Raw genomic sequence first — 72,089 nt, forward strand, 5'->3', positions numbered from 1 at the left:
AGGCCACTGGAGTCTAAGGTATCTTTTAGGCTAGAGATCAGCCTTTTCTCCTTTGGATTTGATTCCTCTCTCCCCCACCTCCTCATTCTTGAGGATAATCCAGATCATAATCTGGAAATGTGTCTTTTTTATTGGACTTATCCTTTATGGTATCAATCTATGTCTACTCTAGACATGGCTTCTTATCTTGTCTTACATCCCCTTTTTTTGAAATGTTGTGAGAAGAAACTTCCATTCTGGAAATTTTCATTTTTGATGGGACCTCAATGAGTCTTTCCTGGCTATGATGTCTAAGGTAGGTAACCAACCAAATGGACTGGAGTGAGTCCCCATTCCCCTATAAATCACATGATCCTATTTAGCATCCCTGAACTTCATTAATGTATATAATGATGAAAGCTGGGCTGGTGTGATCTTAATTTTTCAATGAGTCATGTCTTGGATGCAAATCTGAATTTGAGACAAAAGACATAGGTTCAAAGTAGAGCTTTACCACACACTACTTGTGTGACTATTGCTAGTTACTTCATCCCACTGGGTTTCTTCAATTGAAAAAATGAAGTAGTTTAGACTTGATAGCTTCTGTGATCCCTTTTAGCTCTAAACCAATGTATGAGCTTATGTGATAGAGACATGAAGAGAGAGAGAGAGAGGTTTTGCAGGACTTGTGGACCAAGATGCAAGAACCAGGATTCCAACAGAATGTTCCCAGTAGTGGCAGTTGGGGGCTTTTGATGGCCATGCTGAGAGGAGAAACTTGGCTTTTGGGCTTTGTCTCTGACTGGAAGTCTCTCTCTCTCTCTCTCTCTCTCTCTCTCTCTCTCTCTCTCTCTCTCTCTCTCTCTCTCTCTCTCTCTCTCTCTCTCTCTCCCTGGATATCTGAAGCTAGCTGAAAGACCTTTGTAAGGCTGACTTGATTTTAGGGGTTTCTCTGGATCTGAGCAGTTGAAGTTGACACTGGGAGGAGAAACTTGGTTTTTGGACTTGGTCTCTGTCTCTCTGGCTCTGAGCAGTGGAAGCTGACCAGGGGAGAAGCTTTTGAGTTGTTGGTCTATTTGAGAGTTGAGCTGAGCTGACCAGGAGAAAACTTAGAGACTTTGAACTTTGTTTTTCTCTGAGGTTGAAGCTGAGAAAGGAGACCAGCCAGCCTGAATTTATGAAGAAGAAAGAAGATTTTGAAAGGGTTGCTGTCCTCCATCTTCCTAACTATCTAAGAGTCACAGTTTGTGACTGGAATACTTCCTCAAACCTTCTTAAAATTATCCCCATAGTTTAGGAAATCCTCATCCCTCTTACCTCAGTTTCCCATCCTGTTATCCCAATAAACCCCTTGACTTGAGAAAAGGAAAGGAAGAAAATGTCTTTATAGTTTACTCAAGTGGGGAGGGAAGGAGCCAAAGGCTTCAAGAAGAACTGGGTGGAGAGGGTTGGTTAAGAGAGGGAGTGAGAGAGGAAGGAGGTTAGGAAATAGATTGACCCATCAGCCATCAGTAGGGATCAGTAGGCAAACCCCAGAGTTTCCCCAATATCTATCCAGAGTAGTTCCCCTTTTAGGCAGCTCCCTTGTGTACCAGCATCCCTGTGTAGCATCCCTCAGCATTTCTCTGTTCTACCTCCATTACAAACAAGCAGCCTCAGGTTCCTTTAGCAGTTCTCTCTAGTCACAGCCAGCCAGAGAACAGCAGTCATTGCTTTCTTCTTGGGCTATTTGTGTTGCCGTTCATGACTAGGACTTTTTTCTCAGATGTCATCAGTATATGTATCATCACTGATGTCATGATCATATTGTTATGTCAAGTGAGATATCTGAAACTATGAAATAATGTCTTCATGGTATACCCTCTCTCTCTTCCTTCCCCTGGTATAGCCTGTTTCAGGATGAAGGTTGAGAGATATGGATAACCTTTTTTCTTTTTTTTATCAGTTCTCAACTATATCTTGCTGGTAAAGTCATGTTACAACAGATTCAACCAATGTGAATCCATGCTTCTCCAGCATTCTAAATTTTTGTGTCTGTCATAGTTATGAAGTTGGAATATTGCTACAAGTTTAGGAGTTTTCTTGTTGAATTATTTGTTCATCTTTTGCTGTAATAACTTATTTCCTTTGATATCCCAAGACTAGTCTTCATTCACATAAGGTTTAGTGTAGAATGTTACCCAATGGAACTCCAACTATTCTTGGTTTCACTGTTACAGCTTAAATGGTACTTATCATATATTTGAAGTTAGAATAGAAATGAAAATTTTTATCTAGGTCCCCTCCTCCATTTCTCAACATGTTTCTTGATATTATCCTTCACATTCAGAATATATATATTCATAAGCCATGTAATTCAACTTTTCTATAAAATCTTTTTCATTATCAACCCCTAAGCTTGCATAATTTTTTTCCAATGGTATACAACTTGTTCTGTGCCCAAAGAATAATTCCTGATCATTGTATTGGTATGAGTTTGTTTGCACTGGTTCCAGGTATTCTATCTTTTCACTTGCATCCCGCACATCCCCTTCTTTGTCTACCTCTTCATAAAGCTTATAAAACTGATATGGCATTTGTTTTATATCATCTTCATTCATTATAATCACACCTTCTGGTATACCTTCAGATTCAGTGTCTGAATATGAGTCACTAAATCCAATCACTATGGTATTTGGATCATGCTCAATGCCATGTGAACTCTTATCAGATGTTGGTAACTATGACTTTGCATTGTGATCTAAGCCTTTGTCACCAGTTTCTGTGTTACTCAAGTCAGTTTCTTTTTGTTTCTCACTGCTAAGCTTTTGAATGTCATTTTGAATTGGTAAACTAGATGGTATGAGTTTATGCAGATCTTCTTCACTGTTAATAATCACAGATCCTACTCTAACACTAGTCTGAGGTTTATGTTTATCTTCTTTCCCACTTGACTGTGTAGAGATAGGAATGTTTCCCTCTAAGTTATTATTGTCTTCTGGGAATAAGGTTTGTACTTCTGCATTTCCTCCTGCATCATCAGAAATAGGATGTGTGTCTTCATGTTGCCCCTCACAACAACATCTATCTGTTTCTGGTTTAGTAGCCAAGGTGTTCATAACTAATGACCCATTGTCTATATCCTTGCTACTCTCTTTCAGGTGCTTATGCAACCCAGTTAATTCTTTTTGATTTGATTCATTCCCATTGAAGTCTTCAATGAAACATGAAACTAAACCATGGCAGTTGCTCTAGCTAGATACCCCTGTGCCGCCATAGAATGTTGGCACTAACTGAATCCTTGGTTTTTACTAACCCTGCCATTCCATCCCCAGATTCAAATTTAACTGATATATCACCTCCACTACTTTGAAGATGATAATCTTTTTGTCCAAAAGCAATGCCAGCTTCATTATCAATTAGTTTTTTTTCTTATCTATATCACTCATTGCTGGATGGAAAGTACTCGCTTCTGGATTCAAACTAGATGCATTTACAAAGGGTACCTCTGCCATAAAGTTCTTGGGAGAATTAACTAAGTTTGGAGGGTCTTCTGTGAATGTTTTTAGAGCCTTGTTATCTTTATCAACAGTAACCTTTAGGGAATTGAAATTATAGGTTTGTTCATTAGTCACTAACTTTCTCTTGAGTTCTTGTGACTCTTTCTTTCTTTTTATTTTATATAATTCAATCCCATTATCCACTATACATTGGAAAAAGTTTTCTAGGAATTATTTGATTTCCTTTACAGACTTTTCCTCTGTGCTTACTATATAGGTCTTATCAAAATCTCTCATCTCATTTGCAATTTGAAATGTTATTTCTTTAATTTCTGCCTCATTTTCTTTAATCTGGCTCTGCCTTTCTCTTGCTTTATTGCAATGGCTATCATTCACAGAAACACTTTCTTGCACCAATTGGACACTATTTCCCAACTCTTTTCTACCATTTTTGTCTGCAGCTTCTTTGTTACTATTTCTTCTATCTCCAAGTGCCAGGCTTCATAATTCCCTTCTAACCATATCTGAATATTTTGGCTTAGCTCAGGTTTCTATTGCCTTTTGCATTTCCCTCAAATCTGGAGCTTGTTGTGAGGACTTCAACTTGCAGTGTGAATAGCAAGTGGATTTCTTGTACCTAGTTCGTGCATTATGTTTTTCTTTGTTAGTAGTTTCATGGTGTTCAGAGAGGGGTAGTATCTCTGGTATCTCTGGTATGGAGGGCTTGTTATGCCCTCCTAGGGCAGCTCTCCAGCCTCTGACCCCCCACCTGACACCCAGCTCTCACTTGTGGCTCCCAGTAGCTGCTAGCATGCCCCAGTGGCCACACCCCGGGCAATGGCTTCGACAGGCCGGCTAAACCTTGTTAGGGTAGCCATCGGGTCGTTGACCCCTGGTGAACCAGGTCTTTGCTCACCCAGCATGTGAAGACTGCTTCGGCTGAACAGATGGAAGAAACCAATAAGAAGTTTCAACGGCTGAGATGGTGACGCAGCAAAGGACTGTGGAGTGCTTAGAGCATGTTGGAGCACAAAGGACAACACGGTCATCCAATGCAGCTGAGGAAGTCTCCAGACGTAACAATTTTTCGTGCCACTGGACCCAGGCTTCCAACGCCGAGAGAGTGGGACTGTCTCTGTGCATCGACTTTTCCACTTAAATCTCCTTCACGCACAAGTATCTTTGTGCACACTCATCTATCCTAACCCCGTCCATCCTCTTCAAGATCTGCAGTGATGGGGTAGTGGTGACCCAACAGGTGGAGGTGACCACTGGCAGTTGTAGTCACGACCCTGCACGTAGGCGGCCCATGGACCAGTTGTTGCTCGGCTCTGTAGGGCAGCAGAGACGTTCAGCAGCATCCTAGGCAACTGAGCAGCCCTCTCTAGGACAGCACTGCTCACCCTAACCAAGAGAGGGGACTATAAAAGGTGTCCCAAACATTGCCTGCCCTACAAACACCCAGTCAGCACACCACGGCTGGCGGATCATCCCTTTAAGTGGTCAAAATCAAAGAAAAAATACAAAGAAACTCCTACTAGGAGCATGGAACATTAGGACATTACTTGATAGAGAGAATACTCCAAGACCTGAGAGAAGAACAGCTCTAATCGCTAAAGAACTGGCGCGATATAACATCGACATCGCAGCCTTAAGCGAAACACGCTTACCAGAAGAGGGATCACTCGGCCAACCCACCACTGGATACACCTTCTTCCAGAAAGGTAGAGCCTCAAATGAAGACAGAATCCACGGTGTTGGCCTGGTCATCAAGACCAGTTTGCTCAAACAGCTGCCAGACTTGCCTGTGGGCATCAGCGAGAGGCTCATGAAGATCCGTTTGCCTCTCAGCAAAGACTGGTATGCCACAATCATCAGCGCATATGCCCCAACACTGACCAGCACAGAGGAGGCCATCGAGCAGTTCTACTCTGACCTGAGTGCCGTCCTGCACTCAGTGCCCACCAATGACAAGCTGATACTACTGGGAGACTTCAACGCCCGTGTTGGCCAGGACCATGAAAGATGGAAAGGAGTGCTCGGCAAACACAGCGTGGGCAAAATAAACAACAATGGCCTACTGCTACTCAGCAAATGCTCAGAGTTCGACCTCACCATCATGAACACTATGTTCAGAATGGCGAAGAAATATAAAACAATGTGGATGCACCCAAGATCAAAACAGTGGCATCTCATTGACTACATCATTGTACACCAGCGAGACATCCAGGAAGTACAGATCACCAGAGCCATGAGAGGACCTGAATGCTGGACAGACCACCGACTGGTTAGAGCGACTCTTCAAATGTGCATTGTGCCTCGCCATCCAAAACGTGCCCAGACAGTTAGCGCATTTTACAACGTGAGTCATCTTAGAGATCCATCTTATTTGCAAATATTCCAATCATGCCTGGACAACAAGCTGTCTGCCAAGGGACCACTCACTGGAAGCTCAACCAAGAAATGGAACCAGTTCAGAGATGCAGTGAAGGAAACAACAAGGCAGTCCTAGGCCCCAAACAATGCAACCACCAGGACTGGTTCGATGAGAACAACACTGCTATTGAAGACCTATTGAGCAAAAAGAACAAAGCCTTTATGGAGTGGCAAAATAACCCAAATTCTGCTCCTAAAAAGGACAGATTCAAGTCTCTCCAAGCCATGACGCAGTGTGAGATCAGGAAGATGCAAGACCGATGGTGGGAAAAAAAGGCAAAAGAAATCCAGCGGTTTGCTGATATGAAAAACTACAAACAATTTTTCAGTGCCCTCAAGACTGTCTATGGGCCATTAAAACCCACCACCACTCCCTTGCTATCCTCTGATGGTGACACTCTCATAAAAGATAAAAAAGGCATCAGCAACAGGTGGAAAGAACACTTCAGTCAGCTTCTCAACCAACCCTCTTCAGTCGACCAAAGCACCCTTGACCAGATCCCCCAAAACCGCACCATTGAACAACTTGACATCCCTCCTTCAATAGAGGAAGTCCAAAAAGCCATTAAACAAATGAGTGCAAACAAAGTACCCGGTAAAAACGGGATCCCAACCAAGGTATACAAAGCCTTAAATGGAAAGGCGCTCCAGGCATTCCACATATTGCTGACCAGCATATGGGAAGAGGAAGACATGCCCCCAGAACTCAGAGATGCCTCCATCGTAGCCCTGTACAAGAACAAAGGCACACAAGCAGCCTGTGACAACTACAGAGGCATCTCACTACTCTCCACTGCTGGAAAAATCCTCGCCCGTGTTATACTCAACAGACTCCTGTCATCTGTTTCAGGACAGAATCTGCCTGAATCACAATGTGGCTTCTGGCCAGATTGCAGCACCATCAAAATGGTCTTCATGGTGAAGCAAATGCAAGAAAAAATTCCTTGAGTAGAACCTGAGTCTCTACATTGTCTTCATAGACCTGACAAAGGCTTTTGACACAGTGAACAGGGATTCATTGTGGGTGATCCTCAGCAAGCTTGGTTGCCCAGCAAAATTCGTCAAACTGATCCAGCTCTTTCATGTCGACATGACAGGGGAAGTCCTATCTGGTAGAGAGACTTCTGATCACTTCGACATCTTCAATGGCGTGAAACAAGGCTGTGTCCTCGCTCCTGTACTATTGAACCTATTTTTCACCCAAGTATTACGACATGCTGTGATGGATCTAGACCTGGGCGTCTACATCAAATACAGACTGGATGGCTCACTATTTGACCTTCGCTGCCTGACTGCAAAAATAAAGACAACAGAGAGACTCATCCTGGAAGCTCTCTTTGCAGATGACTTTGCTCTCATGGCCCACCAAGAAAATCACCTCCAAACCATTGTGGACAGGTTCTCTACCGCAATAAAACTGTTTGGCCTGACTATCAGCCTCAGCAAAACAGAGGTGCTGTTCCAACCTGCGCCAGGGAGGCCAACTAACCAGCCGTGCATTACAATCAATGGCACTCAGCTTTCTAATGTCAACACTTTCAAGCACCTGGGCATCATCATCACCAACGACAGGTCCCTAGACCACGAGATTAATGCCAGGATCCAAAAGACCAGACAGGCACTCGGGCAGCTGTGCTCCAAAGTCCTCCAACACAAAGGTGTAAGCACTGCAATGAAGCTTAAAGTGTACAATGCAGTGGTCCTCAGCTCGCTCCTGTATGGTTGCGAGACATGGACACTGTAGTGGAAGCACATGAAACAGCTGGAGCAATTCCACCAACACTCTCTCTGGTCAATCATGAGGATCCAATGGCAGAACCGAATCACCAACCAGGAAGTCCTCGACAGAGACAACTTGACCAGCATTGAAGTAATGGTCCTCAAAACCCAGCTACGATGGTCTGGACACATCATCTACATGGACCCACAGCAAATACCAAGACAGGTATTCTATGGTGAACTGTCAGCTGGACTCAGGAAACAAGGCCAATCAAAAAAAAGATTCCAGGATCAGTTAAAGTCAAACTTGAAGTGGGCTGGCATTACACCAAAGCAACTAGAACTTGCTGCCTCTGTCAGAAGCAGCTGGAGAACCCACATTAACCATGCCGCCACCACCTTTGAAGATGAACGATGTCAACGTCTTTCCGCTGCGCGTGAACGCCGACACCAGGCCACAACCGCACCTCACATAACAACTGGCGTCCCATGCCCCATGTGCCACAAACTTTGCACCTCAGTCTTTGGACTTCAAAGCCTCATGAGGGTACATCAATAGATGATAATGCACGAAGATAATTGTCATTCTTGGTCACCGAGAGACTACCACTACTAGTCTCATGTTTCTTTTGCAAGAAACAGTCTTTAATCAAGTGCACTTCCTGGTGACAAAAGAAACACTCCCTAGTTTCTTTTTGCACTGATCTTGCCTGGTAACTAGGTTTCTTCTGAGTACTAGGTTTTGTATATGTTCTGATCATGTTCGAATTTTTTATTTTTCAATTTCCTTCTGTTTTAAATCCTTTTCAGTCTTCTCCAAATTTTCTTTAAGATCTTTAACTTCTTTGCTCTGATTGGAACTATTTTCAAATAGGTAACCTAAAGCCTCTCTAAATTCGTTTAGGGAAACTGAGTTGTATTTTGGGAAATACTTCTCAAAAAAAATGTCCTTAAATTTGGTGTGCATCCCCTCAGAAATTTTCTACATACATGGCCAGCTGTCTCTTCATTATCTATTTCTAAACCTAAGATTGACTCTGCCATTTCTGATAGTGATAGATGGTCTGTGTATGTGATAGGATGTTCCACTTTGTCCTTCCTGATCTTATCAAATTTGGACTGTGCCCCAGGTTTGGAACAGCATTGCTTAATGACTTGAAGCAAATCTTCCCTGCACCGTTTAAAGTATGACATGCAGGTTGAATTGGCCAAATATAAATCCTCTCTTTGATCTAGAGTGGGCCAGCTGGTCAAATTGGTCTCAGACCTAGTTGTGTCCACACATTTTCTTTTTTCATGGGAACTGAAAAGTTCTGATAAAAGAAATTCATTATCTTCAAAATCTGGATCAAAGATTCAAAATGCTCTCTTCAGCTCCTTGTGGGCCTTAAAAAGATTGTCCACAAATTCTGGAAAGCAATGTTTAATGGACTCAAGTTCCTGAGGAGTGAACTCTCTATCGGCCTTTGTGTGAATAACACCAGCATTAGTTGTTAGCTTGGTGACTTCCTTCAATGGACATATTTTCTCAGGGGCACTAGCAGCCTGATTCTTATTTCCACTGTTACCCTCATTTTCCTGAGGTGCATTCTCAGTTTTCCCATTGTCCTTGCCCAAAACAAGATCTAAACCTTTTTTCCTTAATGAGTTGTTCAAATACTGCCTTAATCATTTTGTCTAAGTTGTTGCCAATGGTCATAACCTTCTCTGCCTTATTCATATCATAAATATACTCTTTCTGTCCTGGAACCAGATATCCCTTTTGAGGACTGACTAGGTCCCATATAACAACCCCCTTTTTGTTTTGAGAGGATAAATGGTCTTTCTAATGACTGACCAGTCCCTGTGTAGCTTTCCTTTTCCAGATTTTGGGTATATCCCCATACTCAACAGCTTCTTCATAACTTTAAGCAACCCTACTCAAACCACATTGCCTTGTGAACTAAAATATTCTAAATAAAGTGTTTTTTTTAGTCCAAATTAAAGCCCTCTGACAAATTGGAAGACATTATGCTGTTCATTTAAGTTCCCTTAGCATCAGTTTCCACAACTGTAAAATCAGTAGAGGATGGATAATATGGCTTCAACATCCCTTATTATTCCCATTCTCTGATTATATGTTTCCTTTGCATCATTTATCTCTCTGATTCTTCTACAAAGCATTTTTGAATCTTAAAAACCAACCACTTTACTTGCTTAGACAAGACGTAGTTGAGTTGAAAAAAATCAGTAGAAATGGGTCTAGCTTGGATTAAATTCAGGGAAATTTCTTTTAAAAATGTATTTAATTAATTAATTTAGATTTTTTTATGGTTACAAGATTCATGTTCTTTCCCTCCCCTTCCCCCACCCCTCCCATACCCAATGCACAATTCCACTGAGTTTTACATGTACCATTGATCAAGACCCATTTCCTTATTATTGATAATACTTGCACTAGGGTGATTGTTTAGAGTCTATATCCTCAGGGGAAATTTCTGAAGGTGCTCAGAGTTTTGGCCTCCAAAATGATTCTTCCTGGAAACAAGGGCTTTGTTTTATGGGCCACAAAATCATTTTCCCATCCTAGGAGAACTTTGAAAACAATGTGGAAAGTCATGTACCCCCATCTGGAAGACTGAACTATGCACCTGAAGAATGAAGTTATACCTTTCTAATTCCTTTTTGGCTCTGAATTTAGATTCCTTTTACAAAAAATCTTCAGTTTTCCAAATAACTGAAACAAAGGAAGAAAAGTTCATGGTCAGAGAATGAAGTAAGGATCCTGAAGCATCCTATCACTTTAATCATTACACAAACACAAACTGAAAACATTAGCCAAATAAATAGAGTCTAATGTGAAAGTTCAAGTCCTGATAAAGGAGGCATATTTCCCTGTCCAGGGCTATCTATATGTCATATAAAATATGGACCTCAATACTAACCTTGATTTCAAGATCTTTTTGAATTTAAGATGCACTAAGAAAACCATTTTTTCCACAAATAATGTTGGTGTTCTCTGTCCTTGTCAGGACTTATTTGGAGTCCTTTTTCTTTCTTTCTGTGACTATGAACAAGTCATTAAATGTCATTGAAACTTAGTCTCCTCTTCTGTAGAATGATAGTAACAACAACAAAAATATTTGTGGTACCTATCCCATAAGGTTATTGTGAAGTTAAAATGAGATAATGTTTATAAAGTGCTTTGTAAATTTCTATAAAGTTACTTATCATTATTATAATTAATATTATTATCACTATTAATATAGTGGTAATGGTGGTAGCAATATTGGTAGAAATAGTAATAGTAACAGTAGTTGCAGTAGTCATAGTTGTAGTAGTGGTAATAATAGTAGTAGTAGTAGTTGTTGTAGTAGTGGTAGTAGCAGTACTATTTGGCACCACATTTTTAGAAGATATTGGTAAAGAGAATAAGAGGGTAACTAGGATGAAAAATGAACTCAGAACTCTATCATATGAAAAACTATTGGAAAACAAGGTCATGTCTAGCCTAGAAAAGAGGGCAGGGTAGAAGGGTAGTACATAATATCTGGCTCCAAGTATTTGAAGGTCTGTCACCTGGAATAGGGATTAACCTCATTCTGCTTTGCCTCGGAGATCAAAACAAGAAGAAAGTAAGTGACAAATAGAGAGACAAATTCAAACTTGATGTAAAGAATAGCTTCCAAGCAATAAAAGCCATTGCAAAGTAGAATGAGTTACTCTGAGATAGCAGGTTCCTTGCTTACAGGAGGTCTCCAAGCCCATCTAGCCACTTCTGGCTAGGTATGACTTAGAAAGCGTCCCTATTTAGGTACAAGTTGGACTGAGGCTCATTTCAATCCTATCATTCTTTGATTCTCTGATTAAGTCTAGTCCATATTAACTGGGCTTAATTCATTGTGTGCCCCATGCATTATTCCTTGGCAATCTGGCAAGAGTGACTCCCTAGTCATGAAGAACTACTCTATTTAATAGTTTTCCCGGTCAGCCACTCCCCCTAGACATAAAGTTAAATATTCTTTTTAGTCATAAAAAGATAGAAAGTACTGACAATAGACCTGATAAAGGCATCAGCCTCTCTAATGTAATGAGATTGCTGTTGGGCACTTAGAACAATACCTGGCTCATATAGGGTTTGACAAACTTGATTGATTGATTGTAGGCGACATACAAAAAAGGGAAAACCAGAAACAATGTTCTGTTGGTTTTGACTGCCCCATTCTAATGACATCCCCAGAGCTCTATGGGCCAGATGGAAAGAAGGAAAAAGACAGATTCAGGTAAGACCTTTGTGTAGCAAATAAATATAAGAAAGGAACTGAGTTTGATTCCCAAGACTGCTACTTAATACCCAGGTGATCTTGGGTCCATTCTGCATCTCTCAGGCCTCAGTTCTCACTTCTATAAAAAGAAGAGATTGAACTTCATGACTTTGAAGGTCTTACTTTGCTTTTTGTTTATGACCTGGCATTCTTGGTTGGGTTTCCCCTTATCTAGTGGGTGTCTCTGGGGAAGCATGAATGCCTCTGTGCCCTTATGTCATAAGGCTAGCAGCAACTGCATCCTTAATACCACCTTCTCAACCTTCCCTTATTTCTTAAGAGGCATGCTTGTTTCAGAGGCTGACTAAGCTTAAAGCATCATTCAAAGAAGTTCTTTCTGTGAAAAATAAATGACTACAATAGGTGAGGGGTCATATGACTTAGTTGATTCAAAGCTGGTCTCAGATTCAAAGAGTCTTGGATTTAAGTCCTGCTCTGGACATATACTGACTAAGTGACCCTACCCAAGTCATTTATCCTCTTATTGCCCCCAGGGCACTATTTAAATCTAAATGATAGAATAGTTATTGATCTATAGAAGTTAGGAAAGTTTTCTTCCTACTAGTTCCCTACAATGATGAAATCACAATTTCATCTTTTTTTTTTCCTTTTAAAACCCTTACCTCTGTCTTGGAATCAATACTGTATGGGTTCCAAAATAGAAAAGCAGTGAGGGCTATGCAACTTGGGTCAAGTGACTTGCCCAGGGTAGCTAAAAAGTACATTCAGTCATATATGAACCCAGTACCTCTCATCTCCAGGCCTGGCTCTCAATCCACAGAACCACCTAGTTGTCCCTACAGTCCCATCTTAAAAACAAAACAACTTTAAAATAATCACCACAAAAAGACTTCAAAACTGTGCTTCAATATCAGCTACAAATTATCTCTAGTGGATTCTGAAAAGTTGTTTGTTCTTCCTTGGTTTTCAAAGGGGACCGATGACATTGTGGGGTGATGTCTTGACTTGCAAGTGAATTGGATTTAAGTGAGGCAGAGTAACACACCCATTCACCCCCATCCCACCACACACATATAGACACACTTATACACACCTAGAGCCCAACGTGATTTAGTGTTAATATCACATTTGAATCTCTGTCTGTCTGTCTCTCCTCTCTCTCTCTCACTTTCCTCTGTCCCTGTCTCTGTCCCTGTCTGTCTCTGTCTATCTGTCTCTGTCTTACTGTCTCTGTCTCTCTCCTGTCTGTCTGTCTGTCTGTCTGTCTGTCTGTCTGTCTCTGGCTGTCCTGTCTGTTTATCTGTTTCTCTGTCTTTCTGTCCCTGTCTCTTTCCTCTCTGTCTCTGTCTCTGTCTCTTTCTCTGTCTTTCTGTCTCTATCTCGGTTTCTCTTTCTGTTTCTCTCTGTCTCTCATATACACACATTCTACACATATATTCATTGACTACCACCACAGTTTCATGCAACTTAAGGAAGACTTATAGCTGCTTAAACATTCATAACATGGAAAATACAGAAAAGGAAATTGTCTCTGATCTAACGGTCCTCACTTTGCGTGTCTTTCCATTTCTCCTTTTCATGGCGTCTTTCTGCAGGGATGGGCTCCCATCCCTTACCCCAGAAAACAAGCTAATGATGGGCCCTCTCTGCTAGAACTTCATGGGCTAGCTCACCTCAAAGTTTGTCCTGTTTGCCTTTGGGGGATTACAGTGGCTAACAAATGAAAGGGGAAAAGGGAACAGATTCTTTGTGGGAAATCCTGTGAGGGCCCCAGAGCAGCCACTTTGGGGAGGAAGAAGGAGTTGTTCTCCAGCTATCTCCTTCTACTTGTCACTTAATGTTACTCTATCACACTTCACTTCTTAAAAGTCAAGAGTGTAGTGAGATAAGGGAGCAAAGATTTTCTGTCTTCTCACTCTCTTGGTTGCTACTCATCTCAGGAGGTGAACCAGAGGATTATGAGAGAACTTCAATCATGGGCGGCAGCTCAAAGAATTACTAAATTAGAGAAGCCTGTTCAGAGATGCAGGTGACTACTATAGTAAAATGGAGTGTACACTGGCAAATAGGATTGCTTTATTGGCTATTTTTATTTTGTTTACCCCTGTTAAGAAGCCAGATTTAAAGAGGGGGCGACGGACTTCCCTGTAACCTAAAAACAAAAGGAGTAATTTCTAAAGATAAAGTTGTTCTTACTTTTCATAGGAAATAGAAATATAGAGTTATAATGTAGTACTATACAGTGGTCTAGCCTTGGTGTCAGAAGACCTGGATTCAAATCATTCCCTTACACACACACATTAGCTATAAGACCTTGGGCAAGTTACTTAATGCTTAATAAATATTTGAAGAAGACCTGCATTCAAATTTTATCCAACACACATAACTATGAGACACTGGTCAAGTTACTTAATCTCTCAAAGTACAAGGACAACTCTCTGAGACTCCCTGGTACCCAGCTTAATCAATACTTGTTAAATGATTTGACAATTTTCAAATAAAATTTCTGATCTGCATTTGTTGAAAGAATTTTCACACGGGGGTGGTTTCTTTTTTTTTTCTTTTTCTTTTTTTTTTAAATATATTTTATTTGATCATTTCCAAGCATTATTCGTTAAAGACATAGATCATTTTCTTTTCCTCCCCCCCACCCCCCATAGCCGACGCGTAAGTCCACTGGGCATTAGATGTTTTCTTGATTTGAACCCATTGCTTTGTTGATAGTATTTGCATTAGAGTGTTCATTTAAAGTCTATCCTCTGTCATGTCCCCTCAACCTCTGTATTCAGGCAGTTGCTTTTTCTCGGTGTTTCCACTCCCATAGTTTATCCTTTGCTTATGAATGGTGTTTTTTTTCTCCTGGATCCCTGAAAGTTGTTCAGGGACATTACACCGCCACTAATGGAGAAGTCCATTACGTTCGATGATACCACAGTGTATTAGTCTCTGTGTACAATGTTCTCCTGGTTCTGCTCTTCTCGCTCTGCATCACTTCCTGGAGGTTGTTCCAGTCTCCATGGAACTTCTCCACTTTATTATTCCTTTGAGCACAATAGTATTCCATCACCAACATATACCACAGTTTGTTCAGCCATTCCCCAATTGATGGGCATCCCCTCGTTTTCCAGTTTTGGGCCACCACAAAGAGCGCAGCTATGAATATTTTTGTACAAGTCTTTGTGTCCATTATCTCTTTGGGGTACAGACCCAGCAGTGCTATGGCTGGGTCAAAGGGTAGATATTCTTTTAGCACCCTTTGGGCATAGTTCCAAATTGCCCTCCAGAATGGTTGGATCAGTTCACAACTCCACCAGCAATGAATTAATGTCCCTACTTTGCCACATCCCCTCCAGCATTCATTACTTTCCTTTGCTGTTATGTTAGCCAATCTGCTAGGTGTGAGGTGATACCTCAGAGTTGTTTTGATTTGCATCTCTCTGATTATAAGAGATGTAGAACACTTCTTCATGTGCTTGTTAATAGTTTTGATTTCTTTATCTGAGAACTGCCTATCCATTTCCCTTGCCCATTTATCAATTGGAGAATGGCTTGATTTTTTGTACAATTGATTTAGCTCATTATAAATATGAGTAATTAAACCTTTGTCAGAGGTTTCTATGAAGATTTTTTCCCAATTTGTTGTTTCCCTTCTGATTTTAGTTATATTGGTTTTGTTTGTACAAAAGCTTTTTAGTTTGATGTAGTCAAAATTATTTATTTTACATTTTGTGATTCTTTCTATATCTTGCTTGGTTTTAAAGCCTTTCCCCTCCCAAAGGTCTGACATGTATACTATTCTGTGTTTACCCAATTTACTTATGGTTTCCTTCTTTATGTTTAAGTCACTCACCCATTTTGAATTTATCTTGGTGTAGGGTGTGAGGTGTTGATCTATTCCTAGTCTCTCCCACACTGTCTTCCAATTTTCCCAGCAGTTTTTATCGAATAGTGGATTTTTGTCCCAAAAGCTGGGATCTTTGGGTTTATCGTATACTGTCTTGCTGAGGTCGTTTTCCCCCAGTCTATTCCACTGATCTTCCTTTCTGTTTCTTAGCCAGTACCAAATTGTTTTGATGACTGCTGCTTTGTAATATAGTTTGAGGTCTGGGACTGCAAGGCCCCCATCATATGTGTTTTTTTTCATTATTTCCCTGGATATCCTTGATCTTTTGTTCTTCCAAATGAACTTTGTTATGTTTTTTTCTAAATCAGTGAAGAAGTATTTTGGTAGTTCAATGGGTATGGCACTAAATAGATAAATAAGTTTGGGTAGGATGGTCATTTTTATTATATTGGCTCGTCCTATCCATGAGCAGTTAATGTTTTTCCAATTGTTCAAGTCTAGTTTTAGTTGTGTGGCGAGTGTTTTGTAGTTGTGTTCATATAGTTCCTGTGTTTGTCTTGGGAGATAGATTCCTAGGTATTTTATTTTGTCTAAGGTGATTTTGAATGGGATTTCTCTTTCTAGTTCTTGCTGCTGAGCTGTGTTGGAGATATATAGAAAAGCTGATGATTTATGTGGGTTTATTTTGTATCCTGCAACTTTGCTAAAGTTGTTGATTATTTCAATTAGCTTTTTGGTTGAATCTCTAGGATTCTTTAAGTAGACCATCATGTCATCCGCAAAGAGTGATAACTTGGTCTCCTCCTTGCCTATTCTGATGCCTTCAATTTCTTTATCTTCTCTAATTGCTACTGCTAGTGTTTCTAGTACAATGTCAAATAGTAGAGGTGATAATGGGCATCCTTGTTTCACTCCTGATCTTATTGGGAATGCATCTAGTTTGTCCCCATTGCAGATGATATTAGCTGTTGGTTTTAGATATATACTGTTTATTATTTTTAGGAATGACCCTTCTATTCCTATGCTTTCTAGTGTTTTTGATAGGAATGGGTGTTGTATTTTATCAAAGGCTTTTTCTGCATCTATTGAGATAATCATGTGGTTCTTGCTAGTTTGCTTGTTGATGTGGTCAATTATGTGGATGGTTTTCCTAATGTTGAACCAGCCCTGCATCCCTGGTATGAATCCTACTTGATCATGGTGAATGATCCTTCTGATCACTTGCTGGAGTCTTTTTGCTAGTATCCTATTTAAAATTTTTGCATCTATATTCATTAGGGAGATTGGTCTATAGTTTTCTTTCTCTGTTTTTGACCTGCCTGGTTTTGGAATCAGTACCATGTTTGTGTCGTAAAAGGAGTTTGGTAGAACTCCCTCTTTGCTTATTATGTCAAATAGTTTGTATAGTATTGGGGTTAACTGTTCTCTGAATGTTTGATAGAATTCACAGGTGAATCCATCAGGCCCTGGGGATTTTTTCTTAGGAAGTTCTTTGATGGCTTGATGGATTTCAATTTCTGATATGGGATTATTTAAGAATTCTATTTCCTCTTCTGTTAGTCTAGGCAGTTTGTATTTTTGTATATATTCATCCATTTCTCCTAAATTGGTGTATTTATTGCCATATAATTGGGCAAAGTAATTTCTAATGATTGCCTTAATTTCCTCCTCATTGGAGGTGCTGTCCCCCTTTTCATCTTTAATGCTGTGAATTTGCTTTTCTTCCTTCCTTTTTTTAATTAGATTGACCAGTACTTTGTCTATTTTGTTTGTTTTTTCAAAGTACCAACTTCTTGTCTTATTTATTAAATCAATAGTTCTATCACTTTCGATTTTATTAATTTCTCCCTTAATTTTTAGGATTTCTAATTTGGTTTTCTGCTGGGGGTTTTTAATTTGATCGCTTTCGAGTTTTTTCAATTGCATTTCCAATTGATTGATCTCTGCTCTCCCTTGTTTGTTAATATGAGCTTTCAGGGATATGAATTTGCCTCTGATTACCGCTTTGGCTGCATCCCAAAAGGTTTGAAAGGATGTTTCGCCATTGTCATTTTCCTTGATGAAATTATTAATTGTTTCTATGATTTCTTCTTTAGCTAAACGGTTTTGGAGTATCATATTGTTTAATTTCCAATTGGTTTTAGATTTGGTTTTCCATGTACCATTACTAATCATTATTTTTATTGCCTTGTGATCTGAGAAGGCTGCATTCATTATTTCTGCTTTTTTGCATTTGTGTGCTATGTTTCTGTGACCTAATGTATGGTCAATTTTTGTGAATGTGCCATGTGGTGCTGAGAAGAAGGTGTATTCCTTTTTATCCCTATTTATTTTTCTCCATATGTCTATTAATTCTAATTTTTCTAAGATTTCATTCACTTCTTTTACCTCTTTCTTATTTATTTTTTGATTTGATTTATCTAAATTTGATAATGGTTGGTTTAAGTCTCCCACTAGTATGGTTTTATTGTCTATTTCTTCCTTCAATTCTCCTAGTTTCTCCATTAGAAATTTGGGTGCTATATTATTTGGTGCATACATGTTGATTAATGATATTTCCTCATTGTCTAGAGTCCCTTTTAACAAAATATAATTACCTTCCCTATCCCTTTTGATCAGGTCTATTTTTGCATTGGCTTTATCAGATATCATGATTACCACTCCTGCCTTCTTTCTATCAGTTGAGGCCCAGAAGGTCTTACTCCATCCTTTAATTCTGACCTTGTGGGTGTCAACCCGCCTCATGTGTGTTTCTTGAAGACAACATATGGTAGGGTTTTGGATTCTAATCCATTCAGCTATTCGTCTACGTTTTATGGGTGAGTTCATCCCATTCACGTTCAAAGTTATGATTGTCATTTGTGGACTCCCTGGCATTTTGATTGCCTTCCCTAATTCTAACCTTTTCTTCTTCGGCTCTACCTTTTAGTCCAGTGATTTACTTTGAATCAGTCCCCCTTGTCCCCTCCCTTGATGTTTCCCTTTTTAGTCCCTCCCTTTTTGTTCCCTCCCCCTTCCCCCTCTCTTTCCCTCCCTTTTTGTTCTCCCTCTCCCCTTCCCCCCCTTGGTTTTCCCTTCTCCTTACCCTTGTTGGGTAAGATAGAATTCAAGATCCCAATGGATCTGGATGTTTTTCCCTCTCAGAGTTGATTTCCCTGAGATTGAGGTTTAAGTAACCCCCCCCCCCTCTCTTCCTCTCCTTCTTATAGGAGTTTTCTTCCCCTCCCCTTCCCATGTGAATCTTTGTGTGAGAACCATTATTCTATTTGGTCTTTCTTTACCCCCTATTTATACATTACATTTTCCCCACATATTAGTATACATAGGTTGATATAAATGTAGTCCTTATAGAAGAGAGTTTGAGTAAAAGAAGATAACATTTTTCCCCTTTCCTTAATATTTACCTTTTCAGGTATTCCTTGCTCTTTGATTTTCGGTATCAAACTTTCCACAGAGCTCTGGTCTTTTCTTTGCAAAAAGTTGGAAGTCTTCTATTTTGTTGAATGCCCATACTTTCCCTTGGAAGTATATAGTCAGTTTTGCTGGGTAGCTGATTCTTGGTTGGAGACCCAGCTCTCTTGCCTTTCTGAAGATCATGTTCCATGCCTTACGATCATTCAGCGTAGAACTTGCAAGGTTTTGTGTGACCCTGATTGGCATTCCTTTATATCTAAATTGTCTTTTTCTGGCTTCCTGTAGGATTTTTTCTTTTGTTTGATAGCTTTGGAATTTGGCAATTACATTCCTGGGAGTTGTCTTTTGGGAGTTTAGTGTAGAAGGTGTTCTGTGAGCTCTGTCAGTGGATGTATTGCCCCCTTGTTCTAGAATCTCTGGGCAATTTTCTTTGATTATATCTTGTATCACCATGTCCAGTTTGGTGTTTATTTCTGGCTTTTCTGGGAGTCCAATTATTCTTAAATTTTCTCTTCTCCCCCTGTTTTCCAGATCTATCACTTTGTCGGTGAGATATTTTATGTTCTCTTCTAATTTCTTGGTGTTTTGGCTTTGCTTTATTAGTTCTTGCTTTAAAGCCTGGTTTTCTTTTACAGTTTGGTCAAACTGGTTTTGTAGATGCGTGAATTTCTTTTGCATCATTTCCCACTTTTCCTCCCAGAGGGCTTCCATCTTTTTGGTCCTTTCTGATTCAAATTCTTCATGGGTTTGTGGAGAGTTTCTATTTCCTTTGGAAGATTTTGGAGAATTTTCTTGTATATCTTCTTCTATCTGCTCTGTATTTTGTATTTTGGCTCCATAGAATGTGTCCAGAGTCGCCCCTTTCTTCTTATTTTTCTTGGTATTTTGGGGCTTCTGTGCTTCTGTGGAGTTTGTCATCTCTGAACGTGGAGGATTGGCTTTTCTTGTCTTTGTCTGGTGATCAGAGGCTTTAGTCCTGGGCAGATGTTGGTTCTATGAGCGTTCCCTGGGTTAAACTGAATATGCCTCACTGGAACTGGAATGGAAGGGTCGGACCACGAGGCCACACTCTCCCCCTGGCTCGATTTCCGGAAGTTGCCTTCAGAATCGCTGGCCGTGAGGCTGTTTCGTCGGCCTGCGGGGGGATGGGCTGCCGCTTCCCCAAGCTCCGAGAGCACAGACTTTCACTGAGACTTGGATAGCAGGATCCAGCCCGTGAGGCTGTCTTGCCCGCCCTGAGGGTTGCTGTTGTTTTGACCAGCTCTCTGCAGCGGAGGCCCCAGGCAGTAACTTTCACCCGGACTGGGACTTGGGTAGAAGACCCTGAGGGTTGTTGTTCCTCAGACCCTGCTCTCTGAGCCCCGCGCGGCTGCCGCTTCCGGGAGCCTTGGACTCTGCGCTCCTACCCCTGAGGTCCGAGGGATCTCGGGTTCTGGCTTTTAAGGGGAGCCGTACCTTTTGAACCGGGTCCAGGTCCAGGAGGAGGGTTCCCAGGGTCTGTGCTGTTGATCGTTTTGAATTTCGGCGCCTTAGGAGCTTCTAGTTTGAGATCGGTCGGGAAGGGTTTTCCGGAGATCTGAACTTCAGCTTTCTCTAAGCCGCCATCTTAACCGGAAGTTCGGTGGTTTCTTACATGGATGAAATCACAGGTCTTCGAAAAGAGGAAGAATAAAAGATGGGTTGGGGCTGAGGCAGAGATAAAGAGAGACACATGAGAGAAAGAAAAAAAGGAGAGAAATTCAGCACGTTGATCTTATCTTTTCCCAGGTATAAAAAACTAATTATCATAAAAAATAGAGGGAAAAGTCACTTTAAAATGATTGTTTCCTTACCAAAATTGCTTGGCAGCTTTCCTATTTGCCCTCTAATGCTTATCTTCAGTATGACAGGACTAGTCACTTAAATTCCATGGTCCTGTTTTCTCAAATGTAAAATAAAGATGTTGGATTATTTGACCTTAAGTATCCCTTCTAGATCTAAGGCTCTTATTCATTATCTTTTCATTAGAGACAGGTAGGTCTCCTAGTGGAGAGAGCACTGAGTTTGGATACAGGAAGACCTGAGTTCCAATTTGACCTTGCTAGCTATATAACCGTAGGCAAGTCACTTACATTCTCTTTGCCTCAGTTTCCTCAATGATAAAATGGGGGATAATAATAATATCTATCTTCCAGGGTTGTGAGAATCAAATGAGATAACATTTGTAAAGCATTTAGCTCATTAACTGGCATGCAGTAGGTATTTAATCAATGTGTTACCTTCCTTTCTTCCCCTAGTGGATATTTTAATCAATATACATTTCATGCTGTGCAATTATTTTTCAATGTCTTCCTAAAAACTCATCATTTAGTATATACTCAGTGTGCTGGAGCCTTGCACTGATTCTTTGATTATTTCAGGAGTGCCAGTGGAGGCCATTTTTTTTTTAAACCTTACCTTCCATCTTGGAGTCAATACTATGTATTGGCTCCAAGGCAGAAGAGTGGTAAGGGCTAGGCAATGGGGGTCAAGTGACTTGCCCAGGGTCACACAGCTGGGAAGTGTCTGAGGCCAGATTTGAACCTAAGACCTCCCATCTCTAGGCCTGACTCTCAATCCACCGAGCTACCCAACTGCCCCCAGTGGAGGCCATTTTAACTACCAACCCATGTGTCAACTCAACTCAAAAATATTCTTTGAGACTGAGTGACATTGATGTGGTAGCTAAAGGGGAAAAATCTTAGAAGAACTGAGTTGCTGAACAATACCAGCTGCACCCACTGCCCTATAATCTCTTTCTATTTATTGACCCTCTTATTGTCGCTAGATTGAAAGCTCCCAAAGCTGCTGCTAAGGGTGTGGCTGCCTTCAAGACCCACTTCTGATGGTCCTGCCATCTTCTGGGCCCATGTTACAGACCTCTCCTGGGAACATCCTAAATGGTTTAGGGCAAGAAAAATGTCTCCCTGACCTTTTGCTCAGTCTACTGCTCCCAAATAGGACACATTTATTTTAAAGTTGTTTGGAGGGGGATCTGGCTTTATTTTTTTATCTTTAGACATGTCTAGCCTAGATATTTTTACAAGTGTTTTTCTCAAGAAGTAGAAATACAAGAAATATAAGAATTTATCTATGGATGCCAGTGTTATGATGAGGCTTAAAAATAGAGGTGGGACATCAGAACCAATGATGTTTGCATGGTAAATTAGGACAAGTGAGAACATGCTGGCTTTTAAAGGATAGGTTCCTGGAGAATGAAGCATTCTACAGTTATGGAATGTAATCAGCAGGTTCTCAGATGTAATCCAGTCCACTCTTTCCCTCCTCTCTCCTTAAAGTCTGAACTTACTTGCAGCCTGCTGGCCACAGGATCCATAATTCTCTCTTTTATGATCACTTGCCAGGTATATACTAGGCATGCCAAACTTTATAAGTAAGTACCACCTGCTCAGGGAGAAGCAAGTGATTTTCTGTAGGGGGGAACCATGATTGATTAAAGAACTAAAGAAGGAACCAACGGACATGACTTATTTCAACTTTTCCAAAAACCTTTAATGAGGTGCCATATCTAGTTTGTTAATAAAAATTGAGTTATAATGGGATTGGAACTAATGTTTTGTCATGGATTAAAAGCAGGGGGTGGAGGAAGGAGGAAAGATAAATGGGAACTTCACTAAATGGAAAAGTGCTAATGGAATCCCCCAAGGATTAGACTGGAACTGATCTCATTTAAGATTTTAATAAGTTATCTGAGAGGAGGTTTTGTAGAGTGAAACTACTATATGTGTATAGATGACACTCAGCTCCTCCTTGCAGGGATGTGCCAAGTCACTGGGGAGAAACTGCCAGGAGATTTCACAAGGCTGGATGAGTGGGCAGAAAAGTGGCCAATGAGCTTCAGTGTGGGCAGGTGTGAGGGAACATATTCTGAGCGAAAAACAACCCAAGCCATAGTTTTAGAAAGTGATGGGCCAGGAAAGTCACTGACAACCCTTAACAATCTGCCTCTAGCTTACCTTCAAAATTTATTTTATGGATTTCACCTTCTCATATATATATATATATATATATATATATGTACATATATATTTTTTTCTGTATATTCTTATATAAGGACACATTGTCTTCCCCATTAGAATTATAAGGTCTATGAGGACAGAGTCTGTCTTTGCATCTCCAAAGTTTCACACAAAACCTGACATAATTGGTGCTTAATAAGTGCTTTTTATTTTTAAATTTATTTTATTTATTTTTTAAAATCCATACCTTTTGTCTTGGAATCAATACTGTGTATTAGTTCCAAGGCAGAAAAGTGGTAAGGGCTAGGTAATGGGTGTCAAGTGACTTGCTGAGGGTCACACAGCTGGGAAGTGTCTGAGGCCAGTTTTGAACCCTGGACCTCCCATCTCTGGCCTGGATCTCCATCCACCGAGATACCCAGCTGCCCCCAATAAATACTTTTTAATTGATCAATTCATATACTATTTCACTGAATTCTCCTTCTCATGTGTTTCCCCAGTATTCTCATATATGTAAACATTTATGCCCCTTCCTTCCCCCATTAGAATTTAAGCTCCTTTATTTTTGTCTTTGTATCCCTCAACACTCAGCACAATTCCAGGAATGTAATAGGTGCTTAATAATTCAATATCACTTTCTTATACAATACACAGAAATCAACCTAACTTATTTGTTGCTGCTGGAACTTGGCACTCTATATGCTTTCCTCCATGGTTTTGTACAAACTGACATCCCTTCTTTTTTTTAAAGCCCTTATCTTCTGGCTTATTATCAGTTCTAAAACAGAAGAGCAGTAAAGGCTAGGCAATTGGAGTTAAGTGACTTATCCAGGCGCACACAGCTAGGAAGTGTCTGATGCCAGATTTGAGCCCAGGTCCTCCAGACTCTAGTACTGGCACTCTATTTATTGTGCTACTTAGCTGCCCCTGACATCCCTTCCTACCTCCTGGGAGTCATCAGGCCACAAAGACCACAGGACAAACTTTCAAAACCCCTGTTTCTGAGAGAATCCTTCAAAGCTCAGTCTGGAAGCCACCTTGAAGAATTCTCCAAATAGAGGTCTTTTTCCCCTCAAATCATGTTATAATTACGAATGTATTTCCATATTGCATTTGCCTGTCTAAAATAGGGTTTCTGAGGGTAAAACATGATTCCTAAAATATAGCAAATACTAATAAATGCCTGGTGAATTAAATTTATTCTAAATCTCCTCATTCAAGGTCTAAAGGATGATTGCTTCCTCTGAGAATTTCCAATTTGGTGAGAATTTCCACATTTACCTTATTTAAACCATTAATGCTTTTACAATTTTGATATTGTTACCTTTTAACCTCTATCTTTTTTGAAAGAAAGACTGGATAACCACTATTTTGGTGTATTTTAGAGGAGATTATCATTCAGATGGATAGATATTCTTTGAATCTTCTTCCATTCAAAGATTCAACATATCTTCATTTTCCAGATTAGGGGTCCAGTTTAATTAATCAACTCAATAAATAATAATTATTATGCACCGATTATATGGCAGGCACTCTTCTAGGGCTACTAGAAATACTGATTTGCCAATGTCCTCAGGGAACTTGCTTCTCTAAAAGGAATTACAAATTGCACACACATAGATAAATGTTGTTCATTCTTCCTTTTGATGGGGACTAAGTGAATTGGATTTAAGTGAGGCAGAGTTGCATAAAGTCATTAGCATATTTCAAAATTATTGAACTCCAGTGTCAAGACAAAAGTCAAGATGACCTCTGATGGCTCTGAATGCAATAAATGACCTTGGCAACTTTGATGCGTGACCAAGCTCCAAGTGCTAGCTGACTTCATGCCTTCTGATACAAATCGTTCTCATTTGCCCATTCTGTGAGAAGTCTTCGCATGCTTAAAGCAGAATCCCCTTACTCACCAGTAGATTTAAGGTCTCTTAAACTCACAGTCTGGTTTAACCTATCAGCTGAGGTGATTTTACTGAAGCTTCCAGAACCACAGGACCAGAACCATGTCCAGCTTCTTAGAACCACAGAAGAGAGAGTTGGACGAGAGATGGATGAGCAAAAGGGTTCAGCAAGCCCTCACATCACAGGTGCTAATATTCCCTAAACACACCATGTAATCCTAATAATAGGGAAGGGTTATGAAGTCTTCATATAAGAGTTACCCCCAAACTGTGTATTGAAGGAGTTATTCTCAGAAGCAAAAGGAAAGATGAAGGAAATTCTATGACAGGTGATGAATGACTGGATCTGAGGGCCAAATGTTAGGGCTGACTCACCATTATAGTCATGGTGAGAGAGCGAGCTTACAAGAGGACCAGCTCTGAGTAAGAGAGAGTTGAAGAGAGAAGGAAAAAGAGAGGGGGGAGAGAGAGAGACAGAGACAGAGACAGAGACAGAGACAGAGAGACAGAGAGACAGACAGAGACAGAGAGAGACAGAGAGAGAGAGAGAGAGAGAGAGAGAGAGAGAAAGAGAGAGAGAGAGAGAGAGAGAGAGAGAGAGAAACAGAAACAGAGAGAGACAGAGAGACGGAGAGAAAAGAAAAAAGCAGGAGCTGCGCAACTGAAGATGAGAGGTCTGAGTGGGTTACACAATGATTATAGCTATGACTCCATTTATTATGACAAAGAGAAAGATTTTTTTAAATTAAAAGTAGAGTGCTAAGCATTACATCATATTTAGGAGATGTTTTCATTCCCACAGAATATTGTTTTTGAAAATATTTTAACAAAAACATTTTTAGGGCTCCTCTACAAACCTAAGCAATTGAGGAAGAGTGAGAGTTGATCTATTCTAAGTAACTTGGGGAAAGGAAAGTCTGGGTCATTTGGTTATGATATTACAAAGGCTTCTTTGGTCTTCAACATAAGGAACAGCTCAAGGTTTTATTATGACCATTTGGTGAGAAAGCTATCAGGAACTCTACTTATCTGAGTTTTAGCCAGGCAACACTTTGTAACTGTGGGATATGGGCATTGCCAGAAAATTCCAGGCAAACTCACAAGCATGTCTTTATGACTGCTTTTTCCTCAGTTGATCTAAATTGCACTAGGTTCCTCCATAATTCTAAATACTGTGGGCCACTTGTGTTATAGCAAGGAAGCCTGAGGCAATGCTATGTTCTAGGAAGGATTAATAAGAAAGTTTGAATCCCCATTTTTTGCCTAATTTATGTAACAGAAGGTAGTCACTGAGACTGGGAGCCTTCAAACTATACTGTCTCACTATGGGGTCTCAGATCAAGTTCATTCTTGTGGGAGTCTGGATTCTAAAGAAATGGACTAGGATCTCTCTCAATCTCTTTGACTCATATCTCCCTCACTCAAGAACTCACTCAAGTGAGTCATGTGACTCAAAATCACTTAAAACGTAGGTTTTGCTTATGGCTAATATCCCTTCAATTCTCCTCTCCCAACCTCTCTATCTCCCCCAAAGGTCCAGGCAACTGAGAAGGCCATCTCTTCATCATCCCAAAAGCTAAGTTCTTCAATATTGAGCACAGGTGCTCATGGAAGAGGTAAGGGGAGGATCAACTCAGTCAATTCTGCAAATACTCCATAGGAGTTTACTTTATCTCCATTATATTCAAAATAACAGTCATTATTATATTATTTTTTCTTATTTATGATTTATTGCTATCATTTATAACAGCTCTTTCAAATCTAATCTGCTAATTATTTTAGATGCTCATCTCAGGACTATCTCTAGTTCCCTTAAATCCTTCTTGAGGAGCTCTTATGTTGGAATGACCTTCCTTTTTTCCAGAAAACATATATTTTTTGAACAATTTTAAACAGTTCTACTGTATACCACAGTTAGTAAATAAAGACATGGGTTCAGAAAGGATTTATAGAAATTAATGGATAAAATCCTATTCTGACAATTCATTTTGGCTTCCAAAGTAGCTTCAATTGTGAGAACTCTGGATTCCAGGAAATAGTTCATTTAACAAGAGACAGCACAGACTAGTGGATAGAGAGCTGACCTCAGAATCAGGAATACTTAGGTTCAAGTCTTGCCTGTAATTTGTTGTTGTTGTTCAGTCATTTCAGTTGTACCAGACACTTTGTGGTCCCAGTTGGAGTTTTCTTGGCAATGATACCAGAGTGGTTTGCTATTCCTTCTCAAGTTCATTTTAGAGATGAGGAAACTGTGGCAAATGAGGTTAGGTGATTTGCCTGGAGTCACATATACAGAAAATTACAGAAGCTCGAATTGAACTCAGTTTCTCCTGCAGGACTGGCTCTCTGCCCACTATTCCACTCATCTACCCCTTGTCTATTATAGATACTATATTTGTAATCCTAGGCAGGAATTATTTCAGTATGCCTGGTTAACTCTCTAAAACTCTAAATTTTATAAAATATATATAATGGTTTCTAGGAGTTCATAAACTATGATATAATAACTCTAATGGTAACTCAACCCCCTACACAAACACATCGAAAAGGAAATATCTTCATTGTCTAACTTAGGCTGATTAAAAAGTCATTGATCACAGTCTTGGTAATTAAAAAAAATAATTTCCCAAGAAGCATAATGGCTATGCTTAGAGACAGAAATTGTCAGGTTGACAGCCAAGTGATGGGTTTTTCATCTATATCCTGTCAAAAGTACTGAGGCTTAGAGGGTTTGTGATCTGCACCTATGGAGGAAGGGGAGAATGTCAGAGACTAAATCACAGATCCTTATATGAAATAATGGATGACATCAATCGTTAAAATCATTAAGGGATAGATCAGAACATGTCCTTGGTCAGTGAAATGAATATCTGGAAAGAAATCATGGCACCCTCCAAATCCCTCTCTGGGTGTCCTGTTTGATTTCTAATATAAAAATAGATGTACTATAGCCATTGACCCAGCAATATACTACTGGGTCCATATCCCAAAAGGATAAAAGAAAGGGGGGAAAGGCCTACTTGTATAATCATATTTATAACCATTTTTTTGTAATGGCAAGGAATTTGAAACTGAAAAAATATTTGTCATTTGGGAATGGCTAAACAAGTTGTGATGTATGATTAGAATGTAATACTACTGTGCCATAATAAAAGACAAAAAGGATGAGTTCAGAAAAACCTGGAAAGACTTCTATCAGCTGATGCAAAATGAAGGAAACAGAACCAAGAGAACACTGTAAAGAGTAACAGATAATTATATGATGATCAACTGTGAAGGACTAAATTATTATCAGCAATGCAAGGTTCCAAAATAACTCCAAGGAGCTCAAGATGAGAAATGCTGTACACAGCTAAAGCAGGAACTGTTTGAGTCTGATTGCAGATCAAAGCATTCCATTTTCCACTTTATTTCTTTCCTGTGTTTTTTCTTATATCTGTAATGTGTCTTTTTTCACAGCATAAGAATTATGGAAATATGTATTACATGACCCCACTGGCTTTATCAGACTATTTACCTACATCAGACTATTTGCCATCTCAGAGAGGGGAAAGGGAGGAAGGAAAAGAGAGAATATGAGTCACAATATATCATAACAATTGTTAAATTTTATTTCTATATGTAATTGAAAACAAGTTTTAAAAGTTAAAAGAAAAGAATGGATACACCTTTGATTGTACCCACTGTGGGTTCTAACCCATTTCCAATCTGACCTATGATCTGATAGAAATTCCCCTTAGAGGTATCCTTAACACTATTTCAAGTTATTGACATAGAAGGCACATGTGTTAGCCCCAATCCTTTAACTCAAACTGTATATACCAATGTACTGCCCATCATTTTTTGTCATTATACAAACTTAATTGTAATGGCTGGAGAGACTCCAAAATCCATGCTGTAGAGATGGCATGTAACTGGGTGTACACATTAGGATGATTACATCTAAATCAAATTCGATTCATCTCAAAATCACAAAGGCCAAGACAGAAAAGGGCACTTGCTGACGACTGAAAACTTTCCAAGATAACAAGGGGATGCATTTGGTATGTGACGTTAACTGGCAGATGGGAAAGAGAGGAATTTGTCAGCTTGTGGAAGTTAGAAGGAAGATGTTGATATTGGACACTTTTGTCCTGGGTAGCAGGTTAGGGTTTTATATCTTTGTTGTTCTAATCATTTGTTTTAGTAATGGTAACATCTAAAGCTACACAACAAATGTTAGTTTGGTGTAGAGAAAATGGAGGCTAATTATTTAGAATCAGAGAATCTAAGTTTGAATCTGCACCATGTCCTTGGTAAGTCAACTTCCCTGAACCTCAGTTTCTTCATTGACCTACATGCATACAAATAGATAGGCAGATAGATGATTACATGGTAGATAGATAAATAGAAGGATGAATAGATAGACACCTTATATACTCCCAATAACTCTTTGCTACTTGACAAGTTAGTCCCTTCTACTACTGGACAAATTTAATTGTAAGAAAGATTTTGTTTTCATTAATATATATTTCTTACATCAAATCCCTGACCTGACTTTAGGCACCTAGGCACACCAGAAGTTATCAGATAAGTTTAATCACTATTTCACTTTGCACCATGAAGACAGACCAAGTCAAACAATTATTAATATCCCTAAATGCACCATTCCCAAGACAGAATTTCTCAAGCTGTGGATGCCATGGTTTGGTTTGGTTTGGTTTTTTACCATATCCCCATTTCTTCCTGTGCTATGGTGCCATAGTCTAAAAGAAGGCTCATGGTAGACATGATAAGTTGGTTAGCTTCAAGCTATCTTATTTGGAAATCTGTTAGGTAGAATAGAAGTTAGCTTTATTTTGTTTGGTCCCAAAGGACAGAACCAGAAGCAATAGGTGGAAGTCACAGTGATAGATTCAGATGTTTATATTAAATGCGATGTTTAAAGTTATGGCATAGTTTACTGAGAAGGTCCCAAAGTATCATAGAATTCGACTTGAAAGACACTTTAAAGACGATGTAGACTTAATTTAGGGATGAAGAAATTTAAACCCAGAGAAATTCATTCCAGTCACATTCAGATTAAGTAGATCAAGCCCTAGTCCTCTGACTCCAAATTCAAAACATGCATTTGCAATAAACATTTTTCTAAGCTCCTACCATGTGCCACGCAATAGGGTGGGTTTGGGGGAGAGAGAGCCCCAAATGAAATTGACAGTGACTCCAAGGATCTTAAAAACATGTCTCATGTTGAACCCTGTAGTGAGGTCATATCTGAATAATAACTGGACATTTTTTCTTCTACTATATCTAAAAAGGCTAATTCTTATATTTCTGCAGTTTAAAAGGGTTTCTGGATTATAAATTATGCAATTTTGTACATGCCAGCATTGGATTTCTATCACTTATTTCCTATTAGCCTAATCTCTCTTTACTCCCAATTGCCTCTCTCAGAAGAAGCTACAGCCATGCTTCATTCACTCCAGCTCTCCAGACTCCTCCTTACACATTCCAGGTATTTTGCCTTGCCCTTTTCCCCCAGTTCAGTTCTCAAACCATGATCCAAACAGTTGAGCCATTGCTCCTGGATGAGTCATGTCAATTTGCTCCCCTACAGTACCATTCACAATCCTTCTAAGCTTGCAGACCAAAGAGCCCCTGCCTGGTCACTCCTCCTTTTCATATATGATCTTCCCAATAGAATATAAGCTTAATAAGGGCAGAGAATATGGGCTTTTAGTGTTTGTATCCCTAGATCTTAGTACATAGTAACGACTTTTTTTATTCCTTCATTTTCATTCATATTTGATCAGTCAGCGGGTGAGAACAGTGTCTACTATCTTTGCTGAAGGATATATAACAACAACAATGCAGATAGCCTTTTTTCTTGCACCATGGGATATACAAAGGCTTTGTTTGCATTATTTTGATCTGACAAAAACCCTTAGGAAATAAGTGATCTTATGCCCATGATATAGATAATTCACATCAGAGTCAGAGTGAGGGCACAAACCCATTTTTTTCTGATTCTGCATTCAAAGCTTTTCCAACAATGCCATGTTGCCCTAGATCATATACATATGTTTAGATAATGATCTAGTTGAGTCCTAAGATATGGGGAGGAGAGTGGAGGACAATGGAGGATTGACTAAAGTGAGAAATTTCCCAGGAATTCTGGAAGTAAAAAAAGGAACCTTAGTGTATAGTAGGCTAGTTAAGTGGTACCTAAGATTAAATACAGTCGCAGACACTTAGCTGTATAATCCTAGGCAAGTCACTTACCCTATTTTCCTCATTTCCCTCATTTATAAAATGAGCTGGACAAAGAAATGGCAAACTACTCCAGGATATTTGCTAAGAAAACCCCAAATGGGGTCATGAAAATTTGGACACAACTGAAACAGCTGAACAAAAAAAGGATACATAGACCTGAAGAAATATTATGGACCCAGTACCAAATAAAACCTTCAGTGGCAGAGACCCCTTTTCATTTTGCATCCCTCTAATCCATCATCCACTGGAAAGCAATTCACTCATGGCTGCTCATACAACCTTTCTAAATGCTGAGTTGCTTTTCTACATCATTATTTTCCAAAGGTAACTTTCATTGAGATTGTAATTCTTTGGCAAAGAGCCAAGGTGCTCTGAAACAATTGATTGGCAGTACTTATGAGTTCAGAAAAACATCAGATTTAGGGCTTAGAAGGAACTTTGATATTAGTTTTACTTATTTATATGTATAGAAAGTTAGTGAATTTTTGCCATGGTCATACAAATAATTGGAGTCAAATTTGAACTCAACTCCTTGAAATCTACATTTAAGACTTTTGCTACATCATACTGCTCTTCTATCTACTGTCACCTCTTATCCTCTTTATTTTTTCTGTTCTACTCTATTGTTCTGATTCTCCTTTCTCTCTTCTCCTTCTCCTCCTTAACTTAACTATATAATATGCATATGCACATGAGTATGTGTACATACAATACACATACATATACTGTAAATCTTGAAATTTCTCAGACTTGTGAATGTTAAAAATTTCCACATTGAGGAATCCTCCATGGGAACAAATTCCCTACTGGAAACATTCCCCATTTTGATGTGAGAACTCGCCAGGATCAGAAATGGGAGGACCTCAAATCCACCTGTACTTAAGACTGCTTTAGGGGGAAAAACTCCTTGCTATGGGAGGACCTCTACTCCACCAGTACTTAAGACTGCTTTAGGGGAGAAAACTCCTTGCTAAACAATGAAAGTACTTGGACCCATGCTTATAATAAGGCAAGGAGTTCTTTGAGCCATGCCTGTTTTTTAGAATTGATACAATGGGATGCTAGGTACCTATAAAGGTCGGGCAGGTTCTCTCTTGATGGGATTAGTCAACTCAGCTGTGTTTTCTCTGGTTCAGAGTTACTGAGGGGATTAGTCGACACAGCAGCATTTTCTCTGGTTCAGACTTAATGAGGAGGTTAGTCGACTTAGCAAGAATTCAAATGGGCTGTCTTTTAGAAAACATCTACAGTGATTGGTAGATGAAAGAACTTAGGGGAGGTGACATAGGAAAAAAACCCTATATAAGAAAAGGTATCTCTTGAGAAAAGGAGATTCCTTAGATCCTTGGAGGCTTGGAGATAGGATCCTTGGGTCCTTGGAGATAGATCCTTTTGGAGGAGGCCCTTTGAAGATCTCTTTTTTTTTTTTTAAATTTTAATATTATTTTATTTGGTCGTTTTCATACATTATTCACTGGAAAAAAAGATCATTTTCTTTTCCTCCCCTCCCCTCCCCCCCCCGCCTTTCCCTCTCCCATAGCCGACGCATGATTCCACTGGTTATCACATGTGTTCTTGACTCGAACCCATTTCCCTGTTGTTGGAGTTTGCATTATAGTGTTCATTTAGAGTCTCTCCTCAGTCTTATCTCCTCCAACCCTGTAGTCAAGCAGTTGCTTTTCAGCGGTGTTTTTACTCCCACAGTTTATCCTCTGCTTGTGGGTAGTATTTTTTTTTTAGATCCCTGCAGATTGTTCAGGGAAATTGCATTGATACTAATGGAGAAGTCCTTCCCTTTGAAGATCTCTTGAGAAGAAGTCTCTTGGGAGGCTGACTGGCTGGAACTCCCTTTGGGGAGACTCTGTTCCCCAGACATCCTTGCTTAAGACAAATCTTATGGTGAGTGATAACTGACTGGTTTGTCTCTTAAGGCTTAGGCCTGGGTTGGCCAGGCCTGCCCTGGCCAACCTATTTCTTCTCATTAATTCCTTTTCTCTCTCCTTCTCCTTTTCTTTAATTCCTCATTGTATTATTAATTAAATTCTCTAAAAAACCCAATTGACTTGGGCATATTCATAATTTGGGAATATATTCCCTGGTGACCACCTTATATTTGACTTAAAAACCAAGACACTGTAGTGAAACATATTTTCTGCAGTCAAATTTACTCACCCTCTCTTATATCTAGCATAATTTGTATCTTCCACCATTTTAATTCACTACAGTTTACAACATCAACCATTTTAATTGTAACAATACTCAGTGCAAGATATCTTGCTAGATGTTGATGACACAAAGACAAAATAAAAACCATTCTTCATTGTAGGATCTTACGTTCTCCTTCAGAGAAATAAGCCTAAACTAGCTTTCTAGCCTTAATGCACATCACTTCTTCCTATAAACACTTAAGTTCATCTAAACTAACTGTCCTTATGCTCCTCATGCATTCATTCCATATCCCCTCTCTGCCTTCAAACCAGCTATAACTTTCATGCCTGGAATTCACTCATTCCTTTGTTTTTTGAAATTCCTAATTAATCTCAAGTCTCAAATCAGGTATGACTTTTATGTAAGGTCTTTCCTCATTTCCCCACCTGGTATGGTAGAGTAGTTCTTGAACAAATCATTTTGCATTTGCCTCTGTCTATCTGTCTCTCTCTCTCCCCTCTATAGCAACCTGCCAATAAATCAATTAGCTTTTATTAAATGTCTATGAAGTGCAAAGCATTATACTAAACTCTGGGAACAAAGGAAAAGCAAACATCAAATCAAAAAATAAAATCCTCCTGTCTTGAGAACATGACAATCTGTGGGGAAAACAAATGAAAGGAAATATTTACAAATAAACTATATAAAAAAATAAATAAGAATAATCCACAAAGGGAAGGCACTAGAGATATAGAGGACCAGGAAAAGTTTCCTATAAGAGTTGGTTTTTAAACTGGTACTCAAAGGAAGCCAGGGAAGCCAGAAGGTATAGGTGAAGAGGGAGAGTATTTCAGGTAGGAGAGACAGTCAGAGTTATATAGTTATCAACAAGCATTTATTAAGCACTCATTCTGTGTATCAAAGTATATGATCTTTGAATTTTCTTCTCTCCTTTATAAACATGGATAAGTAGGAGCCGATGATACCCTCTCTCAGAGAAGCTTCCATGTTATTTAATGCTGGCAAAAAGGACAAGCAAACTGGCCCAAGTATTACCATAAATCTTATTGATATTCATACAACCTTGATAAGCATCAGTTGTTTTGTGCCTTCTGTTAAGAGGAAGGAGGATACTCATATGATTGCATAAAAGCTATATTAGCAAACTTTGGACAGTTCCTAATGACATTCAGAGGCCAAACTTAGTGTCTTCTATTCCTAAGAGTTTAAACATTAGACTCATGTCCAAAGGAGGTAGAAATGGGATGTAATATTGGAAATGTCATTGAGTTTGGAGTCAGAAGACCTGAATTTAAACCTCAACTTTACTACTTACAACTCATGTGACCTTGAGCAAGTCATTCCTTGCTGAGTCACCATTTTCCCCTCTTTAAGGGCAGAGGTTGCCCCTTGAAAAGTTTTATCTATCACTTCTACCTTTCATGAACCTGCCATGTCAACTAAATCAATTCATCTTGAATGTGTCAAGATTTCTTAACTCTTTGACCTTGTTTAGATTGTGTCCCCTACTTGTGGTGCCCTTCTTGCCCTTTATTACCCAGCAAAATCCATGTATCCTTCTAGGTCAACCAGAGCCGTGCTTCTATGAATCTTCCACTTATCACTCAGGGCCAGAGCCAAGTCCATAGTCATTTTTTCTTTTCCTAAATATTTAATATTTGTTTTCTATACTTCACATTAATTTTGTTCTGCTGTATAATAGCTCTTATAGGGAGGTAACTAGGTGGATCAGTGAGAGACAGGCCTAGAGATAGGCAGTCCTGGCTGACCTTATACACTCAATTCAAATGATCTGTGACTTCATTAGTGATTGATACATTGATACAGATAGCATCCCTTCCATTCCTTGCTCATTCTCAGTAACTTTTTTTTTTAAACCCTTATCTTCCACCATAGAATCAGTACTGGGTATTGGTTCTAAGGCAGAAGAGCAGTAAGGGCTAGGCAGTGGGGGTTAAGTGACTTGCTCAGGGTCACACAGCTAGGAAGTGTCTGAGGCCAGATTTGAACTCAGGACCTCCAATCTCTGGGCCTGGCTCTTAATCCACAGAGCCACCTAGCAGCCTCCCCGCCCCCCATCCTCAGTCATCAGAACATCTTGTTTATGTTCTCCAAAAAGTTCACTATTGAGCTCCCCATCCATATATGATGAGGACCTTCTTCATGCTTTCTTGATATCATGAAATTATTATTGAAGCATCAGTTTTCTCTGGAGCCTACCACAAAGAAGTTCACTTTCCTTTTTTACTCCTGTAATTCTTTGATGGCCTATTATCCCCTGGTTTCCCTTCTTAATTTCTTGTTTACAATATGTTGCAGTCTGCTCACATCCACCAGTTGACTCTTCAATGCCCTCTGAATAACATTCATCTTCAGCTCCTCAGAGACTGTATTATTCCAGTACAATGCCAACACAATGCTGAAGGTGGGCCCTTATTTCAATGAGAAATTTGGAGTCATTAAAAGGATATTGCACTTTCCTGATGGAAATCTATTACATTCTCCAACTCCTATTCAACTCTAGGACCAACTCATTGTCCAAGGTGTGGGAACATAGAGAAGTAAAAGATAGAGTCCTTTTGTAAGGATTAAAATTTAGGAATACGGGGAGACTGAGGCTGGTAGAAATTAGTTTCTCTCTGCAAGGAGTATTATATTTTTTAGAGGTTTATTAAAGGTTAAAGATTAAGAATATACAAGTAAGAAACATGTGCCTAGGCCAGAGGCCTAGACAAAATAACCTCACATCATGGAAGAGACGCCTCTGCTCCAAAAACGGAAGTCCAAAAGGCCGAGCCCTTCAAAAGCCTTTGCTTAAATATCTTCTCGATCTCGGCCCAGGTGAGATTACAAGGCATTCTGGGGAAGTGGAGCAAAGGCTCATGGGGATTGTAGTCCTGTATTCGAGTCTATTTTTTACATCCCCCCCGTGTGATCATTTGTGGAAAAATTAATTTTTCCCCAAAAGGATCATAAAAACATAATAAACTTAAAAGATTACAATAGTGTGAGGATAAGAGAAAAAAGAATAAAACCAATAATTTCTGAACACATTGACAAAAAGCCGTTAGGGGGCAGTCCCCTTTGGCATAAAAGTATACATACAAATAAATGTTCAATCAACCACACCCAAAGTTCAATTTTGTGCAACTTGTGGTCTGGAGGCTTCTTCATGGTGGCTTCTCCAACAGTTCAGTTCTGGATTCAGAGAAGTAGCATCTTCTTTACCTAAAATTCTTCTCAAAAAGAATTTAAACTTTGCAATTTAAATAATGATATTTTTTTACATTCCCCCGTGTTGTGGGTGATTGAAAGATTCAGAATCAGTTAGGGATGCATGGCTGAGGTATGAGGTATATGAATCAATTGGCAAGAGATATTAAAAAAGACATCAGAAAATCCAAAAGAAAAGAAAAATTTCTGGATGAAAATATAGACTATCAAAGTCTTATGTGTAAAAATTCCAAGTAGAAGAAAAATAAATCTATAACAGGTCCTTCAATCAGGGCCCAATCAAAATGATCTAAGTAATGATGCATTTACCCAGTCAGTGCCAGGACTACAGAAAGGTACCACACTATGAGAGGCAGAAAAGGGGACCAGATTATAGAAGCCAAGTAGGAGCCAAGGTTTTGGGGATACTCATCTGTGAGTATCTTCAGAGTGAGTGTAGATACAAGGAAAGCCTATGTCTTAACACATGTTAAACATAGTAACCTTGAGTCTTCACACTAGGTTCAAGACCTTTGTATTGGCTTAGAAGTGCATCAATCCATCCTAGATTGGCCTTTCTTTGGCCCTATGAAATGGCTCTTGTGTGTAGCTCTTGTCCTGGAATCAGACAGAATCATCAAGCAAAGTCCCATAATTTATTTAAATAATTAGTGGCATCATTTTTATAGTCACAAGCTTTTTAGGGCATGTATTAGCAAATGTATCTTAAACTTAAAAATCAAAAGGTTAAAGAAAATCTTAATGCTGGTGACATGTGCTTCAAATATAAAAAGGAGAGAAAAAATAAAAAAAACCTGAAAAAGTATATTGCACATGCAAGAAAAATATAATAATAAAAGAGCTTTAAAAATTCAAAAATATAGCTTATAACCATTGACACTCTGTGTCAGTTAAGAAAACATAAAATGCAAGGCTTTCTCACCAAAAAATGAGATCCATTTCCTCTTTGTATCTGGCCATGATCACTGTGAGTAGAAGGCAAATGAATTGAACAAGGTTAACAATTTTTTCATCTTTAAAAATACAGTAGTACAAATATGTAGATATCAAAATCCCCAAAATTCTCAATAGCCCAATTAATTACAATAGCAAACAAACACACTTTCATATTTCACATAAGTTGCTGTATGACATTTTTAAAACCTATGAATTGATGGACATTTGTCACAATTTTTACAAACATAGCAATCTTTCAACCTTGGTATTTAAACATATTTTTTAAACAAAGTAAAACTCATCTTGGGTTAAGAACATAATCAAGAAATCTATATATCATTCTGGTAGAAGTAAAATAGTGAGCTAAAGAGCATAAATAAAGGGGTGCTCCTTTTGGAGGCTTTTTAAGGGTACAAATGCCCTGAAATTAACTGCCCAACTTCCATTCACATGTGGGAAGGTTGGGGTTTATAAAATACATTTCACTTCAGCTAATGGGCCTTACCTCGTGGTAGGGGCAGGCAAAAATAACCAGATTGTTAAAAAAAAATTCCAAAAATCATATTTAAAAACCCTTAAAATCAAATCATTTGAGGTATTTAGCACATTAAAATTCCAAAGGTTGTTAATACAATTATAACCAGTTCTGGAGTCCATCTATCCTCAGCAAAATAGAAAAAAGCTGTTTTTTCATATATGGGCTTATTCACAATATTTGTTCAACACAATTATAGGGGAAAAACAACAGAATTTCAAAATTCAGTACATTCAAAATAAATTCAATCAACCTTCAGTTCAAGCAGAATAATATTGAATCCAGTAATATATGAACTTAAAATCACAAAGTTAAACCTTAAACAAAACAATGCAATAGAATACAGAGATTTTTTTTATAAACCATTGGAGTCTGAAATGCCTTAGAGCCTTTAGTCTCTTCAAAGTTCCTTGGGGTTTTTTTTTGTTTGTTTGTTTTTAATTATCCATTTAAATGTCTATTGTCCGAAGGTAGAGTAGTAAAGGCTAGGCTATGGGGTTCAAGGGATCCCTCCAGGGCCCCATAGCTGGGAAGCATCGGAGGCCAGATTTTAACTAAAGACCTCCTGTCTCTGGGCCTGGCTTCCAGTTCGCTGGGCCACCCATTTTCCTCCCCAAAGTTAAAGTTGAATCTTTGGGCTGAGTCTGCTCCCAGACAGGCAGGTAAAATCAATGAAATTGCCAGAAGAGTCAAAAATCCTTTTAAACAGCCCATTGCTATTAAGTTTCTGTTTGAAAAGTCTGTTTCTTCTCTCTAGTCTTTTCTCTCTTTCCCCTCTCTGATCCCGCAGTGGCCAATACCCCCAGCCACGTGGAGGCTTAGCCTAAGGGAAAATTGCCCGGTCTCCTTTCCCTCTGGTCTCTCCCCTCCGCCCACGTGGCCAATACTGTTACCAGCTGGTCGCAATGAGTCCTGAGCGATCTGCTCCAGGGATCTGGGTGATGAGCCGACTGGGGTCACGCTCTTGGGTCTGGGGCGCAGAAGTAGGTGAGAGGCCAGGAGCTGGAGCGGCTGCGGGGGTGGGCAAGGCTGGGACCAGGTACCAGGTGAGGACGATCAGGGCTGCAGGCTGAGGCAGGAAGCGGCAGGACGGAGCCAGGTGGGGTGGGCAGCAGGTCCGGAGCCTGTAGCAGCTTTCTGAGGGTAGAAAACCTTGGCCAGAGAGATATAGCTCAAAAAAAAATTTCTAGGTACTAGCTATTAAAACTGAATTTAAGATCAGAAAAGAAATCAGAAGACTGAAAGTTCTTTTTCCCATTAGGTCGCCATAACTGTAAGGATTAAAATTTAGGAATACGGGGAGACTGAGGCTGGTAGAAATTAGTTTCTCTCTGCAAGGAGTATTATATTTTTTAGAGGTTTATTAAAGGTTAAAGATTAAGAATATACAAGTAAGAAACATGTGCCTAGGCCAGAGGCCTAGACAAAATAACCTCACATCATGGAAGAGACGCCTCTGCTCCAAAAACGGAAGTCCAAAAGGCCGAGCCCTTCAAAAGCCTTTGCTTAAATATCTTCTCGATCTCGGCCCAGGTGAGATTACAAGGCATTCTGGGGAAGTGGAGCAAAGGCTCATGGGGATTGTAGTCCTGTATTCGAGTCTATTTTTTACACTTTGCTTTAGGAACTTACATCTTATTGAGGTGGCGTCCATAGACATATTAAAGGCAAATATGCATATACATGTATATGTATATGTTATTTCTTTTTTTACAAAACCTTTATCTTTCCTCTTATAATTAATACTGAGCATTGGTTCCAAGGAAGAAGAGTAATAAGGGTTGGAAATGGGGGCTAAGTAACTTGCCAGTGTCATACAGCTGGGAAGGTAGCATAGAGGACAGAGTGCAAGGACTGCAGGCAGGAAGACTCATTTTACTGTGTTCTAATCTGTCCTCAAACACTTACTAGCTATGTGACCCTGGGCAAGTAATTTAACCCTGTTTGCCTCCATTTCCTCATCTGACAACAGAGCTGGAGAAAGAAATGATAAAGCATTCCAATACTATTTCCTAGAAAACTCCCAAATGGGTCAGGCAGGATCAGATATGACTGAAACAACTGAACAACCACCAAATTCCCTTCTAACTTCAAACCAGAAGAAAGTTAAAGACTCTTACAAAAAGAAGTATAGGCATTTGCCTTCCTGTCTTCTGCTTAGAATGCACCTAGAATATTATATTTCATATCTGGGCACCATATTTTTGAAAGACATTTTTAAGATGACACTTGTTTGTTAGAACACAACCCAAAAAAGAGGGAGGGTGCAGCAAGTCACAACATTTGAATGTAAGGGTAGAGGTCCCTTGAGTAAAGCAGCCCAATCCCCCTACCCAATTATCAGTCCAGGGATAATTGGTCAAAGTGATATGACAGAACAGAACTGAGCAATCAAGGGAGGCTATTGACTCTACTAGAATATTGGCACAAGAGACTTGGGCTATCTTAATTAGTATCTGCCCCATCAAGAAATAAGGGAAATGACTTCCAGTCAAGATGGCAACTTAGAGAAAGCTAAAGTTTGGAGCTCCAGAAACCCTTCCTTACTGACCTCAAATGGAATGCTCCTAGGGCATCGAAATAAAAAAAAAAAAACAACACAGCAGAATAGACCCCAGAAACACTCCTCCTGGACCTGGATCAAAAGGTACGGCCCCCCAAGAGTCGGAGCCCGAGATTACTTGGATCTAAGGGGAAGGCAAAGGGAAGGTCCCAGGACCCATCCCCCCCAACCCAGAGTGCTGAGTCCCAGGCAGCAGCAGGAACCTCAGGGCAGGCAGGGGGGCCTCGGGAGCCGGCTGTTCTGAGGGCCACCCCCTGAAAATGACCTGAGCCAGTCGCGGGGGCACCCAGACAGCAGGGAGGCAGAGAGAGAGAGAGACGGGGGTGGGGGTGGGGGAGCCTGTAGCCCCCTGACCAGAACCTTCCATCTGGGTCTCACTGAAGGTCGCTGCCTAAGGGCATACACAGTCTGAGGTTAATCCTATCACCAGCCCTCAGAGCTCCAGGAAGCCACGGCACCTCCCCCCTCAGAGTGCAGGGTCCTCTGAAACAACAGTAACCCTCAGGGCTGGCAAAAGGGCCTTGGAGCTGAAGGCCGAATCCTGATTACAACCTGACCCAGTCGAGGGGGCACCCAGACAGCAGGGAAACAGAGAGAGACAGGAGGAGCCTGTAGCCCCCTGACCAGATCCTTTCATCTGAGTCTCCCTGAAGGTCCTTGCCTGAGGGCATACACAGTCTGAGGTTAAGCCTATCACCAGCCCTCAGAGCTCCTGGAAGCCAGGGCCCCTCCCCCCTCAGAGTGCTGGCTCTTCTGGCAGGCTGAGGCACAGAAACAAGGGCCAAGCCATAGAATGGACAATCTGCCTAGGGCTAAAACCTCTGAACACCAGACAGAGGTAAGAAAAGCTAATCCTCCCACTCAGCTAGAGATGGCAAACTCCACAGAAGCACAAAAAACCCAAAATTCAAAAAAAAAAAAAAAACAAGAAGAAGGGGGTGACTTTGGACACATTTCATGGAGCAAAAATACAAAACACAGAGGAGATAGAAGAGGAAACACAAGAAAATGCCCCGAAACCTTCCAAAGGAAATGGAAACTCTCCACAAACCCATGAAGAATATGAATCAGAAATGATCAAAAAGATGGAAGCCTTCTGGGAGGAAAAATGGGAAATAATGCAAAAGAAATTCACGCATCTACAAAACCAGTTTGACCAAACTGAAAAGGAAAACCAGGCTTTAAAGCAAGAACTAATAAAGCAAAGCCAAAAGACCAAGAAATTAGAAGAGAACATAAAATATCTCACTGACAAGGTGACAGGTTTGGAAAATATAGGGGGAAGAGGTAATTTAAGAATAATTGGACTTCCAGAAAAGCCAGAAATAAACAGCAAACTCGACATTGTAATACAAGATATAATCAAAGAAAATTGCACAGAGATTCTAGAACAAGGGGGCAATACAGCCACTGACAGAGCTCACAGAACACCCTCTACACTAAACCCCCAAAAGACAATTCCCAGGAATTTAATTGCCAAATTGCAAAGCTCTCAAACAAAAGAAAAAATCCTACAAGAAGCCAGAAAAGGACAATTTAGATATAAAGGAATGCCAATCAGGGTCACACAAGACCTTGCAAGTTCTACTCTGAATGATCGTAAGGCAAGGAACGTGATCTTCAGAAAGGCAAGAGAGCTGGGTCTTCAACCAAGAATCAGCTATCAATGAAAACAGACTATATACTTCCAAGGGAAAGTATGGGCATTCCACAAAATAGAAGATTTCCAAGCTTTTGCAAAGAAAAGACCAGAGCTCTGTGGAAAGTTCAATATCGAAAAACAAAGAGCATGGAATACCTGAAAAGGTAAATATGAAGGAAAGGGAAAAGGAAAAAAATGTTATGTTCTTATTTTACTCAAACTCTCTTCTATAAGGACTACATTTATATCAATCTATGTATACTAACATGTGGGGAAAATTTAATGTGTAAATAGAGGGAAAAGAAAGACAAAATAGAATAATCTTTCTCACACAAAGATTAACATGGGAAGGAGAGAGGAAGAAAACTCCTATAAGAAGGAGAGGAAGAGAATTTTTAATTAAACCTTAATCTCAGGGAAATCAACTCTGAGAGGGAAAAACACCCAGATCCATTGGGATCTTGAATTCTATCTTACCCAACAAGGGTAGGGAGAAGGGAAAACCAAGGGGGGAATGGGGGGAGGAAAAAGAAAAGGGGAGGGAAAGAGAGGGGGGAGGGGGGAAACAAAAAGGGAGGGACGAAAAAAGGAAACATATCAAGGGAGGGGACAAGGGGGACTAATTTAAAGTAAATCACTGGACTAAAAGTTAGAGCTGAAGAAGAAAAGGTTAGAATTAGGGAAGGATATCATGCCAGGGAATCCACAAATGACAGTCATAACTTTGAATGTGAATGGGATGAACTCACCCACAAAAGGTAGATGAATAGCAGAATGGATTAGAATCCAAAACCCTACCATATGTTGTCTTCAAGAAACACACATGAGGCGGGTTGATACCCACAAGTTCAGAATTAAAGGATGGAGTAAGACCTTCTGGGCCTCAAATGACAGAAAGAAGGCAGGAGTGGTAATCATGATATCTGATAAAGCCAAAGCAAAAATAGACCTGATCAAAAGGGAAAAGGAAGGTAATTATATTTTGTTAAAAGGGACTTTAGATAATGAGGAAATATTACTAATCAACATGTATGCACCAAATAATATAGCACCCAAATTTCTAATGGAGAAAATAGGAGAATTGAAGGAAGAAATAGACAGTAAAACCATATTAGTGGGAGTCTTAAACAAATCATTATCAAATTTAGATAAATCAAATCAAAAATAAATAAGAAAGAGGTAAAAGAAGTAAATGAAATCTTAGAAAAACTAGAATTAATAAACATATGGAGAAAAATAAATAGGGACAAAAAGGAATACACCTTCTTCTCAGCACCACATGGCACATTCACAAAGATTGACCATACATTAGGTCACAGAAATATGGCACACAAATGCAGAAAAGCAGAAATAATGAATGCAGCCTTTTCAGATCACAAGGCAATAAAAATAATGATCAGTAATGGTACATGGAAAACCAAATCAAAAATTAATTGGAAATTAAATAATATGATACTCCAAAATCATTTAGTTAGAGAAGAAATCATAGAAACAATTAACAATTTCATTGAGGAAAATGACAATGGCGAGACATCATTTCAAACCTTTTGGGATGCAGCCAAAGTGGTAATCAGAGGTAAATTAATATCCCTGAGTGCATATATCAACAAACTAGGGAGAGCAGAGATCAATCAATTGGAAATGAAAATAAAAAAAACTCAAAAGTGATCAAATTAAAAACTTCCAGCAGTAAATCAAACTAGAAATCCTAAAAATCAAGGGAGAAATTAATAAAATAGAAAGTGATAGAACTATTGATTTAATAAATAAGAGAAGAAGCTGGTACTTTGAAAAAAACAAACAAAATAGACAAAGTACTGGTCAATCTAATTAAAAAAGGAAGGAAGAAAAGTAAATTAACAGCATCAAAGATGAAAAGGGGGACATCACCTCTGATGAAGAGGAAATTAAGGCAATCATTAAAAATTACTTTGCCCAATTATATGGCAATAAATACACCAATTTAGGTGATATGGATGAATATATACAAAAATACAAACTGCCTAGACTAACAGAAGAAGAAATAGAATTCTTAAATAATCCCATATCAGAAAATGAAATCCAACAAGACATCAAAGAACTTCCTAAGAAAAAATCCCCAGGGCCTGATGGATTCACCAGTGAATTCTATCAAACATTCAGAGAACAGTTAATCCCAATACTATACAAACTATTTGACATAATAAGCAAAGAGGGAGTTCTACCAAACTCCTTTTATGACACAAACATGGTACTGATTCCAAAACCAGGCAGGTCAAGAACAGAGAAAGAAAACTATAGACCAATCACCCTAATGAATATAGATGGAAAAATCTTAAATAGGATACTAGCAAAAAGACTCCAGCAAGTGATCAGAAGGGTCATTCACCATGATCACATAGGATTTATACCAGGGATGCAGGGCTGGGTCAACATTAGGAAAACTATCCACATAATTGACCACATCCACAAGCAAACCAACAAGAACCACATGATTATCTCAATAGACGCAGAAAAAGCCTTTGATAAAATACAACACCCATTCCTATTAAAAACACTAGAAAGCATAGGAATAGAAGGGTCGTTCCTAAAAATAATAAACAGTGTATATCTAAAACCATCAGCTAATATCATCTGCAATGGGGATAAACTAGACGCATTCCCAATAAGATCAGGAGTGAAACAAGGATGCCCATTATCACCTCTACTATTTGACATTGTACTAGAAACACTAGCAGTAGCAATTAGAGAAGAAAAAGAAATTGAAGGCATCAAAGTTGGCAAGGAGGAGACCAAGTTATCACTCTTTGTGGATGACATGATGGTCTACTTAAAGAATCCTAGAGATTCAACCAAAAAGCTAATTGAAGTAATCAACAACTTTAGCAAAGTTGCAGGATACAAAATAAACCCACATAAGTCCTCAGCTTTTCTATATATCTCCAACACAGCTCAGCAGCAAAAACTAGAAAGAGAAATCCCATTCAAAATCACCTTAGACAAAATAAAATACCTAGGAATCTATCTCCCAAGACAAAGACAGGAATTATATGAACACAACTACAAAACACTCTCCACACAACTAAAACTAGACTTGAGCAACTGGAAAAACATTAATTGCTCATGGATAGGACGAGCCAATATAATAAAAATGACCATCCTACCCAAACTTATTTATCTATTTAGTGCCATACCCATTGAACTACCAAAAAATGTCTTTACTGATTTAGAAAAAAAATAACATAATTCATTTGGAATAACAAAAGATCAAGGATATCCAGGGAAATAATGAAAAAAAAAAACACATATGATGGGGGCCTTGCAGTCCCAGACCTTAAACTATATTACAAAGCAGCAGTCATCAAAACAATTTGGTACTGGCTAAGAGACAGAAAGGAAGATCAGTGGAATAGACTGGGGGAAAGCAACCTCAGCAAGACAGTATACGATAAACCCAAAGATCCCAGCTTTTGGGACAAAAATCCACTATTCGATAAAAACTGCTGGGAAAATTGGAAGACAGTGTGGGAGAGACTAGGAATAGATCAACACCTCACACCCTACACCAAGATAAATTCAAAATGGGTGAGTGACTTAAACATAAAGAAGGAAACCATAAGTAAATTGGGTAAACACAGAATAGTATACATGTCAGACCTTTGGGAGGGGAAAGGCTTTAAAACTAAGCAAGATATAGAAAGAATCACAAAATGTAAAATAGATAATTTTGACTACATCAAATTAAAAAGCTTTAGTACAAACAAAACCAATGTAACTAAAATCAGAAGGAAAACAACAAATTGGGAAAAAATCTTCATAGAAAACTCTGACAAAGGTTTAATTTCTCAAATTTACAAAGAGCTAAATCAATTGTACAAAAAATCAAGCCATTCTCTAATTGATAAATGGGCAAGGGAAATGGATAGGCAGTTCTCAGATAAAGAAATCAAAACTATTAATAAGCACATGAAGAAGTGTTCTAAATCTCTTATAATCAGAGAGATGCAAATCAAAACAACTCTGAGGTATCACCTCACACCAAGCAAATTGGCTAACATGCTAGCAAAGGAAAGTAATGAATGCTGGAGGGGATGTGGCAAAGTAGGGACATTAATTCATTGCTGGTGGAGTTGTGAACTGATCCATCCATTCTAGAGGGCAATTTGGAACTATGCCCAAAGGGCAACAAAAGAATGTCTACCCTTTGACCCAGCCATAGCACTGCTGGGTCTGTACCCCAAAGAGATATTGGACAAAAAGACTTGTACAAAAATATTCATAGCTGCGTTCCTTGTGGTGGCCAAAAACTGGAAAACGAGGGGATGCCCATCAATTGGGGAATGGCTGAGCAAATTGTGGTATATGTTGGTGATGCAATACTATTGTGCTAAAAGGAATAATAAAGTGGAGGAATTCCATGTAGACTGGAATGACCTCTAGGAAGTGATGCAGAGCGAGAAGAGCAGAACCAGGAGAACATTGTACACAGAAACTAATACACTGTGGCATAATTGAACGTAATGGACTTCTCCATTAGTGGAGGTGTAATGTCCCTGAACAATCTGCAGGGATCCAGCAGAAAAAACACCATTCATAAGCAGAGGATAAACTGTGGGAGTAGAAACACCGAGGAAAAGCAACTGCCTGACTACAGCGGTTGAGGGGACATGACAGAGGAGAGACTCTAAAGGATACCCTAATGCAAATATTAACAACATAGCAATGGGTCCGAATCAAGAACACATGTAATACCCAGTGGAATCATGCGTCAGCTACGGGGGTTGGGGGGAGGAGAAGAAAATGATCTTTGTCTTTAATGAATAATACTTGGAAATGATCAAATAAAATATTATAAAATTAAAAAAAAGAAAAAAATGGTGATAATAGTATATGTTTACTGCCTAATTCACAGGGCAGTTTTGAGGAAATTGTTATGATAATTATAATAATAAAGTTTAAAATAATGCAACTCAAAAAAAAGAAATAAGGGAAATTACAAGAAAATATTCATTCTTGCTCTACCGTCCCCTACTGATAATTATCAATGAAGAGATCCTATAATAAACTTGTCTGCTGTTTTATCCAAAGGATTCTGATAATCTGAACTTTGCATCAATCCCAAAGAGGCCAGGAGTTTGCTAGAGATTAGTATAAATATAGGTTAAATCAGAGTGATGAACCTCTGTCATAGTTCTAGACATTGCTATATGCAGAGGCTGAGTGATTGTGATTATTCTCCTAACTTTTCATGTAATATAAATTCCCCAAGAACCAAAGAAGGGAACCACTTGGACATAAGGGGCCATTATATTATCACTAGGGTTAAATCAAGATAATGATTGCAATGTGGTGCTGTGTGGGATCCAACAGAAAGAATTTGGTTGTTTTGCCTATAGAAGAGAAGACATGGTAGTACATTGTTAATTAAAAATGATTTTTTGGAAAATATAAAAAATAATTATAATAAACATTTGGAAAAGGGAAAGATGGCTATGGACTTGAGTATTCTCCTCAGTGAACAAGATGGGCCAGAAATGGATGGAATGCTATATGCATCATTGGAGGGAATACCTATATTGATGAGTTCACAGACCTATCGAATTATTTGAGAGTGATAAACTCAAAAGTGGATCATAGGCTCATATGTAGTGTAGTGTAGATTTGTAGTGACCTTAGTAGTTGTCAAGATCAGTTCCTTCCTTTTATACAACTATGAACAAGGAAGGTTAAATAAAGGATCCAAGGTCAATCTTCAAGCATTTAAAAATCTGTCATGTAGAAGGATTAGACTTAATTTTTGTATTTTAAGGTTGGACAGACATCAGAAATCTATGTTGTTCTCTTTGTTTTACTGATATTGCAACTATTATTCAGAGTTCTGAAACAATTATTTCAGTCACTGGGGTAGTAAATGAAAAAAAAAAGAATTCAAATACTGGTTCTCTGATTACAAAGTCATTCTTTCATTTTCTCTCCATGATTGGAATCCTCACCCTCACTGATTCCTCCTCCTGACTTCCATGGTTACCTTCAAATCTGAAATAAAAGCACACCTTCCTTAAAAAGCTTTTTTTTGATTTCTCTTAATGATTGTGCCTTTCCTCTACAATTATCTATAATTTATCATATTTGTGTATAATAATTGTGTATTGTTTCCCATATTAGAATGTGAGGTCCTTTGGAGCATGTGCTTTTGCTTTTCTTTTTTATCTCCAGTGCATAATAGGTATTTAATAAATGCTTCATCATTTGACCATGATACATTGACTTTCTTCTTTCAATTGGCCCTAGAGTATAGAACTAGGAACAATGGATAGAAGTTTCAGAGGGGAAGGTTTCAATTCTATGTAAGGAAAACATTGAAAATGTAGAGAAAAGAAACAAACAGTTTTCTAACAATTAAAAGCTATCCAAAAAAGTGGAATGGTCTTCCCAGAAAGGTAATGGATTCTTTGTTCATTGAAATATTCAAGTAAAGGCTATATATTCATTTGGGAGATGTGATATATGGGCGGTTTCTGTTCAAGTGGAACTGAATGGACCTCAGAGTTCCTTTCCAACTCTGAGATCATGTGATCATATGAAGATTCTAGGACAACAAGAAAAGTGGGACACATTCTAATAGCTAGTTCCCTTAATCCCCCACAAAAATGCACCCTCATACTTTAAAAGACTTTTCTGTAAATATTCCTCTTCCTCCCTCTCAACCCATTATACATTCCAAACGAATGAAAATGTGAAATTCATGTCTCATTAAATTTTTTTTGAAATATTATCCTTTTTCATCTCCTTCACCCCCTCCTGCTTTACCAGAGCTGTTCTCCTTAAGAGATTCATAGCAATTTGTTGCCATAACAACCCTCTCTTCCCACTCCAAAAAGTTTAAATACCAGGTTTCTTCTGACTGTGGGTCTTCTCTGGGGACTTCTGCCAATGTCTCTCCACCAAGAAGAGCTCCTTTCCTCTGTTAGAGTTTCTGGAATTTGGAGTGTCTGGCAAAGCCTTCTTGACAAAGTCCCAATCCTTGCATCCTGGCTGAGGACTCACTTTTTAGAAATCATTTCAGCTGTTTCAGCACCAAGACGCTGAGGAGTTGATATCATTCAAGTATCAACTGATGGCAGCCTTAGGCTGTTTGACTGCCAACAAAATCTTTTGGAAGGTCGGATGAGTGGGTTGGAATAATATCTCCAATGGAAGTGCCAGATTGGAAAATCTAGCAAGACTAGTTGCCATAAAAGTTCCTAGAATGAGAGAGAGAGAGAGAGAGAGAGAGAGAGAGAGAGAGAGAGAGAGAGAGAGAGAGAGAGACAGACAGACAGACAGACAGACAGACAGACAGACAGACAGACAGACAGACAGACAGAGACAGAGACAGCAATAGAAACAGAGACAGTCACAGAAATAGAGAGAAAGAGAGAGACACAGAGACAGAAACAGAGAGAGAGAGAGAGAGGGACTCAGTGATTGAAGGACAGAGGGACTGAGGGACTGAGAGATGGAGGGGACAGAGGGATGAAGGGAAGACAAAGGGGAATGAATGAGAAATAGAGAAATAGAGGAAGATCATCTGGTGAATTTGACAGATCAATAAAGCAAAATATAGAAAAGGGAAATAGCTATTCAAGGGCACAAGGTAAAATGGTAGCCAAATCAGCACTGAAATCAATTATCAGTTCACTGATTTAAAGTGAGAAAGCATCTAGCAGGTCATCAATCTTAATGCCTTAACTTTATAGAGGAAGAAACTGAAACCTAGGAGAAAAAATGACATGCCCACAGCCACATAAGGTAGTGAGGGGCAAAGCTTTTATTTCATCTCAGGTTCCATGATTCCAAGTCTTCTCCTTACATACTAGAAAAATCAAGCCTCAGCCTCCACAATTCATATCATATTAATAATGCATGATACAGTTTCATTGAATACATAAGACTTTCTAAACTGAATTAAAGATTGAATTTTAATGTATACAAATATGTTCTCATTAGATCTTACAATAACACCTGTGTGAGATAAATGCTATTGTTACTCCTACTTTATTAGATGAGAAAGTTGAAGCTTAAAGAGATCATGCGACTTTTCCATTGTAACATAGCTAGTAAATATATAAGACTGGATTCAAATCCAGATTTGCTGCCACTTTGCTGCCTCAAAGTCCAGCAGTCTATTCATACCATGTTGTTTCTAGAGAATTGTCAATTTACTTTATGAAAGGTATTTGCTATGGGAGGCCTGAACTCCATCTAGTGATTGGAGAAGGGACTGACAACTCATGGGGCCATGATCCTTCTTTTACTTCTCCCTACCCAAACAAGGCCCTGAGATGGGAATGATTGTCCCTAATCCTGTGCATCTACATGGAAAATGGATAAATTTGTAGACTGAGACATCTTCGTGCTCTCACTTTCTATCAGAGATTAGAAAGGACAGGCCCATTAAAGAAATGGCTGGTGAACACCTAGAAAGGATGTAGTGATTACCAAGAGTTGTGAGGGCTTCATCAGGGACAGGTCATGTCTGACTAACCTCATTTCCTGTTTCCTTTGTGAGAGAAGGAGTAAAATAATGAATGAGGTAAATACCACAAACCTTTACCTGCATGCAAGATAAGCTTTTGATAAAGCATATCATATTGTTCTTTTTAAAAAAAAGAACCCAAATCCTTACTTTCTATCTTAGAATTGATATAGGTATCAATTCCAAGACAGAGGAGCAATAAGGGCTAGGCAGTGGGGATTAAGTGACTTGTGCAGGGTCACAGGGCTAAGAAGTGTCTGAGACCAAATTTGAACCCAGAACCTTACCTCTCCAAGTCTGGCTCTCTATGTACTGAGCAACCTTGTTGTCCCTTAACATATTATTCTTGTGGAAAATATGTAAAAGTAGAGATCAGACAGTAATAAAATCAGAAATGTTCAGAACACCTTAGACTGCCAGATTTGAAGAGTAGCTCTTACTATTTCAATATCCAATAGGGCATCATGGGTGTGCCCCAGGGATCTTCCTTAGCCTTGTGCTATTTAATATCTTCATCAATGACTTAGAAAATAAAAGATATGTTTATCAAATCTGCATATGATACAAAAAGAATGAAGGATAACCCATGCACTGGATAATAGATTTGGGATAGATAAGTATCATGGCAATCTAGATCAAGGATTCTCAATGGAACAAGTAACCATGTTGACCCAGTCATATGCTTTCCTTTTAATAAATATTTACTACATTAATGCCTCAATAGCGTCAGATATCTGTAGGAGGAATGAATACCTTCAGGGAAAATCTAGAAATTAATCTGAGTCCAATGTTTTCAGGAAGACTTGGCAATGGGGTAGTTACATCAAAAAATAAAATGTCTTACTAAGGACCCTTCATGATCAAATCCAGTTTATATGAATTCCCAGTTTTAGCAATTGGCATGGGCAACTTACAGTTATTTTTCTTTTTTTTCCTAGAATATTTTTCTTTGTATTTCTAGCACTTAGCTTGTTGATTACCTAAAATAAACCACCTAAATGGATAAATTCTACTTCTATAATGATCCACTTTGAAACAACAATCTTATTTGACTGGGTCTACCAAGCCCAAGTGGAGAATTTATCAACCCTTTCAGACATTTTTTTAATAGAGTTTCAGGCCAGACTCCCCAACAAAGGAACAGAAAAGCCATAAGGTTTCCTTAAAGCTAGCCCCAATTTAATGACTGGATAATCCAAAGTAGAAATGGTTCCTTGGTCACTGTCCTGATAGAGGAAGAGAAGCTGAGATTGCTGGACCAAGTTCCCTCTAAACACCAAAGAAAAAAGAGAAAATCCAAAGCCTTGGTTCTGATTTTTTGAAGAATCTCTTAGATTGTATTATTCGTGGTCCCAAGCAAATGAACAAACTCAGGGAGCTCTATATCCTTACTGCATTTGCTAAATACCTTGATGAACTTATTAATTATTAATTTGACTGAATTTATTAATTCTAAAAAGTCCTTTAACTCAGACATTGGTCTTAATAATGTGAATCCTAATATGTGTTAAATGCCAATAGTTTTTATTTATTTTATTTTATTTTTGCATGAAATTGAAAGCTTTCCAAGTCCATAAGATAAAATCTTTGCCTGAGCCTTCTCTTTTTAACCTATTTCCTTCAAGATTTTTTCCCCCTAAACCATAACTGCCACTTATAAATTATGAATTCGGTCTCTGGCCTCTCCTGTTCAGTTGTATAACCTTGTTATGTTAACATAAAAATTAAACACGAGAGATGAATCAGCTAAATTGGACTCACTTATAGAGATCAAAACCACTGTAGCATAGCAGTAGGAACAGGGCCAGGAATGGAGGCACAGAGGAATTCGATTTATTGGCTAGGAACTAAATTCAGAGAAAAAGAGAAACTGAGAAATAAGGCCAAATAGCAGAGACTGGAATAGTTCTACTTGTGAAACATAAAAAAGGAGATGTAATATAATGGATCCCCATAGAGCAGCAGAGGGAAAATGACTCCAGGGACTTCGGAAGGAATGGAACTGTTTCTTTTTCCATCCTGAGTCTGGAAAAGTGATCAGATTGATGATTGATGATGATGATGATGATGATGATGATGATGTGATGATGATGATGATGAATTTAATCTTGGATTCATGAAAGGGAATTTATATTTATTTACCTTTTTATCTAACTTGATCCTTACAATAAACCCAAGAGGGCAAACAGTATTAAACATTACTCAAATTCATGCCTTATTTTCTACTTTGTGCAGAGTAGGTGCCTTTTCTGGTCTATTGAAGCTTTTTCTCCTGTTTCTCATCCACTAAACTCCATCTCTCCTTTAGTGTTAATCATGGCCATTCATCAGGTCTGGAATGCAGTCTCCCTTCACCTCAGCCTTATCTTCTTTTCCTCATGCAAAACTCAGTTCAAGGACAACTTTCTACATAAAACCTGTATTGATCTCCTAAGTGCTAGTGTTCTCCTAACTAATGAGGTCTTACTTTTATTCTCTCTCTCTCTCTCTCTCTCTCTCTCTCTCTCTCTCTCTCTCTCTCTCTCTCTCTCTCTCTCTCTCTCTCTCTCTCTCTCCTTCTCTCTCTCTCTCCTATTATACATATAGACTTTGGAGACATACCTTTTTGTGTATGTAGATTTTATGTATATAAATATAGAGAGATCCGTGTAAATATTAACACAATCATTTCAGCTGTGTCCAACACTACATGATCCCATTTGGGATTTTCTTAGAAAATAAATTGGAGTGGTTTGTCATTTCCTTCTCCAGTTCATTTTACAGATGAGGAAAGTGAGGCAAACAGGGTATTTGAGGGCAGAATTCAACCAAGTAAGACACATTTTCCTGACTTTAGACCCAGCTCTCTCTCCATGCTGCTGCCTAGTCACACACCTGTAAAAATTAAGTTATGTCTCTAATAATAAAAATATTATATTTATGAGGTTTATTAAGGATTATTAGAAATCAAGGATACAAAATAAAAACCATGTGCCCATGGCTGATTAGCCATTCAAAATCCCCATGCTTAGCATATATGCACCACTATACTTGCTACATGATTGCAATGGAAGAGAAGAGGAGAACAGAGAAGACCCTGTGGGAGGCGTTACTCCCAGTTAAATACTAATTATGATCTTGCCAATGTGGAGACTCAAGAGAGATTAAGGGAATTCTGGGGAAATACCAAGGACTTCTGGGGATTGAAGTCTAGAGTTCAAATCTCCATTTTTACACACCTAAATATATATTTATGCTTTAATAGCTTAAAACTGTACCAAAACTTTTGGAATACCCTCTACATATGTCTGTCTATCTGTATGTATATCTACATACACATATATAGGTATATGGAGTTGAGTATATTTCATATATGTATATGTGTATATAGTAGTGTGAGGATGGGACTAACTCTTTTCTGCCCATTTTTAGATTTAATCACTAGAAGAATATACACCTCACTTATCCTTCAGTATGAGAAGGTCTGTGACCCACGTGTGCTGTAGTGGGTGATGAATCAGAATTGACTGACTGTCCCCTGAGTAGACCTAAGCAAAGCTAAAGCTGTGATTGGTCCATGTAAAGTGGAAGAAAGGCACAGAAAGTGATGAAAGGAGGATCTTTAAAGTGGCAAGAACTTCCTGTGACCAGCTCTTTTGCCTTAGAACTTGACCTTGCAGGAGCTCTGGCTAGGAGGAGCACATACTGAGTTCATGGCACTGTTAAAGGTATTGGGAATATATATTTGAAAACTATCATTCCTGATCTCAACAAGTTTACATTCTATGTATATGATGACTAAGGAACCCTGGTTGCAATAATATTTTTTAAAAGTAAGGAATCTTAGAGCTTTCCTAATCAAATTATTTTATAGAGAAGGAAAATAAGTCTTTTTGTTCAGAGAAGGGAAGGGACTTGTCCAATGTCACACCATGTGTTAATGAGGAAAGAATGGGGACGAGATAGAAATTGTCATCGAATTTTCACTCCTTGCCACACTTCCAAATTCCCTATCCCTGGCATAGGTTGTGAATGAACAGTTACAATTCTGACTCCTCCCAAATACTTTCTTGGAGATTCAGTGAAAAAAAAAAAGGTGCTCCTCGGGCAGCCCCGGGCTTAGGATGAGTCAAAGTATTTTGACAAATCCTTTATGATTCAACTACTTAGAGGGGGATTCTATTCTGACTTCCAAAATCAGACTGCTTGAGTCAGATCAAAACAGACTGGAGAAGATGATGCCCAGGGGAGAGGAAAAAGATCTCAACTCCTTTCAGTTAGAGGAAAATAAAATGGGCCTGGTGAGCCACAGACCTGGATGTTGTATGCTAAGCTTCTATCTTGATTGATGTCAAATAAGCTATGGTACCATGGGTCCCACCAAGCCAAAATTTGCCATTGTATTATTTCTTACCATTCCACCTTCTGGTGCCAAGTAAAATTAGTGTAATCCCTCTTCTAGGTAATAATCCTTCTAGTCCATAAAAAATAGATAGTATGTTTCCCATGAGATCTTTTTTCCATGCTCAACAATCTACCATTCTTCAGCCTATCTTCGTATGACATGGTTCATAGAATCATAGTCTTAAGTCTCCTTTTATAAATATGAAGAAAGTGAAGCAGATAATAAGCCATCACTGTTTCCTCTCCACCATATTACCTCTCAAGACCACACAAAGCATTTCACATTGACATGGGCATTGTACCCCCAGAAATTCAAGTAAACTATTATCAGGGAAATTCCTTTGCTCCCTTACATCCTTGTGACTCCTAACCTAAAACACCCAATGAGCCCTATAGTACCCAGAGATGACTGTGCTCCTTTGATCCTCCTTTAGATTTAAGATGGACAGAGAGATGCACCTCCAGGCTACACCTCTATACTATCAAGCTGTATCTTAGACATCTGTCTGTTCCCTGAAACTAAAGAATCTTTCATGAGGGTCATTCCCTATGTCTCCAGGTAGACCCTGGTCAGATAACCCAAACCCTGACTGAATGCCTGAGGGGTTTACCACTCTAGAGTCCTGTCCACACCATGACACAGCATCTGTTGTAGAGTATAAAATCCCCAGAACTGATGTCGTCTGGGGGACAGCTTTTCCATTCATGCAGTCTTCCCAGGGTGACAGCTTTTCCATCCATGCTATCTTCCCAAGGAGCAGCCTTCCATCTTGCTGTTCTACCTATACTATCCTAACTATCCTCAACATTAATTTCTAAATTAATAAATTTCTCTTTTTTATTTTTAAGCTAAGTTTTGGAATCTTGCATTCTTCCAGAAAAGTATCCTTCCCGAACCCCAGGGGTACACCTCTTCACCCCCACAACAGTATCACAACCATTGAGGAGTCCAGAAGACTTAGAAAGAGTAACAGAGCAAGCCCATTCTTCCTCCCTTGCCCCAGGCATTAGACAAGTTCTAAAAGATATAGCCTGATGACTTTGGGTATGAAAATGGCTGAGACATCGAAGCATACAATTCTTCACTTTATTGCCTTCGTGAATTTTTCTTTAGTATAAGCAATATGTCTTCTTTCACAATATCAAGAACAACCTGTATCATATTAACTGTTGTCTTGGGGAGGGTGGACAGTTGGAAAAGAGGGAGAGAACATGGATCACAAAATATCAGAAATAATCATTAAAAATTGAATCAACATATAATCTGGAAAAAAGTGAAAAACTATAACATCTGATGTGGACTTAATACTTGAAACTATGAAAAGTGATTTATAGATATATTATTTGAGCATCAGACTGTTGTGGGGAACTTGAGATAAACCCCTGGAGTTCAGGAAGGGTACCTTTTGCAATAATGCAAGACTCCAAAACTTATCTAAAAATAAAAAGAGAAATGTATTAATGTATAAAGTAATGTTGATAATGGCCAGGAGGATAGTATAGGTGGAACAGCAAGATGAAAGGCTGCTCCTTGGGAGGACAGCATCGATGGAAAATTTGTCCTCCAGATGCCATCAATTCTGGGGATTTTATACTCTTTACAACAGTGTAGACATGATGCTGTGTCATGGTGACTCTAGGGTGGTGAACACTAAGGCATTTGGTGGGGTGTTTGGTCATCTGACTGGGTCTGCCTGAAGATATAGGGGGTGAACCTTATAGTTTAGGGGACAGATGGATTTCTGAGATACAGCCCATTGGTATTGAGGTATATCTTGGAGGCACATCTCTATGTTTATCTCAAATCTAAAGGATGGTCAAAGGATGACAATAATCTTAGAGTCTTATAGAAGTTAGCTATTATTGGGTTAGTAGTCACAAGGACAGAAGAAAGCAAAGGAATTTCCCTGCTTATAGTTTGCCTGGGTTTTAGGGGTACAATGCCCATGCCAAGACTACATTCATGATATGGATATTATTATCATCCTCATTTTGTAATTAAAGAAACTGAGAACAATAACCTCTAGTTGAAAAAAAAATCATATAGGGTAGCAACCATCAGAAAATGAGTGGAGCCCCTACTTTGAACCCTCTTTGAGACATGGAAAATGAGGGGCATGGAATGAAAATCTAATTGATAAAGATAATTAAGAAGATTATCAGAGCATATACCTCCATCGTTTTGCATTTTCTCTCCTCTTTTTGATTTATTAGTAAATGTCATGCTTCATGGGAGTATAAGTGAGAAAAGTTCAAAGTAATAATATCAGAAATCTCTTCCCTTTTTTCTCCTCCTTTTGACATTTTATTGTGATATGAAATACGAAGAGGATAAAAAACTCTAATGGTTCTATTTGGTTGCTTCATTCAGTGAGCATTTGAAATGCAATTCAGTTCTAACTCCTATTAAGAAGAAGCATACAAAACTCCATAATCTCCTTCCTCAAACCCAGGCACTCATGAGCCAAATCTCCAATGTCCACTGACAACTGCCTCAGGAGCAGGAATCCTGATGGGAATAACAAGGCAAAGCTGGATTCTGCCCTTAGCCTCCATTAGGGTCAATGAAAGGTTTTACAAGCAATGATTAAGCACCTCCTGTGTGCAAGACACTGTGGGAGATGCTGGGAATATACATGGGAAAATTAAACCATCCCTGCTCTAAAGAAGCTTACCTCTATTGGGGTATATGTACACATATAAGGGAGTGTGTCAGAGGTAATCATTTGCATAATATCTACTAGCTGCTAGGCTCTGAGCCAAGTGCTTTGCAAATATCTGACCCTCACAACAATCCTATGAATTAATAATGCTATTATTATCTCTATTTTTAAGATGAGGAAACTCAGGAAAACAAGGATTCTGTAACTTGCCCAGGTCACACAACTGCTAAGTAAGGCTTGATTTGAACTCAGGTCTTCCTAAATCCAGATCCAGCATTCTGTCTGATGTGCCACACAGATGCCCATAATGAATACAAGCAAAAATAAAAAAAGAAATAACTTTTAAATACAAATAATAATTTGAAGGGATTTAGCAACAATAATAATAGCAGTGGTGATGATGATACTTGTCAACTTGAAATCTGGAGACCCCAAGTTTGCCTCAGTTCCCCTGAGAATACACCTTGAGGGGAGTCTCAGATTTCCAGTTTCACACTGAATAGACCTTAGAGTAATTGATAATCCTAGTTTAGGTGGGACTAGCAGATCTAATCAAATGCTAAGTACCCTTTTAGGCTTAGAAATTTTCCAAGAACACCAGTGCTGGAACCATCCTTTTAGCATACATTGTAAAGTGGACTCAGGCTATGGGTTCTTTCCCAAGCCAGTTTGCATCCTGTCAATATAGCTGAACCTAAGTCTGGAGATAAAGGGAAGGTCCTAAAGCTATTGCTGCATACTTCTTCTAAGACTGGAGTATATGTGAAAGGTATCTTTCAAGCTTATATTATCTTATGTATTATTTTCATCTTTGGGAGTCAAACCTAGTCATTATAATTTTATAGAAACAATTTCCCAACATTTGTTGTTGTTCTTTGCATTTATATTATTATACTCATTTGTATATAACTTTTCTTTTTTCCTTCTTTTTGTATCCTTGTATGTAATTTCCCATTTTTTTGTATTCTTCAAATTCATCTTTTATTAGTGGCGTAGCAATATTCTATTACATTTGTATTCCAGTTTTAGAGGGTTTTAAACTAAACTCATGATGAGAAATTTGTAATTCAGCTCCTTTCAAACTGAAATCTGGAGACACCAAGTTTGCCCAGGCCCCAGAGAATTCACCCTGGGGGAAGTCCCAGACTCACCCATTTCAGACAGAACAACAGACCTAAAGGTAGACCTAAATCAAATATTAAATACTCTTCTGTCCTAGTAGTTTCTCCCATTGTATCAAAATCCTCTCCCAGGTAGCCCAGCCCTTGGCTGGACCCTACCCTTTTGTATCCATTGTGTATCCATCAGCCTCTTCCTGATAATCCTGTCTTGAACTTCTCATTTCCTTGTAGCCATGTTAATGCCAATCCATCATACTTCCCACAAGTGAGAGTGAAAAACAGTGAAAAACAATTTTTCAGTGCCCTCAAGACTGTCTATGGGCCATTAAAACCCACCACCACTCCCTTGCTATCCTCTGATGGTGACACTCTCATAAAAGATAAAAAAGGCATCAGCAACAGGTGGAAAGAACACTTCAGTCAGCTTCTCAACCAACCCTCTTCAGTCGACCAAAGCGCCCTTGACCAGATCCCCCAAAACCGCTCCATTGAACAACTTGATGTCCCTCCTTCAATAGAGGAAGTCCAAAAAGCCATTCAACAAATGAGTGCAGGCAAGGCACCTGGTAAAGATGGGATCCCAACCGAGGTGTACAAGGCCTTAAATGGAAAGGCGCTCCAGGCATTCCACATAGTGCTGACCAGCATATGGGAAGAGGAAGACCTGCCCCCAGAACTCAGAGATGCCTCCATCATAGCCCTATACAAGAATAAAGGCTCACGAGCAGCCGGTGACAACTACAGAGGCATCTCACTACTCTCCACTGCCGGAAAGATCCTCGCCCGTGTTATACTCAACAGACTCCTGTCATCTGTTTCAGAGCAGAACCTGCCTGAATCACAATGTGGCTTCCGACCAGATCGCAGCACCATCGACATGGTCTTCACAGTGAGGCAAATGCAGGAAAAATGCCTTGAGCAGAACCTGAGTCTCTACATTGTCTTCATAGACCTGATGAAGGCGTTCGACACAGTGAACAGGGACGCATTGTGGGTGATCCTCAGCAAGCTCAGTTGCCCAGCAAAATTCATCAAACTGATCCAGCTCTTTCATGTCGACATGACAGGGGAAGTCCTATCTGGTGGAGAGACTTCCGATCCCTTCAACATCTCCAATGGCGTGTAGCAAGGCTGCATCTTTGCTCCGGTGCTATTCAGCCTATACTTCACCCAAGTATTACGACATGCTGTGATGGATCTAGACCTGGGCGTCTATATCAAATACCGACTGGATGGCTCACTATTCGACCTTTGCCGCCTGACTGCAAAAACAAAGACAACAGAGAGACTCATCCTGGAAGCTCTCTTTGCAGATGACTGTGCTCTCATGGCCCACCAAGGAAATCATCTTCAAACCATTGTGGACAGGTTCTCCACTGCAACAAAACTGTTTGGCCTGACTATCAGCCTCAGCAAAACAGAGGGGCTGTTCCAACTCACACCAGGGAGGCCAACGAATCAGCCGTGCATTACAATCGACGGCACGCATCTTTCCAACATCAACACTTTCAAGTACCTGGGCAGCACCATCGCCAATGACGGGTCCCTAGACCACGAGATTAATGCCAGGATCCAAAAGGCCAGCCAGGCACTCAGGCGGCTGTGCTGCAAAGTCCTCCAACACAGAGGTGTAAGCACTGCGACGAAGCTCAAAGTGTACAACGCAGTGGTCCTCAGCTCGCTCCTGTACGGTTGTGAGACATGGACACTGTACTGGAAGCACATGAAACAGCTGAAGCAATTCCACCAACGCTCCCTCCTGTCAATCATGAGGATCCCATGGCAGGACTGAATCACCAATCAGGAAGTCCTCGACAGAGCCAACTCCACCAGCATCGAAGTCCTGGTCCTCAGAACCCAGCGACGATGGTCTGGACACGTCATCCGCATGGACCCACAGCGAATACCAAGACAGGTATTCTATGGTGAACTGTCAGCTGGACTCAGGGAACAAGGCCGACCAAGGAAAAGATTCAAGGATCAGCTAAAGTCAAACTTGAAGTGGGCTGGCATTACACCAAAGCAACTAGAACTCGCTGCCTCTGACAGAAGCAGCTGGTGAGCCCACATTAACCATGCCGCCACCACCTTTGAAGATGAGCGACGTCGACGTCTTGCCGCTGGGCGTGAACACCAACACCAGGCCACAACCACACCTCCCGTAACAACTGGCGTCCCATGCCCCGTGTGCCACAAACTGTGCGCCTCAGCCTTTGGACTTCAAAGTCATATGAGGGTACATCAATAGATGATAATGCACAAAGACAATTGTCATTCTCCGTCACCAAGAGACTACCACTACCATACTTCCCTGTCCTTAGTTCCCCAAATTGTATATAAGTTTTCCAAGTTCTATTGTTCTTTGGAGAATCATCTAGCTGGGTGCATTCTCCCAGGGAAATGTCCCCAGAGCCCCAGGATGTTTTGGTGCTTGGCCAGCCTATTACTGGACCTATCTCTTTCTTGATTAAAGACTTGTTTTTTCTGACTACCTTAGTAGTTCTGTGTTATTTCTTACTTAACACTCCAGAGCAATAGGGATCCACTGAATGATACTGAAGATTAGAGTGAAATGGTCAATCTTTCCTTTATTAATAGATATTCAGTTATTGAAAACTATTGCTGTTCTTTTTGCTAACTTCTCCATTAAACCTTTTCTGAGTGTCTCCCTTACCCATACTCCTATTATTAGGATTCATATACCCCCTAAACCATATTTTAATTTTATATTTCTCTAATGAATACACTGTTTTCCCCAAGAATCGAATTATTTCTTGGGATTTCTTTTTTATTAAACCCCTTACCTTCCATCATGGAGTCAATACTGTGTATTGGTTCCAAAGCAGAACAGTGATAAGGGTTAGACAATGGGGATCAAGTGACTTGCCCAGGGTCACACAGCTTGGAAGTGTCTAAAGCCAGATTTGAACCTAGGACCTCCCATCTCTAGGCCTGGCTCTCAGTCCACTGAGCTATCCAGCTGCCCCTGATTTCTTGGGGATTTCTAAGGCAAATAGCAACCCTGAAAGTTCTATCTTCAGTACCTCAACATAACTGTGTCAGTTTATTACAAGGCCATTGACCATAATCACAGCTAGAATTTTAAAAGCACTTTAAATGTTACAAAGTTCCTAGTCAATAAACATTTATTAAGCATCTACTAGATGCCAGAAACTGTGCTAAGGGCTGGGAACATAAATAGAAGAAGGAAAAATAGTTGCTTACAATTTAATAAGGAAGGACAATGAAAATAACAACAATTAAAAAATTGGAGGCTTAAAATGTGAAATGGTGCGAAGGAAGGAAAGTACTGAAAGCAGGGCATATCAGAGAAATTAAAGGAAGTGAAGCCAGGTGGAAAATCAAGAACTGGCTGGCTTATGCTCCTTCCTTAAATGGAGGACTTGGAAGGAGCTATGTCTATCTCATCAGAGGGAGAGACCCCAGTCAGATATTAGTGATGAGCTATGACTCCTAGGGTTGAAGGGATATACCAGAATGTTGATGATCCTGTGGCAGGATGGAGAAATCCAAAGAAATAAATACAAGGCAATGAAGGAATATTTGAATGAAATATATTTCCATGTCATCCTAGTTGATGCTCGCAAGAACCTTGGGAAATAACTGAATATTATTTCTATTCTACTGATGAGGGAACTGAAGCAGGAAGTTTATGTAACTTTCCCAGGGTCACCAAACTAGTAAATATATGAAGGAGGATTTGAATTCAGGTCTTCTAATTCCAAGTCCAGTATTCTCACTACATGCCACCTAATCATCTCTTGTCCAAAGGATGGAAACCAAGATGGTGAGGAAACTGGAGATCATGTATAAGAAAAGAATGAAAGGAATTTAAAGGAACTAAGGATATTAAACTGGAGGGTTGTTGTTTGGCTGGGGAGATGAATGTAATTTGTCTTCAAATATTTGAAGGCTGTTTTGTAGAAGCAGGATTAGATTTGTCATTTTGGTTTTAGATGATAGACCTGAGAACTAGAGGCAGAAAGGGAACGAGAAGCATACCTTAGTTTGCTGTAAAGAAAAAACAAACAAAATCCCCAAATGTATCACCAAAGGAAGCTAGTTTTCCTCTTCTGGGATATCTTTGGTTCAGTGTGGGATGACCACTCTCTTACATGTTTGGTGAGGGATTTTGAATCATTTATGCAAGGTCTGGGTTGGAATGGATGGCTCCATACACTTCTATGATTGAATTCCTTTCTATGAGAACTGGGAACTGTTCCTGAGGCCCTGTGATATTATTGGAGTTAATGACATTCTTTGTTCTAAACCACCCCACAAAAGCCACGGCTGAGAAATAGAAAGCTAAGATCATCTTACCAGATAAAATGCTAGATAATGGCACTCCAAAAATAATTCTAAATAATGGCAAAGATGATTTCATTGATAAGTGTATGCACAGCATGAACACATACCCACTACCTTGCTCCTTTCAGGACCAATTAAAATATTACTGGGGGATTTAATAGTCTAATAATAACTGGAGAAACGTTTGCTCTTCACTGGCTGATGTGATTAGCTCTACTTCTCCTGGGAACCTGCCATTTGCCTGGCATTGTCTACTCTGAAAAAAGACAGGATTTTTGGTACATCATCTTACCCAGTTACCCAGAATTTTGTCAACTCTCCAGAGCTCCCTCCAGCCACCCCCTCCCCAAACGAACATTTATTTAGAGTTTCACCATATAAATGAGTGTTTCTTGTAATACTGAGCACCTAGATGAAGGGGATTGAGTGTTGCACTTGGGATTTAGGAAGACCTAAATTCAAATCCCGCCATGGTAATTTACTAGCTACATGATCCTGGGTAAGTCACAACCCTTTTTTGTCTCAGATTCCTCATCTGTAAAATTGAGATAATAATAGCCCCTACCTCACAAGATTGTTATGAGGAGCAAATGAGATAGCATATATAAAGCACTTCAGCAACTTATTTTTTTAATTTTTATTTATTTATTTAAAATAGATTTCCATGTTTACATGATTATTTTCTTCCCCCCACCTCCCCGAGCCAACGAACAATTCCACTGGGTAGTACAAATGTTTTCACTTGATCCCTATTTCCATATTATTCATTTTTGCTATAAAGAGTTTTTTTAAAGCTAAAATTCCAAATCATGTACCCATATATACAAGACTTCAGAAACTTCAGATATTCTAAAGAACAGTTAATAGTAGCAATAACATGTGCAAACTCCTTTCAGAGTGAATAATTTTCCCAGTAGTTTTCAGGATCAATTAATAGACTAGGGCTCATGTAATAGTAATAATTATATATATATATGTGTATATATATATATATACACATATATATATGTGTGTGTGTGTATGCATATAGATGTATATTACATATGTATGCCATACATATATGTATATAAGTGCTCTGAAAACCACACATTCACATATAGCAGTATATGTGTATATATGTATATAGAACTTAGTTTTCAACATTTATTTTAAATCATTTGATCCTCTCAATCTTCCCTTTTTTAGATGGAGAAACTGAGGCAGAAAACATTAAAGTGACTTGCTCAGTCACAGAACTAGCAAGTGTCTGAGGTAGATTTGAACTTTTTTTCCTTGTTTATAAATCAATGCTCAAGTAACCTGACACCTCTCTGCCACCTGTAAAAATATTTATTCAAAAACAGTAAATTATTTATCTCAATTTTTTAAAAAGTCATTCAATTTTCATACATTTATTAAAGACCTACTATGTGCCAGACACTAAGCTATGTTCTGAGAATACACAGAAGTAAAAGACAGTCCATGCTCACAATTTAATTAAACAGACAACATGCAAAGGACTATGAAGAAAACAATCTGTGTAAAGAGATAAATTGGGGCTAATGTCAGAGAGATGAGACTCTAACAAAGGATAGTTGTGAAAGGCTTCCTACAGAAGGTAGGATTTTTCCTGTGATTTGCCAGGGAAGCTAGAAGGCAGGGATGAGGAAGTAGAATATTCCAGGCTTGGGAGATACAATGAAAATGCCTAGAATCAAGAAGAACATCTAGGTGGGCTATAGTGGACAGTGACAGACCTGAAGTCAGGAAGACTCACTTGAATTCAAATCTGGCCTCAAACACTTAGTAGCTAAGTGTCCCAGGGCAAATCTCTTTGACCCTGTTTGCCTCAGTATCTCTATCTGTAAAAATGAGCTGGAAAAAAGTGGCAAACCTCTCCCGGTATCATAAAGAAAAGACTAAATTAAACTAAACAGATATGACTAAAATGACTTAATGAGAGTCAGGAAATCCAGGAACCAAAGCAGGAAAATATGTTAGAGAACATTTGGGTGATTACAAATTGAAGTTGAAAGAGAGGTATTATTTTCATTTTGCTATAGACCACCAAGAAAGGGGAAAAGAAGTAGATGAGGGATCAGACTTCCGGTCAAGATGATGGCTTAGAGAAAGCTAAAGTTCAGATCTCCTGAAACCCTTCCTTACCGATCTCAAACTGTATGCTCCTAGGGCACCAAAATTCAAAACGAACAACAGGATAGACCCCTGGAACCCTCCTCCTGGACCTGGATCAAAAGGTAAGTCCCCCCAAAAGCCAGAACCCGAGATCACTAGGATCTAAGGGGTAGGAAGAAGGAAGGTCCCAGGACCAATCCCGCCCCCAACCCAGAGCACTGAGTTGGAGGCAGCAGCGGGAACCTCAGAGCTAGAAAAAGGGCCTCAGAGCCTGCTATTCTGAAGGCTACACCCTGAAAACAACCTAAGCCAGACGCAAGGGCACCAAACACAGACAGCAGAGAAACAGAGAGAGACAGGGGGAGCCTTTAGCCCCCTGGCTGGATCCTTCCATCTGATTCTCACAGAAGGTCCCTGCTTCAGGGCATACTCAGTCCAACCCAGCTGAAGATAATCCTATCAGGAGCCCTCAGAGCTCCTGGAAGCCAAGGCCCCTCCCCCTCAGAGTACAGGGTCTTCTGAAACAACAGTAACCCTCAGGGCTGGCAAAAGGACCTCAGGGCCGGCTTTTCTGAACGCTGCATCCTGAAAACAACCTGACCAAGTCGCGGGGGCACCCAGACAGCAAGGGAAACAGAGAGAGACAGGGGGAGCCTGTAGCACTCTGGCTGGATCCTTCCATCTGAGTCTCACAGAAGGTCCCTGATTCAGGGCATACTCAGCCCAACCCAGCTGAAGCTAATCCTATCAGGAGCCCTCAGAGCTCGAGGAGGCCACGGCCCCTTCCCCTCAGAGTGCTGAGTCCTCTGGCTAGCAAAGGCACTGAAATACCCTGCGGAGAGTGCCAAGCCAGGCTCAGAGCATGGAAGTAAGGCAATGAAGAAGCATTGGGAGGGAACTGAGAGCAGTAACACCCCAAACCTCAGGATTTCCCGGGAAGACAGAACAAAAGCTGCATAGAACAGACAATTTGCCGAGGGCTAAAGCCTCTGAACACCAGACAGAGATAAGAAAAACGAGTTTTCCCCACTCAGATAGAGATGGCAAACAGCACAGAAAAGCCTCAAAATGCCAAGAAAAACAGGAAAAAAGGGGCGAATTTGGACACATTTTATGGAGCAAAAATACAAAATACAGAGCAGATAGAAGAGGAAAAACAAGCAAATGCTCCGAAACATTTCAAAGGAAATGGAAACTCTCCACAAACTCATGAAGAATTTGAATAAGAAATGATAAAAAAGATGGAAGCCTTCTGGGAGGAAAAGTGGGAAATAATGCAAAAGAAATTCATGCATCTACAAAACCGATTTCACCAAACTGAAAAGGAAAACCAGGCTTTAAAGGTCAGAATTAGGCAACTGGAAGACAACGAGCAAGAATTAATAAAGCAAAGCCAAAAGACCAAGAAATTAGAAGAGAAGATAAAATATCTCACCGACAAGGTCATAGATTTGGAAAATGGAGGGAGAAGAGACAATTTAAGAATAATTGGACTACCAGAAAATCCAGAAAAAAACTAGCAAACTCAACATCGTAACACAAGATAGAAGCAAAGAAAATATCCCAGAAATCCTAGAACAAAGGGGCAATACAGGCACTGAAAGAGTTCACAGAACACCCTCTACACTAAATACACAAAAGACAACTCCCAGGAATGTAATTGCCAAATTCAAAATGTTTCAAGCAAAAAAAAAAATCTTACAAGAAGCCAGAAAAAGACAATTTAGATATAAAGGAATGCCAATCAGGGTCACACAAGATATTTCAAGTGCCACTCTGAATGACCGTAAGTCATGGAACATGATTTTCAGAAAGGCAAGAGAGCTGGGCCTTCAACCAAGAATCAGCTATCCATCAAAACTGACTATATACTTCCAAGGGAAAGTATGGGCATTCCACAAAATAGAAGATTTCCAAGTTTTTGCAAAGAAAAGACCAGAGCTTTGTGGAAAGTTCGATATTGAAAAACAAAGAGCATGGAATACCTGAAAAGGTAAATATGAAGGAAAGGGAAAAGGAGAAAAATGTTATCTTTTTCTTTTATTCAAACTCTCTTCTATAAGGACTAAATTTAATCAATCTATGAATATTAATATGTGGGGAAAATGTAATGTGTAAATAGGGGGAAAAGAAAAACCAAATAGAATAATCTTTCTCACACAAAGATTCACATGGGAAGGGGAGGGGAAGAAAACTCCTATAAGAAGGAGAGGAAGAGAGTTTTTACTTAAACCTTAATCTCAGGGAAATCAACTCTGAGAGGGAAGAACATCCAGATCCATTGGGATCTTGAATTCTATCTTACCCAACAAGGGTAGGGAGAAGGGAAAACCAAGGGGGGATGGGGGAAAGAACACAAAAAATGGAGGGAAGAAGAGGGGGAGGGGGAGGGAACAAAAAAGGAGGGACTAAAAAAGGAAACATATCAAGGGAGGGGACAAGGGGGACTGATTTAAAGTAAATCACTGGATTAAAAGGTAGAGCTGAAGAAGAAAGGTTAGAATTAGGGAAGGATATCAAAATGCCAGGGAGTCCACAAGTGACAATCATAACTTTGAATGTGAAAGGGATGAACTCACCCATAAAACGTAGATGAATAGCAGAATGGATTAGAATCCAAAACCATACCATATGTTGTCTTCAAGAAACACACATGAGGCGGGTAGACACAAACAAGGTCAGAATTAAAGGATGGAGTAAGACCTTCTGGGCCTCAACTGACAGAAAGAAGGCAGGAGTTGCAATCATGATATCTGATAAAGCCAAAGCAAAAATAGACCTGATTAAAAGGGATAGGGAAGGTAATTACATTCTGTTAAAAGGGACTTTAGATAATGAGGAAATATCATTAATCAACATGTATGCACCAAATAATATAGCACCCAAATTTCTAATGGAGAAACAAGGAGAACTGAAGGAAGAAATAGACAGTAAAACCATATTAGTGGGAGACTTGAACCAACCATTATAAAATTTAGATAAATCAAATCAAAAAATAAATAAGAAAGAGGTAAAAGAAGTGAATGAAATCTTAGAAAAATTAGAATTAATATACATATGGAGAAAAATAAATAGGGATAAAAAGGAATACACCTTCTTCTCAGCACCACATGGCACACTCACAAAAATTGACCATACACTAGGTCACAGAAACATGGCATACAAATGCAGAAAAGCAAAAATAATAAATGCAGCCTTTTCATATCACAAGGCAATAAAAATAATGATCAGTAATGGTACATGGAAAACCAAATCAAAATTAATTGGAAATTAAATAATATGATACGCCAAAATTGTTTAGTTAGAGAAGAAATCATAGAAAAAAATGATAATTTCATCGAGGAAAATGACAATGGCGAGACATCATTTCAAACCTTTTGGGATGCAGCCAAAGCACTAATCAGAGGTAAATTCATATCCCTGAGTGCATATATCAACAAACTAGGGAGAGCAGAGATCAATCAATTGGAAATGCAAATAAAAAAACTCGAAAGTGATCAAATTAAAAACCCCCAAGAGAAGCCCAAACTAGAAATCCTAAAAATTAAGGGAGAAATTAATAAAATCGAAAGTGATAAAAGTATTGATTTAATAAATAAGACAAGAAGGTGGTACTTTGAAAAAACAAACAAAATAGATAAAGTACTGTTCAATCTAATTTAAAAAAGGAAAGAAGAAAAGCAAATTAACAGCATCAAAGATGAAAATGGGGATATCACCTTCAATGAAGAGGAAATTAAGGCAATTGTTAAAAATTACTTTGCCCAATTATATGGCAATAAATATGACAATCTAGGCAATAGGGACAAATATTTACAAAAATACAAACTGCCTAGACTAACAGAAGAAGAAATAGAATTCTTAAATAATCCCATATCAGAAAATGAAATCCAACAAGCCATCAAAGAACTTCCTAAGAAAAAATCCCCAGGGCCTGATGGATTCACCAGTGAAATCTATCAAACATTCAGAGAACAGTTAATCCCAATACTATACAAATTATTTGACATAATAAGCAAAGAGGGAGTTCTACCAAACTCCTTTTATGACACAAACATGGTACTGATTCCAAAACTAGGCAGGTCAAAAACAGAGAAAGAAAATTATAGACCAATCTCCCTAATGAATATAGATGCAAAAATCTTAAATAGCATACTAGCAAAAAGACTCCAGCAAGTGATCAGAAGGGTCATCCACCATGATCAAGTAGGATTTATACCAGGGATGCAGGGCTGGTTCAATATAAGGAAAACCATCCACATAATTGACCATATCAACAAGCAAAGCAACAAAAATCACATGATTATTTCAATAGACGGAGAAAAAGCCTTTGATAAAATACAACATCCATTCCTATTGAAAACACTAGAAAGCATAAGAATAGGAGGTTTTTTCCTAAAAATAATAAACAGTATATATCTAAAACCATCAGCTAATATCATTTGCAATTTGGGATAAACTAGATGCATTCCCAATAAGTTCAGGAGTGAAACGAGGATGCCCATTATCACCTCTACTATTTGACATTGTACTAGAAACACTAGAAGTAGCAATTAGAGAAGAAAAAGAAATTGTAGGCATCAAAGTAGGCAAGGAGGAGACCAAGTTATCTCTCTTTGCAGATGACATGATGGTCTACTTAAAGAATCCTAGAACTTCAACCAAAAAGCTAATTGAAATAATAAACAACTTTAGCAAAGTTGCAGGATACAAAATAAAACCACATAAGTCATCAGCATTTCTATGCATCTCCCACACAGCTCAGCAGCAAAAACTAGAAAGATAAATCCCATTCAAAATCACCTTAGACAAAATAAAATACCTAGGAATCTATCTCCTGAGACAAACACAGAAACTATATGAACACAACTACAAAAAACTCTCCACACAACTAAAACTAGACTTGAGCAATTGGAAAAACATTAACTGCTCATGGGTAGGACGAGCCAATATAGTAAAAATGACCATCCTACCCAAACTTATCTATTTAGTGCCATACCCATGGAACTTCCAAAAAATTTCTTTACTGATTTAGAAAAAACAATAACAAAGTTCATTTGGAATAATAAAGGATCAAGGATATCCAGGGAAATAATGACAAAAAAATACAAAGGAAGGGGGCCTTGCAGTTCCAGACCTTAAACTATATTACAAAGCAGCAGTCATCAAAACAATTTGGTACTGGCTAAGAGACAGAAAGGAGGATCAGTGGAATAGACTGGGGGCAAGTGACCTCAGCAAGACAATATATGACAAACCCAAAGATCCCAGCTTTTGAGACAAAAATCCACTATTCGATAAAAACTGCTGGGAAAATTGGAAGATAGTATGGGAAAGATTAGGTTTGGATCAACACCTCACACCCTACACCAAGATAAATTCAAAATGGGTGAATGACTTGAACATAAAGAAGGAAACTATAAGAAAATTAGGCGAACACAGAATAATATACATGTCAGACCTTTGGGAAAGAAAAGATTTTGGTTTTAACCAAGCAAGACATAGAAATAATCACAAAATGTAAAATAAATAATTTCAACTACATCAAATTTAAAAACTTTTGTACAAACAAAACCAATATAACTAAAATCAGAAGGAAAGCAACAAATTGGGAAGCAATCTTCATAAAAACCTCTGACAAAAGTTTAATTACTCAAATTTACAAAGAGCTAAGTCAATTGTACAAAAAATCAAATCATTCTCCAATTGATAAATGGGCGAGGCACATGAACAGGCAGTTTTCAGCCAAAGAAATCAAAACTATTAATAAGCACATGAAAAAGTGCTCTACATCTCTTATAATCAGAAAGATGCAAATCAAAACAACTCTGAGGTATCACCTCACATCTAGCAGATTGGCTAACATGACAGCTATGGAAAGTAATGAATGCTGGAGGGGATGCGGCAAAATAGGGACACTAATTCATTGCTGGTGGAGTTGTGAATTGATCCAACCATTCTTGAGGGCAATTTGGACCTATGCCCAAAGGGCAATAGAAGACTGTCTGCCCTTTGACCCAGTCATAGCACTGCTGTGTTTGTACCCCAAAGAGATAATAAGGAAAAAGTCTTGTACAAGAATATTCATAGCTGCACTCTTTGTGCTGGCCAAAAATTGGAAAATGAGGGGATTCCCTTCAATTGGGGAATGGCTGAACAAATTGTGGTACATGTTGGTGATGGAATATTATTGTGCTAAAAGGAATAATAAAGTGGAGGAATTCCATGGAGACTGGAACAACCTCCAGGAAGTGATACAGAGTGAAAGGACCAGAACCAGGGAAACATTGTACACAGAGACTAATACACTATGATACAATAGAAGGTAATGGACTTCTCCATTAGGGTCAATGCAATGTCCCTGAACAATCTGCAGGGATCTAAAAAACACCATCCACAAGCAGAGGATAAACTGTGGGAGTAAAAGCACTGATGAAAAGCAGCTGCTTGACTACAGGGGCTGAGGGGAAATGACTGAGGAGAGACTCTAAATGAACACCCTAGTGCAAATACCAACAACATGGAAATGGTTCGAGTCAAGAACACATGTTTAACCCAGTGGAATCATGTGTCAGCTATGGGGTGTGGGGAAGGAAAAGAAAATGATCTTTATCTCTA

This window comes from Monodelphis domestica, chromosome 4 (genome assembly GCF_027887165.1).
Source record: "Monodelphis domestica isolate mMonDom1 chromosome 4, mMonDom1.pri, whole genome shotgun sequence".
Lineage (NCBI taxonomy): Eukaryota > Metazoa > Chordata > Mammalia > Didelphimorphia > Didelphidae > Monodelphis > Monodelphis domestica.